This window comes from Furipterus horrens, unplaced genomic scaffold (genome assembly GCF_987537825.1).
Source record: "Furipterus horrens unplaced genomic scaffold, mFurHor1.1.pri manual_scaffold_11, whole genome shotgun sequence".
Classification (NCBI taxonomy): domain Eukaryota; kingdom Metazoa; phylum Chordata; class Mammalia; order Chiroptera; family Furipteridae; genus Furipterus; species Furipterus horrens.
The window spans coordinates 33,361,695-33,433,783 of record NW_028327181.1 but is presented as its reverse complement, the minus strand read 5'-3'; positions in this window follow the sequence as shown (position 1 = coordinate 33,433,783).

Below are 72,089 nucleotides of genomic sequence, written 5' to 3'. Positions count from 1 at the left end.
TAAAAAGAGGACTTCCAGCCAAGACAGAGGCCTAGACTGACACTCTCTGTCTCCCTCCGCAACTGAGGACTACAACTACCACAAAACCAGAAATAACCAGAAGTTCCAGAAAATAAAGCTACATGGAAGTCCAATGTATGAAGTTATAAAGAAGTGGTGCTCATCTGCATGGGTAAGAGGGGCGAGGCCGGGGCAGGGAGGTCAAGCTGTGCTGGTGGTGGCAGCTGCGGCAATGGCAGCAGACGGCAGTAAGCACAGACACCCATATTTAAGGGGAGGTGAGAAGCTCCTGGGGAGCACCCCCAGCTGCAGACCAAACCCGTCAGCTCACGATTCCAACACCAGGGAAGGCAGACCTCCATTGCCTCCAGAGGGCATGAGGATGGAGGAGGCTCCTGGTCTCTCAGCGAACAGTGAGTGGCAGGAATCCATCTTGGACCCCCACCCCCACACAGAGCACCACAGTGTGGTGAGAAGGGTCGCCCAGCAGTGACGAGTGCATGGGGCTCTGCCCCTCATAGCGTAGGAGGTGTGACAACCCTACCCAGGAAGCAAAGGTAAACACAAAATGGTCAGGATGGCACAGATCATGATAGAGATCCTGGTGATGCAGCTGACCAGACAGCAAATATCTAATCTGATGGCTCAGCAGATGGGAAATCTTTCTGAAGGACAGTTCAGAGCTTTGGTTATATGAATGCTTACAGACCTAACAGCAGACCTTAAACAGGACAGGGAAGGAATGAAGGCTAGTCCTTCTGAAATGAATGAAAACACATATGAAACTAGTGGTGAGGCAAAGAAAACCAGGGATCAAATCAACAAATTGGAACATCGGGAAGGAACAAAAAGTCAACCAGAGCAGAAAGAGAAAAAGAAAAGTGAGGAAATGAGGAGAGAGTCAGAAACCTCTGGGACAACTATAAGAGAGTGAACATCTAAATTATAGGTTTGCCAGAAGGTGAAGAAGAAGAACTAGAAATTGAAAAATTATGTGAAAAATAATGAAGCAGAACCTCCCTAACTTGGGCAAGGAAATAGACTTTCAGGTCCAAGAAGCACAGAGAGTTCCAAAAAAACTGGACCCAGGGAGAACCACACCAAGTTACATTATAATTAAAATGTCAAAAATTAAAGATAAAAAGAGAATCTTAAAAGCAGCAAGAGAGAAGAAGAGAATTATGTACAAAGGGGTCCCAATAAGACACTCAGCTGATTTCTTAAAAGAGACTGCAGGCAAGAAGGGACTGGCAAGAAATATTCAAAGGAATGAAAAGCAAAAGCCTACCACCATGATTACTCTATCCAGTGAAGCTGTCATTCAGAACAGAAGGGCAGAGAAAGTGCTTCCAGGACCAAGTAAAACTGAAGGAGTTCATCAGATCCAAAACACTGTTATAGGAAATGTTAAAGGGACTTGTTTAGAAGAAAGAGGGTCAAAACTATGAACATTAAAATGAAAGCTGTATCACAACAACCAGCAACAGAAGCTAGGGAATTGAAACAAAGGCAAACTAAGTAGGCAACGAGAGTGAGAAAAGAATTATAGGTATGGGGAACATTTTGGGGGTAGTTCAGCAGGGACGGGGAAGGGAGGAAAGGGAGGGAAATGGTACAAGAATTAAGAAGCTTGGTAGGTGAGAAGCTCCTGGGGAGCACCCCAGCTGCAGACCAAACCCGTCAGCTCACGATTCCAACACCAGGGAAGGCAGACCTCCATTGCCTCCAGAAGTTCCAGAAAATCAAACTACATGGAAGTCCAACAAACAAAGATATAAAGAAGAAATACTCATCCAGACAGGTAGGAGGGGCGGAGTTGGGGTGAAGAGGACGCGGTGTGGTGGCACCAACCGTGGCAGCAGCAGCGGTGGCAGCGGCAAGCTGCTGGAAAGCGCAGTCACACATTTTAAAAAGTCAGGAGGGACACCTGGGGAGTGTTCCCAGCTACTCACGGTCCCAGCACCAGGGAAAATCAAGCCTCATTGCTTCTGACTGTGAAGACCGGTGGGGGTTAGAGCGGAGACAGAAACTGCTGGTCTCAGCAGAGTCCACTTGTTCAAAGGGCCTCCATGGTCCTAGAGTGTCCACAGACTCACCCACTCTGGGAACGACTTCCAGGGCAGCAGCTAGAGGGGTGTCAGTCTGGTGCGAAAGTGGGAGAGGTGCCTGGAAAAGGAGCGAGTGCTGGGCAGGCGGCATTGTTCCCTCTCGGACCCCTCCTCCACATACAGCACCACAACATGGTGAAACATGTCGCCTTGTACTGATGAATCCCTAAGGCTCCGTCCCTTACAAGGTAACAGGAGTGACAGCCCTACCTGGCACGTGGAGGCAAACAAACACAGGAGCCTGTCAGAATGAGGAGACAGAGAAGTATGACCCAAAAGGGGTTACAGTGAGAGAACTAAGTGACAAAGAGATAGCCATTCTAACATATGAGGAGATAGACAACCTAATAGACGCAGAATTCAAAAACACTGGTGATAAAGATGCTCACAGGCTTGACAAATATGCTTGAGTATGACAAACGCATAAGGGAAGAAGTGAAGGGTATGCTAAGTGAAACGAAGGAAAATCCACACAAAACCAATGGTGAAGGGAAATAAACCGGGGTTCAAATCAATGATTTGGAACATAAGGGAGAGAAAAAGCCAACCAGTGCAGAATGAGGAAGCAAGAATTGAAAAAAAAATGAGGAATACTTCCCAAATTTTGCAAAGGAGATGGACATACAGGTCCGGGAAGCATGGAGGGTCACAGGCGAGCTGGACCCAGAGGGAACCACACCAGGACGCATCATGACTGAGATGCCAAAGGTGAAAGATAAACACAGAGTCCTGGGGGCAGCAAGAGAGAGGCAGAGAGTTGCCTACAGGGCGGTGCCTATAGGGCTGTCAACTGATTTCTCAGAGGACACTTTGCAGGCAGGAAGGGACTGGCAAGCAGTATTCAATGTGATGAAAGGCAACCTGCAACAAGGATTACTCTATCCAGCAAAGCTATCATTTAGAATGGAAGGGCAGATGAAGTGCTTCTAAGACAAGGTGAAGCTAAAGGAGTTCATCATCACCAAGCCATTATTATATGAAATGTCAAAGGGACTTACTTAGGAAAAAGAAGATCAAAACTATGAACACTAAAATGACAACAAACTCATAACTATCAACAACTGAATCTAAAAAATAAAAACAAAATCCAACTAAGCAAACCAGAATAGAAACAGAATCTTAGGTATGGAGATCTTTTGGAGGGTTATCAGCTGGGGAACGGTAGGGGTAGAAATGGGCAAATGGTTCAGGGACTCAGAAGCATAATTGGTTGGTACAAAACAGATAGGGGGAAGTTAATAATGTAGGAAAGGGTGAAGTCAAAGAACTTATATGCACAACCCATGGACATGAACTAAGGGGAGTGGGATTGCTGGAGGGAAGAGGGGTACTGGGCAGAGGGGAGCAAAGGGGGAAAATTTGGAACTGCTGTAATAACATAATAAAATATACTTAAAAAAATAGGTCTCCTATCCCACAATGTAAAGCTCTATAGGAGGATGTAGCAGGAGTGTTTCTCAAATTCAAGGTGACTTTCAGGTCTAAGGCTCTTTAAGGTTCTCTAACGTGTGTAACACATATCCACAGAAACAGCCCTCCCTCCATCTTTCGTTTGTCTGAAAGAATCTGCAGGGCGATTTTATTACACAGTTACTCCATTAAGGCACTGGATAAAACACTGAACAGAGATTTTCCCAGTTATTTTACAAAGGAGTTGCCAACACTGCTGTTTTACAGGCATGTAAACAGAGGCGCAGAGATGTTAATTAACTTGCTCAAGATCACACAGACAGAACTGGCAGGGCTGGGAGTCAGACGCAGACTGTCCAGAATTGCGCAGTCTGTACGCTTGACCACTGTTTTCTGTGCCTGCTCTGATCTGTGTGACTCCAAAACCTGCACTGTACGACGGCTTGTGAGGAATAGTAAATAATACAAAAATGTTTTAAAATGTTTCAAAGCACTTGATTTTTTAAATAATTTATTTATTTTTTTGTTTATTTATTTATTTTTAGAGAGAGGGGAAAGGAGAAAGAGAGGTAGAGAAACATCACTGTGTGGTTGCCTCTCACTTGCGCCCCCAACTGGGGACCTGAAGTGCAACCTAGTCATGTGCCTTGACTGGGAATCGAACCAGTGACACTTGGCTCGCAGGCCGATGCTCAATCCACTGAGCCACAGCAGCCAGGTCAAAGCACTTGATTTTTATTTAGTGTATAAACAATATTAAAATTGTATTAATTTTTTAAATTAATACACTAACAAAGTTCAAGAATCAGAACTTATAAAGGAACTATTTAGTGAAAACTTATTCTCCATCCCTGCACCCCAGCAATTAAGTTCCTCTTTCTTGAAGAAAATAGTGTTATAACTATGACATATCGTTCCACAAACATTTTAGCAAATGCCCAAATGTGTATGTTTATTTGTATTCCCTCTCTCCACATATTTTAGACAAATGTCAGAAGACTATAAATATGTTTTGCGCTGTGAGTGTGTGTTTAGTTAACAATATATCTTGAAACATATTCCACATCATTACAAAAAAGGTCACCATTCATTTCTTTTTATTTTTTATATTTTATTATTTTATTATTTTTTGTTTTTCAATTACAGTTGTCCCATTTTCCCCCCATTTCTCTCCCCCACCCAGCCCACCCCTCCTCCACTCCCTCAAGCCACCCCCCCACCATTGTTCATGTCCACGGGTCGTGCGCATAAGTTCTCTGGCTGCTCCATTTCCTATCCTGTACTTTACATCCCCACGGCTATTCTGTAACGACCAATTTGTACTCTTAAACCCCTGGCCTCTTCATCCACTCCCCCACACCCCTCCCATATGGCAACCATCAAAACACTCTATATCCCTGATTCTGTCTCTCTTCTTGCTTGTTTAGTTTGTTTTTTATATTCAATTGTTGATAATTTGTATTTTTTTTTTTTGCCATTTTATTGTTCATAGTTTCGATCTTCTTCTTTTTCTTAAATAAGTCCCATTAACATTTCTTATAATAATGGTTTGGTGATGATGAACTCCTTTAGCCTTTTCTTGCCTGGGAAGCTCTTTCTGATAGATCTTATACATATGGTAAATTAACTAGTTCTCTGCCGCTGCACTTGTTGTGTGCAAAATTTTTCTCTTTCTAACATTATTGTAATATATAACCTTGTATTTTCATCATTTTGCACATTCACAAGTAAATATGTAGAATAAGTAATGTTCTTCAGGAGTATTTTTAAGTTATCATAGGTTATACATAATTCCTGCTTTTCAGGTATTAGAGATATGCTCCTATGTATTTTATCTCTCTATTGCTATTGCAGTGTATCTCCTAATGTTTGTATTTTTGAGTGCTATTCTGACCTATTTCTACTCACAACACTTCTGACACCAACTGTGTAGGGTTTTTTTCCACACAAAATACCAATTTTCTAACTCTGCAGACACCAAATAGGAACCTGATAATTCAATTCAGTTCTGATACTACCTACCCTGAGTTTGTGCAGATTAGGGCTCAGTGGCAGACTGACCACACTTCAGATGCCAGTGGCAAGTCCTAGGCCTCCTATTCTCTGACCAACTGGTTGTATGTTGGGGGTTCGCCATGACTTCCTCCTCAGTTTGCATAATTTGCTAGAATGACTCACAAAATTCAGGGGATACAATTTTCTTAGCCTTACAAGTTTATGATAAAGGACACAAATGAACAGCCAGTTGAAGAGAGGCAGAGGGCAGGGCCTGAGGAAGGGAAGTTGAAGCCTCCACAGCCTCACAGAGACACCACCATCCAGCATTGTGACATATCATCAGTTGGGACGATCTCTGAACCTCTTCATCTAGGGAGTGAATCATGGTGCCCTCACATAGGCACATTGATCAGTTCTCTGGCCATTGGTGACTAGAACCATCTCTAAGGCCCTCCCCTCTTTCCTGAAGTAAGGGGTGGGAAGAAAATTCCAACACTCTAATCACATGGCTGGTCCTCCGGGCAACCAGCCCTCATCCTATAGTTGTCTGGGGGCCCACCAAAAGTCACCTCATTAGCATAAACTCAGGTATGGTTAAAAGGGGTTTATTACAAATAACAAAAGATGCTTCCCTCATTCCTATGATTCGGGGAACTCCAAGGGTTTTAGAAGCTCTTGTATCAGAAACCTGGATGAAGAGCAAATATGTATTTCTTAGTATATTATAATATTACAGTTGCTGATTTCTGTATTCCAATTATGCACGCATTCATCTTCCTGAATTTTCTTATTGTTTGCTGTAGTTTTGTTAGCAGCAAAACGGCACCAGAATGTTAGTGGTGATTGGACTTCAGTTCAGCATCCTCAGTACTTGAGCTCTGGCTAAGAAAGAATTCAGAACCAGGATTCAAATACAAACAACAGTTTATTTAGAAAAAATCACAGACATAGAAATGAGCTGTGGAAGAAATGAGCCAGCCAGCTGCACTGGGTCAGGAAGCTAGTTACAGAGGCAAAGGCAGGGCCCTTGGAGTTTAGAAAAAAGAAAGCAAGAATGTACACACCTGGGAGAAGGAGAGGGGGAAAGGCTTGTGTGTTCCTCAGAGGGAGACATGCTGGGTCCTCTGTCCTGAGGATTTTTATCCTATCTCTAAAGAGAGAGATCTTAAAGGAGGGCCCAGGGGGAGGGTCTGATAAAATATGCATCAGCTTTTTCAGGTGTGTCCTTTTGGGTCTCCACTAAGGGGTCAGCACCGGGGGAGGGGATGATTAGTCATGCAGCCGGTTTTGATGTTAGCTGTGGCATTGCTTGTCTGGTTTTGCTGCTTTTATGAGCCTGGAACTGAAACACTACCGAGGTCTAGATGTTACTTCTAGCACCGCAAAAGATCTGTCTCCGCGGCCAACAGACCCATGCTTTGTTTCTAAGGTTATTTGATGTGGGCCAGAACCTTGCTGTCCTGAGGGTTTAATGCTTAAGGGAGTGGTCGTGGAAGAGCTTGTATGAGAGTATATGTGGCTGTTCCCTGACTCCTTTGTTCCTCCTCTAAGGGGGTCTACCACATGGCAAGCAATGTGAAAAGGCAAGGGGGCCTAAGCCACATGACCAACAATATGACAGCGGAGGAAAGGTCGCCGTGGGGTGAGGAGGCCTAACTCCACAATTGCCTGTTGCTAGGCACCTGAGGCTCTCCGCCCCGGTGACCTTCAGTAGCTGTCCTATCACTCCTTCCCTGCTCACGTCTGTCTAATTGCCTGTTATAATTTTTCAGTTGATTCTCTTGGGCTTTGCAGGTCTATATAACACTACCTGCAATTAAAAAAAAATATCTTCCTTTTTAATATTTATACTTATTTCTTCTTCTAAATTAGTGTTGGCCAAAAACTCTAAAACAGAAATCACATGACAGTCCCTTGGCTAATCCAGCCTGCCCCTGCTTTTGTAAGTAAAGTCCCGTGGAATCACAATGATATCCATTAACTTATATGTTACCTGTACCCTGACTGGAAGATCGAACCAGCGACACTTAGCTCGCAGGCCGACGCTCAATCCACTGAGCTAAACCAGCCAGGGTGCACATAATATATATACACACTATATATATATAAATGTATATTTGTTTATAGTCTGTTTCTCCCTCTTGATTATAAACTCTTTGATGGCAGAGACTATCAGAGAAGGAAAACTCTGACTCCAAAAAACCTCCGCTGCCTTGCGGCATACCTCTTCAGGGGAAAGGCTAAGGGAGTAAACCCCGACAGAAAATCCGGAGCCGGAGTCCCTAAGGCGGTTTGACGTTGTAGTCAACACCGGCAACTCCTGCGGCGCACCTGAAGCCAAGCTGTATTGACTCCGTCTTTCCCTTGGATCCTTCAGCTGCGAAGAGAGGGGGGGTCTGCTGCATGGGCAACAGCAGACCCTCCATATCACCCTGCCCAGGCTCTGTAGCTTCAGCATCATCGCAAGATGTCGATTCAACACGGGAGGAGACAGATACCATGTCACTCCTGAGTTGGACTGCACAGCCATTCTCGGCGGTGCAGATAGACTCTTAAGAAGCTACACCATCGTCTCTCGAGACGGACGGCTGCCGACGACGATATGTTACCTGTGGCTTTTCCACTGCAGCTGAGTAATTTTGACAGAGACAACATGGCTTGCAAAGCCTTAACTATTTACTCTCCAGCACCTACAGAAAAAATTTGCTTATCTCTATGCTAGAACAATGTCAAATACTAAATCACAATTAATATTGGGCATCCTTGTTTTGTTTCTGACTTTGATGGGACTGCTTTTGCTGTGTCTCCTATTTAATTATGATGCCATGATGGTTTTTAAAACATTTAAAAATTTTTGACACTCTCGCATAGAGATGGAATCTATGTCTCCTCCCATTGAACTTGGATAGGCCGCATGGCTGCCTCAAAGAACATAGTACAGCAACATTGACTCTGTTGGCTTTCCCAGCAATGTTAGAAAAGGCCATGCCTGTCTCTCTCCTTCTGAGGCAGGAGAGTAAGAAGCTAGGAAAGTTCCTTGGCAAGGGAAATGGGGAAACTGAGACACAAAAATCAAACAAGGCCAAACAGTTTGAGCAACTTACAGCCAGCTAGTCAATTGCAAGAACTTATCTCCCCTAACCAAGGACACTTGACAGCAAATGGTTCATACCTCTCCTCCCTAAGCGGAGAATACATAGCTTAAATCTCCCTGGCTTGGGAAATAAAAACAGAAGACCCAATTAATGTCATTTGTGCCAGCTAAAACCAAGGACAAATGTAGTCAGGAAAACAAATGACAAAAACCCTATTAAAAACCAGACAGACCTAAGATAAAAGTAAAACAGTGTAGTGAACCAAAAAATATTTCTCAACCCCCTATGTGATCATTTTGACACATCAACATATTAAAAATGCAACTAAAAAACTAATGAATGTATTGCTAAAATCCTCCCCTAAGATTCTCACCTACAGGAAAAAAAAGTCCTTAGAACAAAGACGCAATGCGGGCTCACCCAAGAGCACACTTGTGCCCCTTCCCAGGCATGAATCTTTTATTTCCTCCTAAATTCTAAGGGCCCTAAGGAGACTTGCAGCCAGGGGAGTGGTGGGCGGCGGCAGCTGAAGCTGGGCTTACACCCTGATCCATCTCCAGGGCCCCCTTTTCTCTGACTTCCAGGGGAGCTGATAGCAGCCCATCTTAGCTTTTATGCCTTTCCTATAACTCTTCTAGGAAGCCAAAGCAGCCCCACCTAGGGTCTCTCTTGTTACTTCTTCTACCCTGTCTTTCCTTTGTCTCACTATAACCAGCCTTAATAAATGTATTCTCAAGATCACGTGAACTCGTACTGTGAAATCTTTCCTGCACAAAGAACCCACACACCACAGGCTGGCCTGAGCCAGACCTGCTCCGGGCTGGTGCCTGTCCTGTAACACTTGGACACTCACTTTGGGCACTTTCTGGAGTCATTTAAAAAAATCTAGGTCCCTGGAGGCCTCACTGAGGGTGTAGGGTGGAGGGGAGGGAGAGAGACAGACCTAAGGAGCCCCAGGTCTTTTAATCTTTGCAGCCTGAGAACCAGACCCTGCAGTCTCCCAGCCCCAGACATGTCTGACTGCATTTCTGGCAGACCCTGGCAAGAGCTGCCTACCTGAGCCCAGACAATACCCAGATTTATGAGCAAAATAAGTAATTGTTACTGTTTTAAAGCTACTGTTTCTGAATGGTTTGTTACAAACCAATAGATAATTGGAACTTTGGTCTTTTGGTACTTTATCATGTTAAGGAAGAATCTATCTATTCCCAAAAAGCTTTTAAAATCAAAAACAAATATTATATTTAAACTAATGGCTTTTCAGGAGATATAAAGATATATGACTTTCCCCCTTAGAACTGTTATGATAAATATATTAGTACATTTATAATATTACACTATATTTGCATTCCTGAGATAAAATCCACTTGGTCATAATTTTATATGCAGCTGAGTGGAGTATAATTTTATTTAGGATTATTTGCATGGATATTCATAAGTGAAACCATACTTGTGGTTTTCTTACTTTAGTGCTATTTATATTGGGTTTTGATTTCAGCAAGGTGGACCTAAATTTGAGGCCTGAGGCTTATATACTCTAAGAAAAAGAACTAAAAAATATGAATGTAAATTTTGGGCCAGGGCTCTGGAAGGAGCTCTTGCTAGTGAGGAGTTCTGAAATTGAAGTCTTCTTAGCTTCATTTTATGCCTGTCACAAGGTGTCAGTGTTATTCTTTATGGAAAAATTTGGAGGCATGTCTTATTTTTCTTTGGACTGGAGCAGAATAAGTAATATTTTAAATAACATAAAGAAAATTAAAGCATTTAATATCACCATTGTATAAAACATTTTTCATTTTTATGTCTATTAGAGTTCTAGTCTTCCCAGAAGCATTTTTTTACATAGTTCATTCATTTATTTATTAATTAACCACTTACTGGATGCTTACCATGTTAAAGACATTATACCAGGGACCATGGACTTAGTGGTAGAAGGCAGAATACCTCACAAGGCAGAGGCAGTAGGAGACAAACATGAAGCATTTACGATGCAGTGGAGGGGTGTGCCCTCCAGGAAAGTGGGAAGCACCAGGGAGGAGTGGCAGCGTGCTCCTACTCAGACTGGGAAGGAGTCGGAGGAGTGAGGGGACATTTAAACAAGGCTCCCAGGAGAGGCCAGCATCTGAGTTTAATCAAGGTGAAGAATTACTTTCTTATTTTACTTTTCCACTGAGCTAAACATCATAGTGGTCTCCAAGGATACCTTAGCAATACTAGAAGTCCTTCCAGAAGATGTGGTTGGTTCGCTGGTATCAGACCTAGGGCATATCTATCTGGGACATGAGGAAGTTTCAGAGGCTGATGGTCAGACAACAGGTTCATTCAATGCCCTGGGCAAGCTGAGGAGCCAGGGGACCATGGGCCAAGTCAGAGCCAGAAATGTGGAGAGTCTTAGGGTAAGAACTCAAGGCCCTGCGGCTAGGTCTGAAGGTCAGATATTCCCACCGCAGGCTGCTTCTTCCTCCACGGTTTTGTGGGCTGATATTCTGTTTTAGGCAAAACTTTTGGTAGGGATGAGAAAGGAATTAATTTCACCTGGCCAAAACCCTCATTTGGGAGGAGGTTTTTTGGGACTGTCTGATTGAGACTGTGTAGGGTCTTCATTGAATGATAACTCTGTTTTTTAGGTCTCCTCTTGGTTGCTTGTTTATCCTGGATTCCCTAATTCCCACCACTCCCCATATGGAGAGAGCTATAGCTGCTGTGGTTGGAAGCTGTGGAAGAAGGCAGGGGATCCTGATGGAGGAGCCCTGCCCTGCTCTTGGGTGAGTCCTGGTTTCCTTATCCTCCACATTGCACACAGTTGCAGGGTGGCTGTGAGGATGAGAGTTATTAGTGAGAGTGTGTTACGCACTGAAAATACTATGTTAATGGCCCCTATTGTTAGGGCTTAGAGATTCTTAGTCTTAGAGGTTATGAGAAGTGAACCTTGGTAACTTAGGAATGTCATGAAACTGATGCCAAGCTCATAGGGATACACTGAGCTCCACCGATTGTCTAAAGTGAATGTGCCTCGGGTTTTACCTTTTTCTAGGCTGCAAAACATGTATGCGATGGACTAAACACAGTGGTGTGGAGGTAGAAGCCATTCTTTCCATATCTTGAATAAAGTACATAATTTGTATTTTAGCAGATATTTCCAGGGACACTCCTGTAGGATGGCTTCTTCTCAGCTGTGTTAAGGAAAGCAGAAATCAGAAGGATGATGGGGAAGGTGGTTTCTACAAAGAAACAGAATCAGATCACGATGTGGGTGTGGATGAACTAATGCTGAGATGCTGTTGGTCATAAATCCAGCCAAATGAATTCCAGCAACTGTATAGAAATATCTTATTTCCTGAATTGGTCTTATTATACATTATTGGTAAAATATTGATCCCACCTACAATCCCTTATATCTGCAAAGCCCTTTAAAGTCACCAAACACTTAGACATACCTTATCCACCTGATTATCACAGCTTTATTTGAAGTAGGCAAAGCAGACCTGTTTATACCCAATTAAATAACTATGGCTTAATCTTTGTCTGAGAAAGGAAGCAATCATATGCCAGGCACTGCACCAGGTCCTTAGCATATGTTATTTAATCCTCTCAATTACTTCTTGAGAGAGGAATTTAATCATGATTTGATAGCCGAGAAACTAAAATTGCAGAGAGATTAAGGTAGCCAAATGCAATCACACGGCTGTATCAAGCAAGTGTCAGATCAGTGGTTGGAATGGAGTTGAGTCTTCTGACTTACAGTCCTGTGTTATTTCCACCTTCCTCCTGAAAAAAAGAAACTCTGTCTCACTTCCAATTGTTTCCAAATGGAAGCATATGTTTGGGCTGGTTGTTGAGTCTGAAATAAATAGCTCATTTTAGACCGTTGAGACAGCCAAATGCTTTCAATATGCTTCCAGGGTCAGTGCTTGGGCCTGAATAGAAGCCAGATGTCCTGGATTCCAGAGCTAGTTCCTTGTTGCACTTTCTCCTAATCCCCAACCCACCATTACATAGAAGAAAGGAAGGGGAGCCCAGGTTGACTGTTTTTTCATTTCACATATTTCTCTTTGGAGGAAGGAGGTGAGGGAACAGTTGATGTTACGGTTGGGCTGGAGCAAGCTCGGTGCTTGGGGAGGGATGAAGCCTGGAAGAAAAATAGTCAGGAAGAATGTGCAATCATTTACTCCAGGCCTGTAAGACCCATTGCTGCCTGACCTTTCTGCACTGCTTCACAGCTGCACGTAAACTCCTGCTGGGAGGAAGTGTCCCGCAGTTAGTTGGTGGATTACTAAAACAGAACCATCAAAACACTTGTCAGTGCTGCTTCCGCCGTGTACTTTGGTAGATACATTTTTTCAATTTCTTGTTTTATTACTGTTTGTCAGACTGGGGAGTCTTTGAAGTTCTTTGCAGATCTGACTTTTGTCAGAGCATGTGGGAGTTGGGGGTAGGAAATGGGGTGGATGAAACCCATCAAAATGTTCTGTTTTTTCCTCAGCTAATTTGCTCCCTTCTGTCTTTGTCTAAAAAGATTTTTGACATGGTGTTTCTATACGTGCCCTGCCTTCCAGATGAGAAAGTGACATCTATTGTCATAATATAGGGAGGAAATTATGATTACTTAATGGTAGCATGCCACAGTTTGTCACTTCTTTATTTTCTTTTTAAATACTCGCTGTCACAGAAACACACAATTGACCTTCAATCCTGGAGCTGGGTGGAACCTCATGTGGTACAAGGTGGTGCAATGATGTCTTACTGGTAAAGTCGGGGAGAATAGGAGTGAACACACACACGTTTCTGCATGCCTGACTTGGCAACTTACTCTCCCTACTTGGACATGCAGTGGAGGCCTGATCCTTGTGCCTTGCCTTGAAAGCACTGTGGTTGCTTAAACATATCAAATGCACCCTCAGTCCCTCAGTTTCTAATGATCTTTCCTTGTCTGGTTTACTCATAGAATCTGGAGAGCCCTGTTCAAGGAGATCATAAGAAGCGTGAGAGGGTAAGGTCTTAAGTGATTGAAGTCAGCTTGTCCATTCTCTGCTCCCACTTGACTTAGCTGTCTGACAACAACAACAACAACAACAACAATCATTTCCACCCTTTTAATAATCCAATCTTGATTCCCTGAAGGGCAGTGGCTAGGTGGCATTCTTCTTTGTACACTTGGGACATACATAAACTAATGGTAATAGTTTCATCAGAAGTTTAATGAGATTAAAATAGCATTATATGGCACATAAGCATGATCTAACATTAGGCACAATAGAAAATGTAAAGGTGGGTTCCCCTCATTCACTCTTGGTGGGAATGTAGATTGGTGCAGCCACTGTGGAAACAGTATGAAAGTTCTTCAAAAAATTAAAAATTCACTCTGGCTGCTGTGGCTCAGTGGATTGAACGTTGGCCTATGAACCAAGTGTCACTGGTTCAGTTCCCGGTCAGGGCACATGCCTAGGTTGCACACCAGGTCCCTGGTTGGGGGCGTGTGGGAGGCGACCACACATTCATGTTTCTCTTCCTCTCTTTCTCCTTTCCCCTCGATCTAAAAACAAATATAATAAAAATAAAATAAAAAATGATAAAAATGATAAAAATTAAAAATGCAACTGCTCAGAGATTCCACTTCTGGGTATTTATATGAAGAAACCCAAAAACACTAATTTGAAAGAATATATGTGTCCATATGTTCATTGAAGTGTTATTTACTATAGCAAAGATATAGAAACAACTTAAGTTCTCATCAATAGATGGGTGGATAAAAAAGGAACAGTACATATATACACTGGAATACTACTCAGTCATAAAAACGAATGAAATCTTACCATTCACCACAACATAGATGGGCCTAGGGGGTTTTACACTAAGTGAAATAAGTCAGAGAGAGAAAGAGAAATACCATATGATTTCACTTTTAACTTGAATCATAAAAGCAAAATAAATGAACTAAAGAACAGAAACCAACTCATAGAAACAGAGAGCAGACTTATGGTTACCAGTGGGGTGGGTGGATTGGGGAACTGGGTGATAAAGGTGAAGGGATTAAGAACTACAAATCGGTAGTTACATAATAGTCGTAGGGATGTAAATTACAGCATAGGAAATATAGGCAATAATATTGTAATAACTATATATGGTGCCAGGTAGAAACTTGAAATATCAGGGGGACCACTTTGTAAAGTACATGATTGTCTAACCACTGTGCTGTATACTTGAAAAAAAATTTAAAAATGAGTGTAAACTGTAAGGTAAAAATAAAATTAGGCTTCTGGTCAAGATGGAGGTGTAGGTAGACATGCTTCACCTCTTTGTGCAAACACAAGAATTAAAACTAACCTCAAAACTGCCAGAAAATTGAATTGTATGGAAGTCTGATGACCAAAGATTTAAAGAAGCCACATTCATCCAGACAGGTAGTCATGAAACAGAGGGATCTGATTTGGGTCACTGGTGAGAAGTAGGAGAGGACATAGGAGGAGTTTGCTGAGCCAATGGAAAGCAGTCTAGGACAAGACTGACTGAGAAAATGAAGCCTCCAGAGCCAAGTGAGATAAAAAGAGGGCTGGCTCTTTGGCTCACAGAGCTTTTCTGAGCTCTTCTGGCTCCTGAGCTGGCTCTCTCTCTCAGGCTCTGGCTTGGGCTCTCTGGCCGCTGGACTGACTGACTCTTGCTCTCAAGCTCACTCTTAGGCTCTTCTTCCTCGAGGATGCCTGGACAATGGTGCTGCAGCTTCCTGCATTTCCCAATGGATGGTATTTTGGATGGGAAGGACCTCTGGGTACAGTCTAGGATCGGGCTGGCCTGGCAGGGAGTGGCAGTTTATTCTTTGGGTGTTCTAGAGGGAACAGGCTCTGAGTTAGAAGCCTGCCATTCTTCTAGAATTGGGTAGCTTTTGTGTATTAATGCCATTTTAGTTTGTAAATTAACCCTATAGAAACTAATGGGGGAAATGACAGGAGAATCCAAGTGCTAGTTTGGCTTTAATTGTTAGACTTAAATAATTAAAGGTGTGACTTCATAGGCTTAAGTAATTGCTTTTGAATAAAGGCTCCTTTCCTTTATCATCAAACCTTTGCCTCTGGAATTTTGCCTAGAGGTTGGCAGCAGGCAGTGATGGGTGGAGACCCAGAGTTGGGGCAGAGAGGATGCAGTGTGGTGTGGAGAAGTGGTGACACCAGTGGCAGAATGGGCATTCCCACATTCATGTGTGGTGGATAGAAATCAGGAGGGATATCTTGGGAACGAGTGATCCTAACCCAAGTCTGATTCCTCAGCCCAGAGTTCCAGCATTGGGGAGATAAAGCCTCATAACTTCTGGCAGTAAAAACCAGTGGCTTGGGGCAGTGGAAGAAATTGCTGGTTTTTCAGGAGAGTTCATTTAAAGGGCCCAAATGGACTTAGAACATACACAAACCCACCCACTCTGGGAATCATCACCGGGGCAACAGCTAGAAAGGCACCAGTTGTGAACAGGAAGTGGGTACAGTGATTGGAAACAGGGCAAGTGCCTGGCAAACCTCCAGAAGTCAGGCAGCGACATTGTCCCCACTCTGACCCCGCCCCTCTACACACACATAGAGCCATGAAGCAGTGAAGCAGGTGGCCCTGCCCTGGTGAATACCTAAGGCTCCACCCCGTACAACTTAACAGATGCTCTAAGACAGGGAGTCAAAGTAGCTCTACCTAATACACAGAAGCAAACACAAGGAGCTTCCAAATTGAGGAGACAAAGAAATATGGCCCAAGTGAAAGACCAGAACAAAACCCCAGAAAAAGAACTAAACAAAACAGAGATAGCCAACCTATCAGATGCAGAGTTCAAAACACTGGTGATCAGGATGCTCAGAGTATGACAAAAACGTAAGGGAAGAGATGAGGGTTATATTAAGTGAAATAAAGAAAAATCCACAGGGAACCAACAGTGAAGGGAAGGAAGCCAGAATTCAAATCAATTACTTGGAACATAAGGAAGAAATAAACATTCAACTAGAACAGAAAGAAGAAACAAGAATTCAGAAAAAATGAGGAGAGTATAAGAAGACCTTGGGACATCTCCAAAAGTGCCAACATCCAAATAATAGTTATGCCAGAAGGAGAAGAGGATGAGCAAGAAACTAAAAGCTTGTTTGAAAAAATAATAAAGAAAAACTTCCCTAACTTGCTGAAGGAAATAGACATACAAGTCCAAGAAGCACAGAGAGTCCCAAACAAGTTGGACTGAAAGAGGACCACACCAAGACACATCATAATTAAAATGCCAAAGAGAGAATCTTAAAAGCAGCAAGAGAAAAGCAGAGATTGCTTACAAAGGAGTTCCCATAACACTTTCAGCTGATTTCTCAAAAGGAACTTTGCAGGCAAGAAGGGACTGGCAAGAAGTATTCAAGGTGATGAAAAGCAAGGACCCACAACCAAGATTACTCTATCCAGAAAAGCTATCATTTAGAACTGAAGGGCAGGTAAAGTGCTTCCCAGACAAGGTAAAGCTAAAGGAGTTCATCATCGCCAAGCCATTATCACATGAAATCTTAAAGGGACTTATTTAAGAAAAAGAAGATAAAAACTATGAACATTAAAATGACAACAAACACAACTATCAACAACTGAATCTAAAAAACAAAAACAAAAACTAAGCGAACAACCAGAACAGGAACAGAATCATAGGTATGGGGATTATTTGGAGGGTGTTCAGCTGGGAGGTGGAAGGGGGAGCAAAGGGGAAATGGTGCAGGGATTAAGAAGCATAATTGGTAGGAACAAAATAGAAAGGGGGATGTTAAGAATAGTATAAGGAAGGGTAAAGCCAAAGAATTTACATGTATGACCCATGGGGGAACTAAGGGAGGGGATTGCTGGAGGGAAGGGGGTACAATTAATGGGAGGAAAGGGTAAAAATTAGGAAAACTGTAATAGCATAATCAATAAAATATACTTAAAATAAAATAAAATAAAACTGAATTCTTAATCTTAACAGCAACATCTACTTTTTACTGTTTACAAAATGCTTTCAAATTCATAAATTGAGTTTCATCATAATTTATTAAAGTATGTAGTGCAGGTGTCATTCCCATTAAACAAAATAAGAAATTATGATTCAGAGGCATTAAATATCTTGTTTGTGGTCACCAAGCTGTGGGTTATGGGACTGGCTCACTGGCTTTAAAGATAAGGAATGACTTTTTGAAGTAACTATACAAATCAATCTTTCCTTTTCTTCTTTTTGTCCTCCTTCCTACCTTTCTTTTTCTTTGTGTTTATTCAGCCATCAGTTTGTGTAGCAAATATTAGTTGTGCACCATCTATATGCACTGTGTCAGTCTTTGGCGATAAAATAATAAAACTAGATCTGATTGTAGAACCTATAGAGATAACAGTCATTTGAAGAACTTGAACTTTTTCTAAACAATACACAGCACACAGGCTTGTAAATGTTTTTGGTAACTCCTTATAAGACTGCGTTATGCTAGAACAGTGATAGAAAGATGAAATGCTACCTGGTGCTTTGACAGAGTTCTGAGCCCTTTGATATTTTTTTTCTGAAACTAATTGGGTGGGGGGTTAAATCACTTTGTTTAGCTGTTAAGAACTCCTCCCTCTGTAATGAATTGCCTAATGGCAGAGGCTTTGATGTTTTAGTGGAATATGTACAACTGTGTTGCCCTCTCCTACAACCTGCACTGTTGGGTGGGCTGAAACCAATTAGGCATAAATTAATTAGTAAGAAAGTGATGGGCCCACTTGCTGAGCCATTCAGGATGCCATGCAAAGAAAGAGGAGCAGTATTTGAAAGATGCTGCGTGTTTCTGCTAGCCCTAATGATTGAAGTATTTCCAAATATGAAAGTAAATTCAAATCATTTCTGTATTATTAAATGGTCCAAATATGAAAGTAAATTCAAATCATTTCTGTATTATTAAATGGTCCAAATATGAAAGTAAATTCAAATCATTTCTGTATTATTAAATGGTCCACTACTTTTAACCCATAGAAGTCTTTTATTAATAGGCTAGTTAGGAAACTAACCTGCCCCCTCACATCGGGAGAAGCAAACCTGTTCCAGAGGCTCCCAATAGACTTGGGTTTTCATCCCATCAGCACTATCCACATCACATCACCACCCTGAACTTCTAAGGAAGCTGGGAAATTTACTCTTCGACTGCATGGGACTTGGTAACTACCCCGTGTTATCTATGTTTTTAATTTCTGACTTTTCATTAGATTTTATCAATCTAATGAAGCAGCGGCACTTCGCTTGTTGACTCCTGTAAAGGAGGAAAGAGGAAGGACATCTCTAAAATCAGAGAAGGAAAACTCTGACTCCAAAAAACCTCCGCTGCCTTGCGGCATACCTCTTCAGGGGAAAGGCTAAGGGAGTAAACCCCGACAGAAAATCCGGAGCCGGAGTCCCTAAGGCGGTTTGACATTGTAGTCAACACCGGCAACTCCTGCGGCGCACCTGAAGCCAAGCTGTATTGACTTTGTCTTTCCCTTGGACCCTTCAGCTGCGAAGAGAGGGGGGGTCTGCTGCATGGGCAACAGCAGACCCTCCATATCACCCTGCCCAGGCTCTGTAGCTTCAGCTTCACTGGAGAGGACACTCCAGCGTCATCGCAAGATGTCGACTCAACACGGGAGGAGACAGATACCGGTTATAAGCTCATCCGATTGGCGAAGGAAACGAGCGCCAGGGGTCTCCTCTGATGGTGGGAGAGGTCATCGCACCTCACTGGGCAGCTACCGTCTCGCCATGGCTCGCCTGCCCCACTGGGTGCGTGGGGATCAGAGAGGCGCCTCTCGAAAAGTGGGCCACAAAACACCCGCACCAGTTAATTCCAAGCAAACAACAAGAAAGAAGCCTCCGGCTCTTCGTCTCGCTAGCTGGAACATCAGGACCATGTGCCCCGGACTTACTGCAGACCTTCCGTGGATCAATGGTGCCAGGAAAACCGCTGTCATCGATAGGGAACTGGCACGACTAAACATCGACATTGCGGCTCTACAGGAGACCCGGTTGGCCGACAACGGAACTATCAGAGAAACCAACTACACCTTCTACTGGCAAGGGAAGTCTCCGGACCAACCAAGACAGCACGGTGTTGGGTTCGCTGTGAAGAACACGCTTGTTAACTCCATAGAGCCACCCACAGGAGGCACAGAGAGATTACTTACCCTCCGATTGTCAACAACTTTCGGCCCAGTCAGCATTCTTAGCGCGTATGCCCCAACCCTCTGCGCCACCACCGAAGAGAAAGAACAGTTCTACCATGCACTGGACGAAGCGTTATCCAAGATCCCCAGAAGTAACGCTCTCTATCTCCTTGGAGACTTCAACGCAAGAGTAGGAGCCGACCACATGGCCTGGCCCACCTGCCTTGGAAACTTTGGGAGAGGAAAGATCAATGAGAATGGTCAGCGACTGCTTGAGCTTTCATGTCACCACGGCCTGTGCATGGCAAACACATTCTTCAAGTGCAAAGAGATCCACCAGGTGTCATGGAGGCACCCCCGCTCCCGCCATTGACACCAGCTTGACCTCGTCATCACCAGAAGAACGGATATTGGCAGCACCCTCCTCACTCGCAGCTACCACAGTGCAGACTGCGACACGGACCATGCCCTCGTGGTAAGCAAGGTGCGCATAATGTCGAAGAGGTTGCACCACTCCAAGATGAAGGGTCGCCCACGCATCAACACCAGTTGTGCCAGCAACCCAGTTAAGACCCAGCAATTCATCAACAAGATGGAAGATGCACTCGGCGAGGGAGTGGCGGCAGATGACTTTATCGAATCCAATTGGCCACGTCTCCGCGACGCCATATACAACTCCGCCATTATTGCTTACGGGAAGAAAGAGCGGAAGAACGCTGACTGGTACGAGGCTCACTGGGAAGAAATGGAACCCGTGATCGAGGCTAAGAGGAAGGCCCTACTGGCTTACAAGGTCACGCCCACTCCCAGTACACTTCAAGCTCTACGGGCTGCCAGGAACAAAGTCCAGAAGACCGCCCGCCACTGTGCCAACACCTATTGGCTAAACCTGTGCAGAAGCATTCAGGAAGCCGCCGATATAGGCAACGCACGAGGAATGTATGAGGGTATCAAGAAGGCAACAGGCCCAATCCCCTCCAAGATCGCCCCCCTTAAGTCCAAGACAGGTGAGGTCATCACTGACCAGGAACAGCAAATGCGGCGGTGGACCGAGCACTACCTCGAGCTGTACGCAACGAAGAACACCGTAACAGACACTGCTCTTAACGCCATCCCAGACCAGTCATGGAGGAGCTAGACACCCCACTTACTGTGGCAGAGCTCGGCAAAGCCATCGACCGCCTCGCTTGCGGGAAAGCACCAGGAAGCGACGGAATCCCTCCAGAAATCCTAAAGAGCGGGAAACCAGTCCTGCTACAGCCGCTCCACCATCTACTCTGTCTCTGCTGGAAGGAGGGTTACATCCCCCAGGATATGAGAGACGCCAACATTATCACCATGTACAAGAACAAAGGAGACCGCAGCGACTGCAACAACTACCGGGGCATCTCTCTCCTCAGCGTCGTCGGCAAAGTACTCGCCCGGGTCGCTCTTGCCCGCCTGCAGACCCTTGCTTCCCGCGTCTACCCAGAGTCCCAGTGTGGCTTCAGAGCTGGCCGATCAACAGTGGACATGATCTTCTCCCTACGCCAGCTGCAGGAGAAGTGTCACGAGCAGCATAAACCACTCTACCTCGCCTTTATCGACCTCACGAAGGCGTTTGATCTGGTCAGTAGAAGCGGACTCTTCAGCTTGCTACGGAAGATTGGCTGTCCACCACATCTGCTTGCTGTGGTCATGTCCTTTCACGACAACATGCACAGCACGGTGTCCTACAATGGCGCAACCTCTGAGGCCTTCCCAGTCAGCAGCGGAGTAAAGCAGGGCTGCGTCTTCGCGCCTACGCTGTTCGGAATCTTCTTCTCCATGCTCCTCCAATACGCCTTTAAGGACTGCAACGAGGGTGTCTTCATTCACACCAGATCCGATGGCAAGCTCTACAACCTGGCCCGTCTACGAGCCAAGACCAAAGTCAAAGAGGTGCTCATCCGTGAGATGCTCTTCGCCGACGACGCAGCTTTGACATCACACTCCAAAGAGGGACTCCAGCAGCTAGTCACTTGCCTTTCCCACGCATGCAAGGAGTTCGGACTAGCCATCAGCCTGACGAAGACGAATGTTATGGCTCAAGGCACGGGGACTCCCCCATGCATCACCATCGACGGATACACCCTGGAGGTTGTCAACGACTTCACTTACCTCGGGTCCACCATCTCGAGCTATCTGTCAGTCGACTTGGAGGTCAATCGGAGAATCGCCAGGGCAGCCACAGTTATGGCCACACTGAACCGGCGAGCGTGGAACAATTCCAGCCTCACTGAGAAAACCAGACTGCGCATCTACCAAGCCTGCGTACTCAGCACTCTCTTCTATGGCAGCGAGACATGGACCACCTACGCAAGGCACGAAAGGAAACTCAACAGCTTCCACATGAGGTGCCTGCGACGCGTCCTGCATGTCGCCTGGCAGGATAAGGTTCCCAACACCGAGGTGCTGAAGCGAGCCAATATGAGCAGTTTGCATGCAGTTCTTAGCGAGAGATGCCTCAGGTGGCTCGGCCATGTCAAAAGAATGGATGCAGGCCGTATCCCCAAAGACCTCCTCTACGGCGAGCTAGCAGAAGGCAAGAGGATGACAGGGCGCCCAAAACTGCGGTTCAAAGACATCTGCAGAAAGGACATGACACAATGTTCCATCAATCTCAACACATGGGAAGTTCAAGCAGACGACCGCCTAGCCTGGAGGCTCGCGGTCAGGCAAGGTACGTCACGTGCAGAGGCTGCGCGCAACGAGGAGGCGGTCCAGAAAAGATCGAGGCGGAAGCAGCGTCAACAGCAGCAACAACGGCCATCTGCCTTCACCTGTAACAAGTGTGGCAGGGATTGTCACTCCCGAGTCGGACTGCACAGCCATTCTCGGCGGTGCAGATAGACTCTCAGGAAGCTACGCCATCGTCTCTCGAGACGGACGGCTGCCGACGACGACGACGACGACGAGTTAGGAAACTATAAAGAAATCCTAATGGGTCATAGGACCTTTGTAAGCTTTAGGATGAATTTAGAAGGTATGTGGAATCATGATGACTTTAAAAAAATATTTTATTCATTTATTTTTACAGAGAAGAGCGCAGAGCAAGAAAGAGAGAAAGAAAAGCAGCAATGTGAAAGAGAAACATTGACTGGTTGCCTCTTACACACCCCCAAATGGGGACCTGGCCCACAATCCAAGCCTTTGCCCTGGTTGGAAATTGAACCTGCAACCTTTTGGTTTGCAGGATGACATCCAACCCACTGAGCCACACCAGTCAGGGCTAGAATCATTATGATTTCCTAAGGCCAAAAGCAGCTGAGGAAATTGATGGGAAAAAAATGTATGAGAACCAATATCCCAAAGCACTATGTGAGTTATAGGTAAGAAGGCTTTCGTCTGAAGGACAAACTCAACTCTCCTGTTTCTCAGTTTCTTTACAGTCTCCTTTGCTGGCAGCTCATCTACTGCTGTTTCTTAAGTGAGAGTATTTGTGGGGCTCCAATCTCAACTAAATGTCTCCTTTAGAGCCATCTTATCTTCTCCCCTGATGATAAATACCACTCTGCACTAACTACTTCCAAGCCTACGCTGTTATCCAGAACTCCAACTACCCAGTCTTGCAATGGATATCCCACTAGCATATCAAACAATTATCTTTAGAACCTAACCTCTTCCTCCTCTTCTTGACAAGTCATCTGGTCACCCAAGCAATAAATCTGGGAGCCATTCTCTACCTTTTCTCTCCCCGATTCCCCTCACCCAGGATATTGAGGAGCTGTTTATTTTTCACCTTAAGTGTAGTTCTCCATTCCGTCTTTATATACGTCTTTGCAACCTTGTGCCGACTAGGTTTCTGCTCCTCTGCCACCTGCTTTATTCTTCCAGTTACCATGATGACTCCCAGTTCTTAGTCATTCCTTGGAAGGTAGTTTATTTCTAAGTTTTTCTTTCAGAATCCTTCTCTTTAAACATCGAATTATGCCAAAGTGACCACACCCATTTCATATTTAAGCTGATGTTTCCCAAATATACGTTTCCAGCTGCAAACCCTCTCCTGAGCTCCAAGTCCACATCTCCAGTGGCAAGCCAGGCATCTCCACATTGATATTCCATGGGGACTCCTCTTCTTTCTCGGTTTATATGAGTTCTCTCAGTTTCTTCATGAATCTGCTTACAGGTTTATCACTTCTTCTGATCTTTTCAAGGAATTAGCTCTTGGCTTTATTGTTTTCTTTTGTATTTTTTAAGACTCTATTTTGTTTATTCCTGATCTAATTTTTTAAAATCATATCTCAGTACACATTGGCTTCAGAACTCATCAGACCCTGTACTCAACACATTTTGGTGAGAAAAGCATGTTTCAGCACTCAGTGCTTGCTTGGGACTTGTCACACTTGCTAGAACTTGTATGGCTCATTGCTTGCCTGGTACTAATCAGTTTTGGCACTTGTCACCAGTTCCAGAACGAATTAATGACAAGTACCTGGATACCACTGTATTTCCTTTTTCCTACTCACTTTGGGTTCTGTATGTCATTCTTGTTCTAGTAACTTTAGGCGTATGGTTAGATTGTTTATTGGAGACTTTCCTTATTTTTTTAAGACCACTTTCACTGTATCCCATAAATTTTGGGTTGTTGTATTCTCATATTCATTGGCCTTAAGGTAGCTTTTGATTTCTTCCTGGATCTCATTTTTAACCTATTTATTGTTTAGTAACATGTTATTTAGCCTCCATGTGTTTGTGTGTGTTTTTCAGTTTTCTTCTTGTATTGATGTCTAGTTTCATAACAATGTGACCAGAGAATAAGCTTGATATGGTTTAAATCTTCCTAAATTTATTGAAACGTGTTTTGTGGCCTTACATGTGGTCTATCCCAGACAATGTTCCATGTGCTGCTTTGGGGTGAAATGCTCTAAAGATATCAATTAAATCCTCCTGATCTAATGTGTCATTTTAGGCTGCTGTTTTCTTGTTGATCTTCTGCCTGGAAGATCTATCTATTAATAGCAATGTGGTGTTAAAGTCACCTACTTTATGTATTACTGTAAACATGCCTTTTTGTGTCCATCAATATTTGCTATGTATATTCAAGTGTTTTTCTTTGGGATCATAAATGTTACAAGGCTTATATTCTTTTATTGGGTGATCACTTTATCATTTTGAAATGTTCTCCTTTTGAAAGAATTTGGTGCTTTTTTTAAAAAAATGAGGCCAGCATTATCCTAATTCCAAAACCAGAAGGAAGAAAATTATAGATCAGTATCCCTAATGAACATAGATGCTGAAATCCACAACAAAATATTAACAAATGGAATCCAGTAATATATTAAAAACGTCAACCACCATGATTAACTGAGATTTATTTCAGGGATGCAAAGGTGGTATAATATTCACAAGTCAACAAATGTGAGTCCTCACATAAATAAAATGAAAGATAAAAATTACATGATCATATCAATAGATTCAAAGGGCATTTGATAATCTCCAGCACCCATTTAAGATAAAAACTCTCAGCAAAGTAGAAATAGAGAAATAACACCTCAACCTCATAACATATATATGAAAAACCTACAGCCAAATTGTACACAATGAACAAAAACTAAAAGTGTTTCCCTAAAGATCAAGAACAAGACTGGGATGTCCAGTTTTCACCCCTCTTATTCAACATAGTACAGGAAGTCCTAGCCACAGCAAGCAGATAAAAAGAGGAGATAAAAGGCATCCAGATTGGAAAGAAGGAAGTAAAATTATCATTATTTGCATCTAAGATGATACTGAATATAAACAACTCTAAAGATGTCATACACGAAAACAAACCCCAGAACAAAACTACTAGAACTGATAAATAAATTCAGCAAAATAGCAAGATACAAAATTAATACCCAGAAATCAGTGGCATTTTTATGCAGCAATTATGAACTGTCAGAAAGAGAAACTAAGGAAACAATTCCATTTACTATTGCAACAACGACAAAAACGTACATAGAAATGAATTTAACCAAGGATGTAAAAGACCTATACTTGGAAAACTGTGGGACTTTGATGAAATAAATTGAGGAAGATCCAAATAAGTAGAAGCATATATTCATGTTCATGTATTGTAAAATTTCACATCATTAAAATATCCATACTACCCAGGTTTATCTATAGACTCAGAGCAATTCCTATTAAAATACTACTGATATATTTTGTAGGTCTAGAACCAATACTCCAAAAATTTATATGGAACTAAAAAAGACCCCCAAAAGCCTCAGCAATCTTGAGAAAGAAGAACAAAGTTGGAGGTAGGTATCACAATACCTGATATTAAACTATATTACAAGGCCATTGTAATCAAAACAGTCTGGTACTGGCATAAGTACAGGTATTTAGATCAATGAACAAAATAGAGAACCCAGAAATCAACCCACTTATTTATGGTTAATTAATATTTGACATAAGAGGCAAGAACATACAATGGAATAAAGACAGTATCTTCAATAAATGGTGTTGGAAAAATTGGACAAGGCACATGCAAAAAAATAAATATAACGAACCACCACCAACTTACACCATACTCAATGATAAACTAAAAATGGATAAAACTTAACTATTAGTCACAAAACTATAAGAGTCCTAGAAGAAAATATAGGCAGTAAAATCTCAGCAGTCTCTCAAGCAATATTTTTGCAGATAAATCTCTTAGGGCAAGAGAAATTTTAAAAATACATGAAATTACATCAGACTAAAAACTTTCACAGCAAAAGAAACCATCAATAAAGTTAAAACGAAACCCACTATCTGAGAGAACATATTTGCTAATGATACATCTGATAAAGAGTTAATTTCCAAAATATATAAAGAACTTATACAGATCAACACCAGAAAGACAAAAGACCCAATTAAAAAATGGGCAGAAGACCTGAATAGGTACTTCTCCAAATAGTACATACTGAGGGCCAATAGACATATGAAAAAACTCAATGTCACTAACTACCAGAGAGATGCAAATTAAAATCACAGTGAGGTATCACTTTACACCTGCCAGAATGGCCATCATCAATAAATCAACAAACAGCAAGTGCTGGCGAGGATGTGGAGAAAAGGGAACCCCAGTGCACTGTTGGTGGGAATGGAGACAGGTTCAGCCACTTGGTAAACAGTGTGGAATTCCCTCAAAAATTAAAAATAGAATTGCCTTTTGACCCAGCGGTCCTACTTCTGGATTCCCTAAGAATATTGAAATACTTATTAGAAAGAATGTGTGCATATGCACCCCGATATTTACAGCAGTGTTGTTTACAGTAGCCAAGGTCTAGAAACAGCCCAATGTCACCACAATAAATTTAATTAAAAATTTAAAAAATAATAAAAGCTTAAAGAAGGTTAAGACAAGAGAAAAAGGAAAAACATGGGTGTGTGCACTTCTTTATTTTTATTATTGACACTATTACACATGTCCCTATTTTTCCCACCTTTGTTCCACCCAGCCACTGCCCCCCGCTCCCAGTCATTACCAGAGTTATTAATATATGTTCTTTCGTTAATCCCTTCCTTTTTTCATTAAGTCCCCCATCTCCCCTTTTATCTGACAGCTGTCAGTTGTTCCATGTTTCCATGCCTCTGTTTTCATTTTGTTCATCAGTTTATTTTGTTAACTAGATTACACATATAAGTGATATCATGTGATATTTGTCTTTTTCTGACTGGCTTATTTCACTTAACATAATAATCTCCAGGTCCAGCCATTGCTTTCTCAAAGGTAAAATTTTTTCTGTTTTTAATAACTGTATAGTATTCCATTGTGTAAATTTATCACAGTACCCCCTTCCCTCCAGCAATCTCACACCCCTTAGTTTATATCCATGGGTCATGCACATAAGTTCTTTGGCTTCACCCTTTCCTATAGTATTCTTAACTTCCCCTGTCTATTTTGTACCAACCAATTGTGCTTCTCAGTCCCTGCACCATTTCCCCATTTCTCCCCCTCCCAGCTGATAACCCTCCAAACGATCCCCATACATATGATTTTGTTCCTATTCTGGTTTGCTTAGTTGGATTTTGTTTTTATTTTTTAGATTCAGTTGTTGATAGTTATGAGTTTGTTGTCATTTTAGTGTTCATAGTTTTGATCTTCTTTTTCCTAAGTAAGTCCCTTTGACATTTCATATAATAATGGCTTGGTGATGATGAACTCCTTTAGCTTCACCTTGTCTGGGAAGCACTTCATCTGCCCTTTCATTCTAAATGACAACTTTGCTGTATACAGTAATCTTGGTTGTACGTTGCTTTTCATCACATTGAATACTGCTTGCCAGTCCCTTCCTACCTGCAAAGTGTCCTCTGAAAAATCAGCTGATAGTTCTATAGGCACCCCCTGTAGGCAACTCTCTGCCTCTCTCTTGCCGCCCCCAGGACTCTGTGTTTATCTTTCACCTTTGACATCTCAATCATGTTGCGTCCTGGTGTGGTCCCCTCTGGGTCCAGCTCGCCTGGGACCCTCCGTGCTTCCCACCTGTATATCCATCTCCTTCGCAAAATTTGGGAAGTTTTCTTCATTTTTTTCAATTCTTGCTTCATCATTCTGCACTGATTGACTGTTTTTTTTCTTCCTTATGTTCCAAATCATTGATTTGAACCCCGGTTTTATTCCCTTCACCATTGGTTTTGTGTGGCTTTTCCTTCATTTCACTTAGTACGGCCTTCACTTTTCTTATGCATTTGCCATACTCAAGCATATTTGTCAAGCCTGTGAGCATCTTTATCACCAGTGTTTTGAATTCTGCGTCTGTTAGGTTGTCTACCTCCTCATCTGTTAGGTTGGCTATCTCCTTGTCGCTTAGTCCTCCCACTGGAACCTTGATCTGTTCCCCCTTTAGGGCCATACTTCTCTGTCTCCTCATTCTTACAGGCTTCTGTATTTGTTTGCCTTTGTGTCCCAGGTAGAGCTGTCACTCCTGTTATGTTGTAAGGGGCGGAGCCTTAGGGATTCCTCAGTACAGGGTGACCTGTTCACCAGTTGTGGCGCTGTATGTGGGGGAGGGGTCCAAGAGAAAACAATGCCCCTTTTCCAGGCACCTCTCCCACTTCTGCACCAGACTGGGGCCCCTCTAGCTGCTGCCCTGGATGTCGTTCTCAGAGTGGGTGGCTCTGCAGACACTCTAGGATCATGGGGGCCCTTTAAACAAGTGGACTCTGCTGAGACCGGCAGTTTCTGCCTCCACTCCAACCCCCACTGGTTTGCACTGTCAGGAGCAATGGGGCTTGATTTTCCCCAGTGCTGGGACCGTGAGCTGCTAGGTCCAATGAGGAGCAGGGAACACTCCCCAGGTGTTCCTCCTGACTTTTTAGAACGTGTGACTGTGCTTTCCAGCAGCCTGCCGCTGCTGCTGCTGCTGCCACCGCCGCCACCGCCACTGCTGCTGCTGCCGCCACCGCTGCCGCTGCCATTGCCACCACCACTGCCGCTGCCACTGCTGCCAGTGCTGCCAGTGCTGCTGTTATCACGTCCTCTCTGCCCCAGCCCCCCCCCTACCTGTCTGGATGAGTATTTCTTCTTTATATCTTTGTTTGCTGGACTTCCATGCAGTTTGATTTTCTGGAACTTCTGGTTGTTTGTAGTTTTGAGTTAGTTGTATTCCTTCTTAGTTGTGAAGGGAGATGCAGAGTGTCTTTCTATGCCTCCATCTTGGCCGGAAGTCCCCTACTATGCTTCTTAATTCCTGTATCATCTTCCTCCCTTTCCCCACTTCCCCCTCCTCACTGAGCTCCCTCCAAAATGTTCCCCATACCTATAATTCTTTTTCCACTCACGCTGCCTACTTAGTTTGCCTTTGTTTCAATTTCCTAGCTTCTATTGTTGTTTGTTGTGATACAGTTTTCATTTTAATGTCCATAGTTTTGTTCCTCTTTCTCCTAAACAAGTCTCTTTAACATTTCATATAACAGTGCTTTAGATCTAATGAACTCCTTCAGTTTAACTTTGTCCTGTAAGCACTTTCTTTGCCCTTCTATTTTGAATGACAGCTTTGCTGAATAGAATAATCGTGGTAGGTTTTTGCTTTTCATTCCTTTGAATATTTCTTGCCAGTCCCTTCTTGCCTGCAGTCTCTTTTAAGAAATCAGCTGAGTGTCTTATTGGGACCCCTTTGTACATAATTCTCTTCTTCTCTCTTGCTGCTTGTAAGATTCTCTCTTTATCTTTAATTTTTGACATTTTGATTATAATATGTCTTGGTGTGGTTCTCCCTGGGTTCAGTTTTTTTTTTTTGAACTCTCTGTGCTTCCTGGATCTGTAAGTCTATTTCCTTCCCTAAGTTAGGGAAGTTCTGCTTCATTATTTTTTCACATAATTTTTCAATTTCTAGTTCTTCTTCACCTTCTGGCAACCCTATGATTTGGATGTTAGCCCATTTATAGCTATCCCATAAGTTTCTGAGCCTCCTCATTTTCCTCACTTTTTGTTTCCTCTTTCTGCACTGGTTGACTGTTTGTTCCTTCCCTATGTTCCAATTTGTTGGTTTGATCTCTGGTTTTCTTTGCCTCACCACTTGTTTCATATGTGTTTTCTCATTTCAGCTGGACTAGCCTTCATTCCTTCCCTGTCTTGTTTAGGATCTGCTGTTAGGTCGGTAAGCATTTGTATAACCAAAGCTCTGAACTGTGCATCAGAAAGATTTCCTATCTACTGAGCCATTTGATTAGATATTTGCTGTCTGGTCAGCTGCATCACCAGGATCTCTATCATGATCTGTACCATCCTGACCATTTTGTGTTTACCTTTGCTTCCTGGGTAGGAGTGTCACACCTCTTACGCTATAGGGGGCAGAGCCCTATGCACTTGTCACTACCTAGTGACCCTTCTCACCACACTGTGGTGCTTTGTGTGGGGTTGGGGGTCCAAGATAGATTCCTGCCACTCACTCTCCACCTAGAGACCGGGAGCCTCCTCCTCCATCCCTATGCCCTCTGGCCCTCACAGTTTGAGGCAATTGGGTTCTACCTTCCTCTGCATTGGAATCGCAAGCTGATGGGTTTGGTCTGCAGCCGGGAGTGCTCCCCAGGGGCTTCTTGCCTCCCCTTAAATATGGGTGTCTGTGCTTATCGCAGTCCCACCACTGTCAATGTGGCTGCCACCACCAGCACAGCTTGACCTCTCTGTCCTGGCTTCGGCTCTCTGACCCGTCTGGATGAGCACCACTTCTTTATAACTTTATAAGTTGGACTTCCATGTAGCTTTATTTTCTGGAAATTCTGGTTATTTCTGGTTTTGCGGTAGTTGTATTCTTTCTTAGTTGTGGAGGGAGATGGAGTGTGTCAGTCTAGGCCTCCATCTTGGCTGGAAGTCCTGAAATATTTTTCTTTATCCCTTTTGATCTGTGTATATCTTTCTACCTGAAGTGGGTCTTCTGTAGGCAGCATATGGATAGATCTTGTTTTCTTATTCATGTAGCCACCCCTTTGATTGAAGCATTTAATTTATGTACATTTAAAGTAATTAAATAAATGGAGGCAAATACCATGTTCTTGGATGGGAAGAATCAACATCATCAAAATGGCCATACTACCCAAAGCAATTTACAAATTCAATGCAATCCCTATTAAAATACCAATGACATATTTCACTGACCTAGAACAAATCCTCCAAAAATTCATATGGAACCAAAAAAGACCCCGAATAGCAAAAGCAATCTTGAAACAGAAGAACACAGCAGGAGGAATTGCAATAACAGACACCAAACAATACTACAAAGCCACTGTGATCAAAACAGTCTGGTACTAACATAAGAACAGACATATAGATCAGTGGAACAGAATTGAAAGCCCAGAAATAAACCCAGGCCTCTATGGCCAACTAATCTTTGATAAAGGAGGAAGGAACATAAAATGGAGTGAGAAGAGCCTCTTTAACAAATGGTGCTGGGAGAACTGGACAGGGACGTGCAAAAAAATGAAACTAGACTACCAACTTACACCACACACGAGAATAAACTCAGGATGGATTAAAGACTTAAATGTAAGCCATGACACCATAAAAGTCCTAGAGGAAAACATAGGCAGGAAAATTTCAGATATCACACGTAACAATATCTTCATGGATACATCTCCTAAGGCAAGAGAAATAAAGGAAAAGATAAACAAATGGGACTACATCAAACTAAAAAGTTTCTGCTCATCAAAAGAAAACATCAGCAAGATGAAAAGGAAACCAACCATATGGGAAAACATATTTGCCAATGATATCACAGACAGGGGACTGATCTCCAAAATTTATAAAGAGCTTATACATCAAGAAAACAAACAACCCAATTAAAAAATGGCCAAAGGACCTGAACAAACACTTCTCCGAAGAGGACATACAGAAGGTCCATAGGCACATGAAAAAATGTTCAACATCATTGGCCATCAGAGAGATGTAAATAAAAACCACAATGAGATACCACCTTACACCTGTCAGAATGGCCATCATCAACAAATCAACAAACAACAAATGCTGGCGAGGATGCGGAGAAACGGGAACCCTGGTGCACTGTTGGTGGGAATGCAGACTGGTGCAGCCACTATGGAAAACAGTATGGAATTACCTCAAAAAACTAAAAATGGAACTGCCTTTTGAACCAGTGATTCCACTGCTAGGATTATACCCGAAAAATCCTAAAACCTTAATTCAAAAAAACCTATGCACCCCTATGTTCATAGCAGCCCTGTTTACAATAGCTAAGTGCTGGAAACAGCCTAAGTGCCCATCTGTGGATGAGTGGATCAAAAAACGGTGGTACATCTACACAATGGAATACTATGTAGCAGAAAGAAAGAAGGAACTCCTGCCATTTGTGACAACATGGATGGAACTAGAGAGAATTATGCTCAGTGAAATAAGCCAGGCAAAGAAAGCAAAATACCATATGATATCACCCAATACAGGAAACTAAAGAGCAACACAAACAAACGAACTAAATAGGCAAAGACTAGAATAGTAGTCAGTAGTGGGGAGGGAGAGAAGGGTGATAAGTAAGGGAAGGGTCTAGTCAAGGAATGTATATGAATGACCCATGGACATGGACAACGGGAAGGGATATGATTGTGGGAGAAGGGATGGACTGGGAGGGGGGAGCAAAAGGGGAAAAATGGGACAACTGTAATTGAATAACCAAAAAATAAAATTAAAAAAAAATAAAGTAATTATTTATAGATATCATCTATTACCACTTTATTATTCATACTTTTGATCTTTTTTCTTTTCAATAAAGTCCTTTTTTATTCTTTGTAATACCTGTTTGGTGGTGAGAAATTCCTTTTTCTTGTTAGGGAAGTTCTTTATTCCTTTGTCTGTTTTAAATGAAAACCTTACTAGGTAGAGTAATCTTGGTTGCAGATCCTTGCTTTTCATTACTTTGAATATTTCATGCCAAACCCTTCTGGCATGATCAGTTATGTTAGGAAATTTGAAAATCTCATGGGAGCTCCATTATAGGTAACTAACTACTTTTCTCTTGTTGCTTTTAAGGTTCTCTCTATGTCTTTAACCTTTGGCATTTTAGTTATGATGTGTCTTTGTGTGAACATCCTTGGATTCATCATTTTTTTGAATTTTATGCTTTCTGAATTTGTGTCTTTTTTTTTTTTTTGCCAGGTTAGGAAAGTTGTCAGTCATCACTAAGTGCACAGGTTTTCAATACCTTGCTCTCCCTCTTCTCCTCTAGTATCCCTATGATGTAGATATTTTTATGCTTGATTTTCCCCTCAGAGATTCCTTAAACTGTTGTCATTAATTTTTTTAGCTTTTCTAGTGTAATGGGGTTTTTTCTTCTGTCTTATATTTCATATTGCTGATTTGATCATCTGTTTCATCTAATCTGTTGTTGATTCTGTGTAATATATACTCCATTTCAGTTATTGAGTTCTTCATTTCTGACTTTATGGTTTCTATATCTTTGTGTAAGTTCTCACTGGGTCCATCTATTCTTCCCATAAGTTTATTTTGCATGCTGATTGCCAGTGTTTTAAACTTCGTACCTGGAAAATTGCTTGACTCCATTTTATCATTATTATTTTTTAAAATTGGGAATTTGGTCCTATTCTTTTGGGACATGTTTCTTTGTGTCTTCATTTTGTCTGACATCCTGTGCCTGTCTTTACGAGGTAGATTTGCTATGGCTATGTCTCCAAGTTTTGCCAAGGTGACATTATATGGTAGGTATTTTGTGGGGCTCAGTGGTAACTCCTTAGTTACCTGAGCCAGGCTCCTCAGGGGTGAACCTTGTGTGAGTTGTGTGTGCCCCTTCTGTTGTAGTTAAGCCTTGATTGCTCTTGGCATGTTAGTGGGTGGAAGTGAACCTCAGGCTGACTGAGGACTTGCCATGACTATAGCAGATGAGCTGTTGTGCTGGGGTTGACCACACAGAGTAGTTTACTTTAGTGGAGCTCTGTTATCTACAGAGTCCTCTCTCTGTGTTGTCACTTATGAGGTGAATTGGGTGATGTTCTGGTTTTATCTGAAGCTGGTCACTGGATGTGTTGTTTCTCTGGTCTTTTGGGAGAGGCTCTGGTATAGGCAAATGTCTTCTGCTTGTTGGGTCCAGCCTGGGAACACAAAGTAATCTGCAGTTGGTAACTCTCTGTGCTGTGCTTACAGGTGCCTGGGAGAGGCTATTTTGGGAACTGAGGCCTGCTGTCACAGGTGCTGGGCTTGGAGTCACCTAGCTAGAGATACAGGTCACACCAAAGCCAGCCTCTGCTCGTTTGATGTTTGTGGGCCCTTGAGAGGTTTTAGAAATTCTCCAGCATTGGCAGAGGATGGTCACTTGTGAGTGACAGTCATTGAAAGAGGTTCTGACCTATGCATAAATTAGGTGGAGTGGTGTCTAAGGGAATCATTATAGAGATTAACTTAGCCAAGTTAGTGGAGACTCAAATATGCTACCTACCAGTGCCTTCAGGCTTGGTAGGGGGATGATCAACAATGGTACAATCATGCTTGCCAACACTTCTGTTCTGGAGGGAGCTTCCTCTCCAACCCTTCCTGTGAAGTCTGATAATCCAGTTCCTTCCTGTATGTTCTGGCACTTTTTGATCTGCTGTCCCTTTGCTAAAGTTTAGGACAAGCGTTTGTGGGTGTGTGAGTCTGTGCTTAGGCCTTTAACAAGATGCCTGGGTAAACAGCTGCCCTTACCTTACCTGTAGGGAATCCTCCCTTTTCTCACAGCCATATGTATTGGAAATTCCTCTACCCAGCACTCTTGCTTTGAGCCGGGAAGGTCAATGTGGGGCTGGGACCTCTTTCTCCTTAGAGAGGAATTTCTCAGCTAAGATATCCCTCTGGATTCTTTTGTTTCTGTTTATTTTTAAATTTTAAATTATTTTTATGTTTTTATTAAATTCTCACCAAAGGATAAATCCATTGATTTTTTAAATGTATATTTTATTGATTATGTTGTTACAGTAGTCCCATTTTTCCCCCTTTGCTTCCCTCTGCTCAGTATCCTCCTTCCCTCCAGCAATCCCACCCCCCTTAGTTTATATCCATGGGCCATGTATATAAGTTCTTTGGCTTCACACTTTCCTATATTATTCTTAACTTCCCCCTGTCTATTTTGTACCAACCAATTATGCTTCTTAATATCTGCACCATTTCCCCATTTCTCCCCCTTTCCCCTCCAGGCTGATAACCGTCCAAATGATCCCCATACCTATGATTCTGTTCCTATTCTGGTTTGCTTAGTTGGACTTTGTTATTGTTTTTTAGATTCAGTTGTTGATAGTTGTGAGTTTGTTGTCATTTTAGTGTTCATAGCTTTGATCTTCTTTTTCCTAAGTAAATCCCTTTGACATTTCATATAATAATGGCTTGGTGATGATGAACTTCTTTAGCTTCACCTTGTCTGGGAAGCACTTCATCTGCCCTTCCATTCTAAATGATAGCTTTGCTGGACAGAGTAATCTTGGTTGTAGGTCCTTGCTTTTTATCACCTTAAATACTTCAGGACAGTCCTTTCTTGCCTTCAAAGTTTCTTTTGAGAAATCAGCTGACAGTCTTATAGGCACCGCTTTGTAGGTAACTCTCTGCTTTTCTCTTGCTGCTTTTAAGACTCTTTATCTTGAACGTTTGGCATTTTAATTATGATGTGTCTTGGTGTGATTCTCCTTGGGTCTAGTTTGTTTGTGACTCTCTGTGCTTCCTGGACTTGTATGTCTATTTCCTTCAGCAAATTAGGGAAGTTTTCCTTAATTATTTTTTCATAGAAGCTTTCAATATTTTGTTCTTCTTCTCCTTCTGGCACTGCTATGATTCAGATGTTGGAATGTTTAAAGTTGTCCCAGAGGTTCCTGAGCCTCTCCTCCTGTTTTCCAATTCTTGTTTCCTCATTCTGTACTGGTTGACTGCTTTTTTTTCTTCTGTATGTTCCAAATCATTGATTTGAACCCCAATTTCTTTCCCTTCACCATAAGTTTTATGTGGTTTTTCCTTTGTTTCATTTAGCATAGCCTTCACTTCTTCCCTTATGCGTTTGCCATACTTAAGCATAGTTGTCAAGCCTGTGAGCATCTTTATCACCAGTGTTTTTTACTCTTCATCTTTTAGGTTGGCTATCTCCTCATTGATTAATTCTCCCACTGGAACCTTGATCCATTTTCAGTTTTGGGCCATACTTCTCTATCTCCTCATCTTGATGGGCTCCTGTGTTTGTCTGCCTGTGTGTCTTAGGTAGAGCTGTTGCACCTGTTACATGGTAAGGGGCGGAGCCTTAGGTATTTTTCAATACAAGGTGACCCATTTCACCATGTTGTGGCGCTGTATGTGGGGGAGGGGTCAGAGAGGGAACAATACTGCTTGATCAGCACTTGCACCTTCTCCAGGAGCCCCTCCCACCTCCGCATGGGACTGGTGCCTCTCCAGCTACTACCCCAGCTGTTGCTTTCAGAGTGCATGGGTCTGTGGATGCTCCAGGACCGTGAGGGCCCTCTAAACAATGGACTCTGCTTAGAGACTGGCGACCTCCCCCTCTGCACAGTCAGAAGCAAAGAGGCCCCACCTTCCCTGGCGCTGAGACCATGGGCCATGAGGCCTGGTCTGGTGCCAGGAGCATTCCCCAGGTGCCCCTCCCTACTATCAAAAATGTGTGACTGCACTTTCCACCAGCCCACAACTGCCACTGCCATCGCTGCCAACACACCGCATCACCTCTGCCCTGTCTCCACCCCCCCATCTAGACGAGCATCTCTTCCCCATCTCTCTGTTTGCTGAACCTCCATACTGCCCAACCGTCTGGAACCTCTGGCCACCTCCATTCTCAAGGCAGTTGCATTCCCTCCCACCTGTGGAAAGAGACACAGCACATCTGTCCAGGTCTCCATCTTGGCCAGAAGTACATCTATTGATTTTAAGAGAGAGATAGGGTTGGGGGTGGGGGGGTGAGCCATCAATGTGAGAGAGAAACATCGGTCAATTGCCTCCCATAGGTGCCCTGAGTGGGGATCAAACCCACAATCTGGGTATGTATCCTGACTGGAAATAGAAGCCACAAACTTTTTTGATATATGGGATGACACTCCAATCAGTTGAGCTACACTGGCCTGGGCCATTTTTTATTTTCAATTATAGTTGACATACAATATTGTATTTGGTTTAGATGTACACACCAGTGATTAAAAATATATAATAAGTGATCATCCTGATGAGTCTCATACCCATCTGATATCATATATAGTTATTACAATATTATTGACTATATTCCCTATGCTGTATTTTATATCCCCATGACTATTCTGTAACTACCCATTTGTACTTCTTAATTCTTTAAACTTTTTTGCCTACCCTCCCCAAACCCCTTCCATCTGGCACTATCAAAATGTTCTTCCTAGCTATGAGTCTGTTTCTGTTCTGCTTGTTCATTTATTTTGTTTTTCAGATTTATTGTTAATATATAGGTATTTATTGACATTTTATTGTTCATATTTTTTATTTTTTTCTTCTTAAAGAAGAATGTTTACATTTTATGTAATACTGGTTTAGTGGTGATGAACTTTTTAAGATTTTCATTGGCTGGGAAGTCCTTTATATGTTCTTTGATTCTAAATAATAACTGCTGGGTAATCTTGTTTGTTGGTCTTTGCTTTTCATCATTTTGAATATTTCTTGCTAATCTCTTGCAATCTGCAGTTTCTGTTGAGAAATAAGCTGACAGTCTTATAGAAGCTTCCTTGTAGGTAACCAACTGTTTTTCTTTTCTGCTTTTACCATTGTCATTTTGTCTTTAACCTTTTCCATTTAACTTATGATGTGTCTTGGTATAGGCCTCTTTGGGTTCATATTATTTGGGAATGTGATTTCTGGACTTCTATGTTTATTTCCTTCACCAAGTTGAGGAAGTTTTCTGTTAATATTTTTTCTCCTAGGTTTTCAATTTCTTGCTCTCTCTCTTCTGCTTCCAGTACCTCTATGATGTGAATGTTGGTATCCTTAAAGTTGTCCCATAGTCTCCTTACATTACCCTTTTTTTTGGGACTCTCTCCTGTTCTGATTTTGTGGTTTTTTGGTTCATTTTATTCCAAATCACTGATTTGATTCTTGGCTTAATCTACTCTATTGTTGATTCCCTGTAAATTATTCTTCATTTTAGTTAGTGTATCTTTTTCAGGGTTTCCATGTCTTTTTTATGTTGTTGAAGTTCTCACTAAATTTATTGAGCATCCTTATAACAGAAGTTTTGAACTCTGCATCAAATAGATTGTTTGTCTCCATTTTGTAAAATTCTTTCTCTGGGGTGTTTTGTTCTTTCATTGTGAACATGTTTTTTTTGTTTCCTCATCTTGGCTGTCTCCCTGCATTTGTTTCTATGTATAATGGGTAGAGCTGCTATGTCTCCTAGACTTGGAAGAGTGGTTTTATATAGTAGGTATTCTGTATGGTTCAGTGGTGCAGCTTCATCATTCACCTGAGCTGGGCTCTTTAAGTGTCCCCCCACCCCCTGCCACCTCCTACTGGAAAGGATTTACCCCCAATCTGATTAGTTGCAAGTACTGGCTGTGACCACCAACCTTGGAGGATCAGCTGCACAGGGGCCCACTTTACAGAATGGAATTTACTTCACTGGGGCTCTGTTGCCCACCTAATCTGCACCTTGCGTGTGTTGCTTGTGGAGATGGTTGGGTAATTATTCAACATAGTCTGAAGCTTTCCATTGTGTGTGCTGACTCTGGAGCCTCCATGGGGGCATAGGTCAAGTTCAGTGCTGTCTCTGCTCTGCCTGGGGTTACCCAGCATAAGCTACAAAGTGATCTGCAGATGACTGCTACTTGTGCTAGGCTTGGAGGTCCCCAGGTGAGGACAAGCTCTGAACCAAGACCTGCTGCTGCTAGTGCTAGGCTTGGGGCCATTTAGTGAGAGGTACAAGACATGCTGAGGCCAGGTTCTGCTTGTTTGTGAGATTTTATAAAAGTCTGAAGTGTGAGCCAAGACAGATAATTTGCATGGAAATGCCACTGAAAACAGCTTAGATGGGCCATAAAAGTGGGTGGGGTAGGGTCTCAGGGAATCACTGGGGCAGGGCAAAGAGTGTGAGCCAGGTTAATGGACTCAGACATGGCTCTCATCTGCTATCTCTGTGGGGGTGGTAGTCTCAGAAAAGGAACAATGGTCCATGCAAGAAATTTTGCCTCGCAGAAAGCTATACCCCCAACTCTCTCCCTGATGCCAGACAATTCCGTTTCCTCCTGTATGTCTTTGGAGTCTTCCAAGCTTCTGTCCCAGTGCTGGGGTCAGAGAGAGGGAGTGAGTCTGAGTAAGTCTGTGTGCAGGTTCTTTAAGAGGAACTGCCTGAGACTCCAGTAGCCCCCTATCTCACCCGGTAACAATTCCTGCTGGTTTTTGCTGCTGGAAGTTATGGGACTTCTGTCTTTGGCACTGGAACCCTGGGCTAAGGGACCTGGTGTGGGACTGAGATCCTTTGATCCTCAGGGGAACTTTGCAGTGAAGATATCCCGCTGATATTTATCTGCCACACATGGGTGTGGGACCAGCTCATTCTGCCTCTCTGCCGCTCCTACCAGTCTCAGTATGGATTTTTTCTTTAAATCCCTAGCTATAAGATGTCTATCAGGTCAATTGCAGGAAGTTATGAATGATGGCTTTGTTCTTTAGTTGTTGTTTTGACGTAGTTTTGGTAGGATGCAAGTACCATGTTTACCTACACCGCTGCCTTGACCAGAGTCTTCCCCCTCTGCCCCCCGCAGCGCTCTGGATTCTTAACTGCCACAAGATGAATCAGCCCCTTTCATGCCTCAGCCCCTTCTACCAGTCTTGACATGGCTTCTTTATATCCTCACTTAGGAATTCTGTTCGGTTAGTCTTCAGGTGTTATTCAATGGTGGCTTTTCTATAGTGGTAATTATGATGTGGTCATGGGAGGAGAACACAGTGCTTACCTACTCTTCCACCTTGATCTCAAAGCCATGTAGGTAATCTATACTGGAAGTTCCTTGAGTGCAGGAATTATGTTTTGTTAATTGTACCTCCACAGAGATTTAGACACTGTGAACAGAGATGAAAAATAGTCCATTGATTGTGATGATTTTGGAATTAAATGATGTTCTTGCCTTAGTTTCAACCTATTCTAGTTTGTTCTTTACACTGCTCCAGGATGATCTTTCTCAAATACAAATATGACCACGCTGTTTTCCTTAAATCTTTTAACAGCTCCCCACAGTAACTGGAGAAAGTATGGACTATGCTTTTTGTCAAGGGCCCCTGTTGTTTTTGCTACATAGTATGCATTGTTTACTTTTGGTCAAATCACATTGTTTATCCTAAATCTCAGACTCTGGGGCTGGAGTGAGGTTGACTTTATCTTAGCTTTCAGGGCAGAAAATGTGATCCAGACTAAGACAATCATAAGGAATCATTTTTGTATACACTATGACTGGTTTGTGAATAAGCATGTTAGTCAATTAGTGATAAAGAGAGTTTTGCTACAATTTTGGGGAAACTAAATTTTCCCAGATGTTGCTATCATGTGAAGCCCAGGACTGTGGCCAAAAAATCGAACTAAAGTCCAGATATAAACAGAACTGGAGTCCTGATTATTTTATTTAATCGTTGAGCCTAATAATACCAAAAGACAACTCTACTTTGTGGTTTTAACTTATGTAAGCTAATACACTTTTTTTGCTTATTTAAGATTTCTCTTATTTTATTTATATATTTTTTCATTAAATAAATATTCATTTAGTTCTCATATTTTATATGCAAGAGGTTCAACAGTGAACAAGGCAGAGAGACAAAATCTGTATATTCAAGGGGGTATCGCAAGATACTTCACTGATACCTTACAAACAAATGCCATAACTTCCATAATCTATCTTATGCTTTTCTCTCCAACTGAAGCTAAATTCAGTTTTTACCTTGCTGAATCTGCAGTTCTATATTTATATTACAGTATTCCTTGATCTTTGAAATCACAGCCTTTAATATTCTTCTGTCTAACCACAGTTCTTTTATTTTTTCACTTCTTGGCAACTGCATCTTCCCCTTATCAGACCTCTAATCTTTTATCTCCTTTTTCATCCACTTCATCACACACCCGTTACCATTCTGTCTCTAATTTTCCCCTCAAGACCAACCAATGTAGATGTTTAGGGCATCACTTCGGTCACTCTTACCTTCAGTCCAGTTAGGTCAATTCCTTTGTAATGTTGGTTTTGCTCTGCTCTGTCCTCGAAAAACCCCAGTGCTGTATTAACTAGACCATCCACCATCCACAAATCCTCCATCTGCTTTCCAGGGCAAGATTGGGAGGAAAACAAAGAATTATGGAGAGCAGTGGCACTATATGTTCCTTATCTCCAAACCCTCCTGAGTCTTCGGTGTTGCTTGGAATAGTTTAGTGTTTCCAGTAAACAGCTTAAAAAAATCCTCACCTGATGACATTCCTATTGACTTACATTTTTTAAATTGTTTATGCTATTTACAGTTGTCCCAATTTTCCCCCTCCCCCCACCCCCTCTCATGTCCCTTTTCCCACTGTCAATCCCTGCACTGGTTGTTCATGCTCATGGGTGATGCGTATGTTTTCTCTGTTTAGCCCCTTCACCTTCTTTCAACCAGTCCCTCCTCCCTCCCATCTTACAGCTGTCAGTCTGTTCCATGTTTCTGTGCCTCTGATTTTATTTTGCTCATTAGTTTATTTTGTTCCTTAGATTCCAGTTACAAGGGAGATCATATCGTATTTGTCTTTCATTGTCTGGCTTATTTCAGTTAGTAGTTTAGAGATTAAACCCTTGTCTGATGTATCATCAAGAAATATGTTCTCCCATACAATGGGTTCCCTTTTCATTTTGCTGATGTTTCTTTAGTTGTGCAGAAGCTTTTCAATTTGAAATAGTCCCATTTGTTTACATTTTCCTTTGTTTCCCATACCCTAGGAAATATATTGGCAAAAATATTACTATATGATATATCTGAAATTTTAGCCCATGTTTTCCTCTCAAATTTTTATGATATTATGTCTTATATTTAAGCCTTTTATCCATTTTGAGTTTATTCTAGTGTATGGTTTAAGTTGGTGGTCTAGTGTGATCTTTTTGTAAGTACTAGTCCAGTTCTCCCAACACCATTTATTGAAGAGACGGTCTTTACTCCATTGTATGGTCTTGCCTCCTTTGTCAAATATTAATTGACCATAAAGATATGGGTTTATTTACAGGCTCTGTATTACTTTCCATTGATCTATATGTCTGTTCTTATGTCAGTATCAGACTGTTTTGATTATAGTAGACTTACAGTATAGTTTGATATCAGGTGTTGTGATCCTTCCAACTTTTTTCTTCTTTCTCAAAATTGCTGAGGCAATTTGGGATCTTTTTTGGTTCCATAAAAAAGTTTGTAGTATTTGTTCTAGATCTGTGAAATGTGCCATTGATATTTTAATATAAATTGCATCGAATCTATAGGTTGCTTGGACAATATGGACATTTTAATAATGTGAACTTTTCATATCCATGAATGCAGTATATGCTTCCACTTATTTTATCTTCCTCAATTTCTTTTTTCAGTATTCTATTGTCTTCCAAGTACAAGTCTTTTACCTCCTTGGTTAAATTTATTCCTAGTTACTTTATTTTATTTTATTTTTTTGTTGTTGTTGCTATGGTTAAATTTATTCCTAGTTACTTTTTTTTGTTGTTGCTATAGTAAATGAGGTTTTTTTTAGTTTATCTTTCTAATAGTTCATTATAGGTGTATAGAAATGCCATCAACTTTTGTGTATTGATTTTGTATGATGCTACTTTGCTAAATTCATTTATTAGGTAGTAAGTTTTTGGTCAAGTCATTAGGGTTTTCTATGTAAAATATCATATTGTCTGTAAATAATGACAGTTTTACTTCCTCCTTTTGCTGTGAATAAGAGTGAGGAAAGTAGACATCCCTGTGTTGTTCCTAATCTTGGATGAAATGCTTTTAATTTTTGTCCATTGAGTATAAAGTTGGCTGTAGATTTCTCATACATGGCCTTTATTATGTTGAGGTTTTATTCCTTTATTCTCATTTTCCTGAAAGCTTTTATCATAAATGGGTGCTGGATTTTATCAAGTGATTTTTATGCATTTATTGACATGATCATGTAATTTTTATCTTTCATTTTGTTTATGTGATGTATTACATTTATTGATTTGCTAATATTATAACAACATTGCATCCCTGGATGTATCCCACTTGGTCATGGTGTATGATCTTTTCAATGTACTGCTAGATCTGATTTGTTAGTATTTAGTTGAAAATCGTAGCATCAATGTTAGGGATATTGGCTTATAGTTTTCTTTCTTTGTTGCATCTTTATCTAATTTTGGAATTAGGATAATACTGGTCTCATAAAAAGTATGAAAGTCTTCCTTCTTAAAATTTCTGGAATAGTTTGAGAGGGATAAGTGTTAGTCCTTCTTTGAAGAACTGGTAAAATTCACCTGTGAAGCCATCTGGAGCAGGATTTTTGTTTGCTTGGAGTTTTTTTTTTTAATTACTTTTTCAATTACTCTAGTTGTTATTGGTCTATTCAGGTCTTCTGCTTCTTCCTGATTTAGTCTTGGGAGATTGTATGATTCTAGAAATTTACCCATTTTTCTCAGGTTGTTTAGTATCTTGGAACATAGTTGTTCATAGTATTTTTTTACACTCTTGTATTTCTGTGGTATCGATTTTTATTTATCCTTTCATTTCTGATTTTATTAATTTGGGTCCTCACTTTTTTCCCTCACTGAGTCTAGTTAACGTTTCATCAATTTTATTTATCTTTTCAAAGCACCAGCCTCTAGAATCATTGATCTTTTGAATTTTTTTTAGTCTCTATATCATTTATTTCCATTCTGATCTTGATTATTTCCTTCCTTCTACTTTCTTTAAGCTTGGTTTGTTGTTGTTTTTCTATTTTTTAAATTTAGGGTCAGATTGTTTATTCGAAGTCTTGCTTGCTATCTTCTTGAGGTATACCTGTGCTGCTAAAGACTTCAGAACTGGGACTGCTTTCACTGTGTCCCTTAGGTTTTGAGTTGTGTTTGTTTTCACTTTTTCTAGGTACTTTTGGATTTTTTCCTTGATATCATTGATGACCCTTTTATTATTTAATAACATGCCATTTAGTCTCCATGTATTTGGAAGATTTTGAGCGTTTTTGTTTTTGTTTTTTGTTTTTTTTAATGAGGTTGATTTTTTAGCTTCATGCTATTGTGATTTGAAAAAATGCTTGATATGATTTCAATTTTCTTGAATTTCTTAAGACTTCTTTCATGTCCTTCTATGTGGTCTACCTTTGAGAATGATTCATGTGCACTTGAGAAGAATGTATTTCGATGCTTTTGGATGAAATGTTCTGTAAATATCAATTAAATCCATTTAATCTAGCATGCCATTAAAGGTCCTTGTTGATTTTTTGTATGGGAGATCTATCCAGTGGTGACAATGGAGTGTTAAAATCCCCTACATAACTGTATTTCTGTTGACCTTTTCCTTACACTTTTCCAAGATTTTCTCTTTTTTTCTGTTCCTTCTTTTTGATTTATTTAGTATTTTTTGATTACAGTTGTCCCACTTTTCCCCCCATTGCTTCCCCCCACCCAGTCCACCCCTTCTCCCACAGTCAATCCCAACCCCATTGTCCATGTCCGTGGGTCATTTATGCTATTTCCTTGACTAGACCCTTCCCTTACCCCCTTTCTCTGCCCCCACCCCCACTCCTGGTAGCTGTTAGTCTTCTCCTTGTTTACATGCCTCTGGTTCAAGTTTGCTCTTTTGTTTGTGTTTTTCATTAGTCTCCTGTATCAGGTGATATCATATGATATTTATTTTTCATTGCCTGACTTATTTCACTAAGCATAATTCTCTCTATTTCCATCCACGTTGTCGCAAATGGTAGGAGTTCCTTCTTTCTTTCTGCTGCATAGTACTCCATTGTGTAAATGTACCACAGTTTTTGATTGACGCATCTACAGAGAGACTAGGCAGTTTCTAGCACTAGCCTATTATAAAAAGCACTGCTATGAATGTAGGGGTATATAGGTTTTTTTGAATTGGTCTCAAGATTTTCCTTATATATTTATTTATTTATTATTTATTTTTTTCTCAATCTCGTTGCCTATTTAGTTTGCCTTTGTTTCAACTCCTTTGCTTCTGTTGTTGGTTATTATGATACAGTTTTCTTTTTATTGTTCAGAGTTTTGATCCTCTTTCTCCTAAACAAGTCCCTTTTACATTTCATATAACAGTGGTTTGGATCTGATGAACTCCTTCAGTTTTACTTTGTCCTCAAAGCACTTTCTCTGCCCTTCCATTCTGAATGACAGCTTCACTGGATAGAGTATTCGTGGCTGTAGGTTTTTAATTTTCATTACTTTGAATATTTCTTTTGATTCCCTTCTTGCCTGCAGAGTTTCTTTTGAGAAATCAGCTGAGAGTCTTATTGGGACCCCTTTGTATGTAATTCTCTTCTTCTCTCTTGCTGCTTTTAAGATTCTCTCTTTATCCTTAATTTTTGACATTTTGATTATAACGTGTCTTGTTGTGGTTCTCCTGGGTCCAGTTTTTTTGGAACTCCAATTTTCCTTATATATTTAGATTCTCTTGTGTTTGGTGTGTATATGTTTATAAGGGTAAAATCCTCTTGTTGGATAGATCCATTTAGTATTATGTAGTGTCCTTTTTTGTCTGCATTATGGTTGGAAGTATATTTTGTCTGATATAAGTATTGCTATCCCAAATTTTTAAAAAATCTCCATTAGCATGGAATATTTTTTCCATTTCTTCACTTTCAGGCTGTGTAAATCTTTTTTTCAGAGACTGGTCTCTTGTAGGCAGCATATATATGTGTCATGTTTTCTTATCCACTCAGCTACCCTATATCTTTTGGTTGGAACATTTAATCCATTTACATTTAAGGTTATTATTGATAAGTACCTGTTTATTGTTATTTTATTTCTTTTTTTAATTTTTTTTATTTTTGGTTTTTCAATTACAGTTTTCCCATTTTTCCCCCATTTCTCTCCCCCACCCAGCCCACCCCGCCTCCTGCAACCATATCCCTCCCCGCTGTCCATATCCATGAGTCATTTATACACATTCCCTGACTAAACCCCTCCCTTATTATCCCCCTTCTCTCCCTTCCCCCTCCCCCCTATTGACTGCTATTCTGCTTTTTGTTCTATTTAGTTCTTTTGTTTGTGCTGTTCTTTAGTTTCCTGTATTAGGTGATATCATATGGTATTTTTCTGTCTTTCCTGACTTATTTCACTAAGCATAATTCTCTCTAGTTCCATCCATATTGTCGCAAATGGCAGGAGTTCCTTCTTTCTTTCTGCTACATAGTATTCCATTGTGTAGATGTACCATAGTTTTTTGATCCACTCATCTACAGATGGGCACTTAGGTTGTTTCCGGCACTTAGCTATTGTAAACAGGGCTGCAATGAACATAGGGGTGCATAAGTTCTTTTGAATTGGTGTTTCGAGATTCTTCGGGTATAATCCTAGTAGTGGAGTCGCTGGTTCAAAAGGCAGTTCAATTTTTAATCTTTTGAGGTAATTCCATACTGTTTTCCACAGTGGCTGCACCAGTCTGCATTCCCACCAACAGTGCAGTAGGGTTCCCGTTTCTCCACATCCTCACCAGCACTTGTTTCTTGTTGATTTGTTGATGATGGCCATTCTGACTGGTGTAAAATGGTATCTCATTGTGGTTTTTATTTGCATCTCCCTGATGGCTAATGATGTTGAGCATTTTTTCACGTGTCTATGGACCTTCTGTATGTCCTCTTCGGAGAAGTGTTTGTTCAGGTCCTTTGCCCATTTTTTAATTGGGTTGTTTGTTTTCTTGATGTTGAGTCGTATCAGCTCTTTATATATTTTGGAAATCAGTCCCCTGTCTGTGATGTCATTGGCAAATATGTTTTACCATATGGTTGGTTCCCTTTTCATCTTGCTGATGTTTTCTTTTGCTGAGCAGAAACTCTTTAGTTTGATGTAATACCATTTGTTTATTTTTTCCTTTGTTTCTCTTGCTTTAGGAGATGTATCCGTGAAGATATTGTTACGTGAGATATCTAAAATTTTTATGCCTATGTTTTCCTCTAGGACTTTTATGGTGTCATGGCATGCATTAAAGTCTTTGATCCATCTTGAGTTTATTCTCCTGTGTGGTGTAAGTTGGTGTTCTAGTTTCATTTTTTTGCAAGTCCCTATCCAGTTCTCCCAGCATCATTTGTTAAAGAGGCTCTTCTCCATTTTATGTTCCTTCCTCCTTTATCAAAGATTAGTTGACCATAGAGGCCTGGGTTTATTTCTGGACTCTCTATTCTGTTCCATTGATCTATATGTCTGTTCTTATGCCAGTACCAGACTGTTTTGATCACAGTGGCTTTGTAGTATAGTTTGATATCTGGTGTTGTGATTCCTCCTGCTGTGTTCTTCTGTCTCAAGATTGCTTTTGCTATTCGGGGTCTTTTTTGGTTCCATATGAATTTATGGAGTATTTGTTCTAGGTCTGTGAAATATGTCATTGGTATTTTAATAGGGATTGCATTGAATCTGTAAATTGCTTTGGGTAGTATGGCCATTTTGATGATGTTGATTCTTCCCATCCAAGAACATGTTATTTGCTTCCATTTATTTGCATCTTCCTTAATTTCTTTCTTCAATGTTATGTAATTTTCAGAGTACAGGTCTTTTGTCTCTGGTTAAAATTACTCCTAGGTACTTTATTTTTCTTGTTGCTATAGTAAATGGTATTTTCTTTTTTGTTTCTGTCTCTGATATTTTATTGTTGGTGTACAGAAATGCCTTAGATTTCTGTATATTTATTTTGTACCCTGCTATTTTGCTAAATTCACTTATTATATCTAGTAGTTTTTTAGTGGAGTTTATACGATTTTCTAGGTATACTACCATGTCATCTGCATATAATGATAGTTTTACTTCTTCTTTCCCAATTTGGATTCCTTTTATTTCTTTTTCTTGTCTGATTGCTGTGGCTAGGGCTTCCAACACTATGTTGAATAGGAGTGGAGAGAGTGGACAATCTTGTCTAGTTCCTGAATTCAGGGGGAATGCTTTCAGTTTTTGTCCATTGAGTATGATGTTGGCCTCAGGCTTCTCATATATAGCCTTGATTATGTTAAGGTATGCTCCCTCTATTCCCATTTTGCTGAGTGTTTTCATCGTAAGTGGGTGTTGTACTTTATCAAATGCTTTTTCTGCATCTATTGATATGATCATCTGATTTTTGTCTTTCATTCTGTTTAGGTGATGTATTATATTTATTCATTTGTGAATATTAAGCCATCCTTGCATCCCTGGGATGAATCCCACTTGATCATGATGTATGATCTTTTTGATGTATTGCTGGATCCTGTTTGCCAATATTTTATTGAGGATTTTAGCATCTATGTTCACCAGTGATATTGGCCTGTAGTTATCTTTCTTTGCTGTGTCTTGACCTGGTTTTGGGATTAGGATAATACTGACTTCATAGAAAGAGTTTGGGATTTTCCCCTCTTCTTGGATTTTTTGGAATAGTTTGAGGAGGATAGGCATTAGTTCTTCCCTAAATGTTTTGTAGAATTTGCCTGTGAACCCATCCAGTCCAGGGCTTTTGTGTGCAGGGAGATTTTTGATTACTGTTTCAATTTCCTTCTTTGTTATTGATCTGTTGAGACTTTCTACTTCTTCTTGTTTCAGTTTTGGAAGGTTGTATGTTTCTAGAAATTTGTCCATTTCTTCTAGATTGTCACATTTCTTGCCATACTGTTGTCTGTAGTAATTTCTAACTATCATTTGTATTTCTGTGGTAACAGTCGTGATTTCTCCTCTTTCATTTCTGATTTTGTTTATTTGGGTCTTCTCTCTTTTTTTCTTGATTAGACTGGCTAGAGGCTTGTCGATTTTGTTTATTTTTTCAAAGAACCGGCTCCTAGTTTTGTTGATCTTTTGGATTGTTTGTTTAGTCTCTATGTCATTTAGTTCTGCTCTGATCTTGATGATTTCCTTCCTTCTTCTTGCCCTAGGCTTTGTTTGTTGTTGTTGTTCTAGTTCTTGTAGCTTTAGGGTTAGGTTTTTTATTTGAGATTCTTCTATCCTTTTCAGATAGGCCTGTATTGCTATCAACTACCATCTCAGGACTGCTTTTGCTGTGTCCCACAGGTTTTGCGCTGTTGTGTGCTCATTATTAGTTTCTAGAAATTTCTTGATTTTTTCTTTGATGTCATTGTTAATCCATTCATTATTTAATAGCATATTATTCAATCTCCATGAGTTTGGGTGTCTTTGATTTTTTCCTCTGAGGCTGATTTTTAGTTTAAAGGCATTGTGGTCTGAAAAGATGCTTGATATGATTTCAATTTTCTTGAATTTGTTGAGGCTTGTTTTGTGTCCTATCATGTGGTCTATCTTTGAAAATGTCCCATGTACATTTGAAAAGAATGTATATTTTGTTTCTTTGGGGTGGAAAGTTTTATATATATCAGTTAAGTCCATGTGGTTTAGTGTGTTGTTCAATGCCTGTATATCTTTAATGTTTCTTTGCTTTGATGATCTGTCTATTGTTGATAATGGAGTGTTGAAGTCCCCTACTATGAGTGTGTTGTTGTTAATATCCTTCTTGTGGTCTTCTAGTATTTGCTTTATGTATTTGGGTGCTCCTATGTTGGGTGCATATATGTTTATCAATGTTATATCTTCTTGATGGATTGTTCCTTTAAGTATTATGAAATGTCCTTCTTTGTCTCTTTTTATTGCCCTTGCTTTGAAATCCATTTTGTCTGATATGAGGACTGCTATCCCAGCTTTTTTTTCCGGTCCGTTTGCTTGGAATATTTTTTTATATCCCTTTACTTTCAGTCTATGTAAATCTTTTGTTTTGAGGTGTGTTTCTTGTATGCAGCAAATATGTGGGTCCTGGTTTCTTATCCATTCCATTACCCTATGTCTTCTCATTGGAGCATTTAATCCCTTTACATTTAAGGTTATTATTGACATGTATTTATTCATTTTCCTTTGTACCGCTGTTCCTGTCCTCTCTTTTTTTTTTTTTTTTCTTCTTTTTTCTTAGAACACTCCCTTTAGCATCTCTTGCAATGCTGGTTTGCTGGAGATGTATTCTTTTAGTCTTCCTTTGTCTGGGAAACTCCTTATTTCACCTTCTATTTTGAATGAGAGCCTTGCTGGGTAGAGTATTCTTGGTTGTAGGCCTTTGTTTTTCATTACTTGAAATATTTTTGACCATTCCCTTGTAGCTTGTAATGTTTCTGTTGAGAAATCAGTTGATAGCCTTATCGGAGCTCCCTTGTATATTATTTGCTGTTTTTCTCTTGCTGCTTTTAGGATTCTCTCTTTGTCTTGGAATGTTGCCATTTTAATTATGATGTGCCTTGGAGTGGGTTTTTGGGGGTTCCTCTTCATTGGAACTCTCTGTGCTTCCTGAACTTGTATAGCTTTTTCTCTCATCAGGTTCGGAAAATTTTCTGTCACTATTTCTCCCATCAGTTTTTCAATTCCATGGTCCTTTTCTTCTCCCTCTCTAATTCTGATGATCCTGATATTATTACTTCTCATGCTATCCTGTCATTCCCTTACTTCTTGTTCATATTTTTTCAATCTTTTTTCTTTTTGCTGTATTGTCTGGGAGTTTTTCTCTACATTATCTTCTAACTTACTATTCTGATCCTCTGCTTCGTTTAGTCTGCTTTTGACTGATTCTACTGTGTTCTTCAGTTCAGAGATTGCATTCTTCATTTCTTCCTCGTTCTTGTTGATAGTTTCTATGTCCTTTTTTATGCTGGTGTAGTTCTCTTCAAGTTCCCTGTAATTTTCTTGGAGCTGCTGGTAACTTTCTTGGAGGTTGTCATAGTTGTTTTTAAGGATGTCGAGTATATTGAGCTTCTTCACCACCACTGTTTTGAATTCTGTGTCTGACATTTGGGCTATGTCTATTTCATCTGCCTCTCTTTCTGGGGATTCCTCTTTTATTTTCATTGAGGAGTTATTTTTGCATCTTACCATGTTGGATTCTTCTTGTTTGTTTTTATTTATTTATTTGTTTGTTTTTTGGGGGGATGGTCTGCTTTGACTTCCCTCCTTTGTGGTGTGAGATTCTTTATGGGAGATCTGGGGGTTTCGGTGGTGCAGTGTCTTTGATCTCCTGAGCCTGATGTTCTTGGGATACTCTTTATGTCGTTTGTTTATGCTGTCTGGTTATATTTCAGATGCTCTTTGGTAGGATCTTCCTTCTGGCTAGTTGATTGAGAGTCACTCTATCCACTTTGTCTTGAGTTCTTTTGTGGAGATGCTGTTAAAAACATAAACACACAGCCCAGGCAGGAGACCCACACCCTCAAAAATATCCCCTACCCTCTATCCCACTATCGTCAGCCAATGAGCCAGTATTAATATAAATATAAAGAGATTAGAGCTTTTATACTATAAGAAAAATAGATAAGAGTTGTTTTTAGGGAGAAAAAATAAGATTTTTGATAGAGGGGATGATAGATTAATAATAGTTGAAACTATGCAAGCCAGTAGGTAATATTTACATTATATGTTAATAAAAGTAGAAGAAAAGGATGGAAGAATGCAGAATGTAGTAAGAAAGTAGGATTGTATTGTAATAGATTTATATAGTAATTATATTCTATTTATTTAGAGTGAAAGGAGGGCTAAACTAGACACACAAACAAATAAACAACAATTAAAAAGGAAGGATGAAAAGGAAAGATTATATAGAACACATTAGAGATATACTGGGTTTTTTTTTTTTCCCTCCTTCTTCCTTTCTTCTCCCTCCCCTCTTCTCCTCTCCTTCCTTTCCCTTTTTTTTAAGGAAGGGAAAAAAGAAAAAGAAAAAAATATATTGTTTTTACTCAGTTCAGCTTTGGTGTGTCGTCTTCTTTTTCTGCATTCCCCAGCTGGTCTAATGTGGCGGTTCAGAGGTTCTTGTTCCTTGCAGCAGTGTTGTGTGCCCATGGTGGCCGGCACAGCATGCTCCCTTGCCACCCGCTGGAGCCAGCTGAGGTGTCCTTGTGCACGTGCCCCTGCAGGCGCGGGCGGCCCGAGAGCTTGCCCCGCGATTGGCGCCTATTGTAGCCAAGCGAGGTGTTTTCCTGCTCGAGTGCCTGTGCCCTTAGTCCCGCTGAGCCGAGCTCCTGGAGTTGGTCTCTTGCCTCTTAGGGCGGGGCCCCGGACACTTGTGTGCTCAGTGGAAGTGAGCGTCTGTTCCCGTGCCGCAGCCACCCGCCTTCCCTCACCCGTCTGGGTGGGCACGAGCAGAGCCTGAGCTAGTGGTCTGCTTTCCGGCCTGGGGCCCAGCGCCCACAGGAGCTGGCTAGGGGTGTCTGCGCACGGTCCTCTGCGTGTTCAGTGGGCCCTCCCTGTGCCCGTTGGGGCACTGATCTTATGTCCGTTGGGGAGTGTCCGAGGGGCACCTGGACTCACTGCCCCATGCACCTGGGCCAGTGAATAAGGGCACTTCCCTATGTGCGCCGCTGCGACCCAAGGGTAGGGTTGGGGACTGGATGAGCGCGACTTTGCGCCTGCGCTCCTCAAGAACGGCCTACCACCCCCAAACTTTCCACCCCTCTCTGCAGTCCACTAGAGAAAAATATAAAGGAGAATTATGTTCTCACTTGCCCGGCAGCACGCTGTCTCCTGTCCTTCGGCGCCAATGCCACTTGGTCGAGTCCCGTCTCTGCCAGCGGGCAGAGATCTGCTCTCCTCCCAACTCCTCTCTGGGGCAGCCTGTGGTCACCAAAAAGCCTTTGTGTACTTCCAGCTGCAGCTCAGGCAGCCACCCCAATCAGGAATCCCGTTTTGTCTCCTTTTCCTCTGCTATCCTCACTAAACAGGTTGTTCCCAGATGTTTTTTCTCTAATCCAGCAGTGCCTTGGCTCGACTCCTGCCAGTGTCCAGCTGCTCACTGAGATGTTCTTTCTGCAATTAGCCCAAACTACAGACAGGTCTCAGGAGCCTGAAAGCTCAGCATCCCTTCACTCCTCCGCCATCTTCCCCCTTCCCATTTTATTTCTTTATAACTATAGTTCTCTATATTACTTCTTCTTGAAGCAGTCTTTTAAACATCTTTTACAATGTTGTTTTGATGTTAATGAACTCCTTTAGCCTTTTCTTTTTGGTCAGGGAAGCCCTTTATTTTTCCTTCTATTTTAAATGATATCCTTGATGGATGGAGTAGTCTTGGCTACAGATCCTTGCTTTTCATTAATTTAAATACTTCATGTAAATTCCTTGCGGCTTGAGGTGTTTCTATTGAGAAATCAGCTGACATTCAATGATTGGAGCTCCCTTGTAGGTAGCTGACTGTTTCTCTCTTGTTGCCTTTTCTGTCATTATTTCTTCAAACAGGTTTTCTAATCCTTGCCCGTTTTCTTCTCTTTCTGGTATCCCCTATATTGTTACACTTTATGTTGTCCAAGAGCTCCCTTAAACTGTCTTTTTTTCTTGAGTTATTTTTTTTTAATTTTGTTGCTCTGATTGGGTTTTTTATTTATTTTTTTAGCTTCTCTCGCAATTCACTGATTTGATACTCTGTTTCATCTAGCCTGCTTTAAATTTTTTCTAGTGTATTTTTTATTTTAGATATTGCATTTTTAATTTCTAACTGGTTCTTATTTAAGGTTTCTATGTCCTATTTCATGCTGATGTAGTTCCTTATACTTCTCACTAAGTTCCTTGAGCATTCTTATAGCCAATACTTTGAACTCTATATCTGATAAATTGCTTGCCTCAATTTAAATTAGCTCTTTTCCTGGCTACTTCTCCTTTCCTTTCATTTGAGGGTTGATTTTTGTCTCCATGTTTTAGCTGATTCTTCTTGTTTTGACATATTAGATAGATCTGGTTTGATTCCCTATTATTGAGGCGTGGCCTTATGTGATAGGAGACTGTGGGACTCAGTGGTGCAGTCTCCTTGATCTCCTGAGCTGGATACTCTACGGATGCCCTTTGTGCAGTTTCTATGGGCTCTCCTGTTATATTTGGGTTTTTATTGTTGTTCGCTCATTTGTTGGTGGATTCTCCCCTTACGCTGGCTGACAGAGATGTTCAAGTGCCACCACACCTTATATGCTGTTGTACTGGTGCTTTGAACAAAGCAAAACAGCACAGAAAACCAAATCCACACAAGCAAAAACAAAAGGAAACTAATAATAACAAAATCAACAATAAAAGAGCAAAGAATAATAAAAGTGGAAAGACAAATAGAATAAGAGAAACAAGAATACAGTAAGACAAAAGGAAGGAAAAGTGAATTTGAGAGGATAGAGGATTGGAGAAAGAATAAGGAAGGAATAAAGAAGGCAAAATGAAGTAAAAAAGAAAGGAAAAGTAAAGTACGAGATTTAAAAGAAAAAATAGAGAAAAAATAAGAACAAATTAAAGTAGAAGATAAAATGATATAATGCTATACAAAAGGAAAAAGTAATAAAAATAATGAAAGATAACAAAGTGTTTTTTTTTTTTTATCAGCAGAGTATAGTGCTTTCCTGTTGGGTTCTCCCTCTGGATACAGCTCTGAAGTTGTCTATGGATGGTTCAAGCCAATTTCAGGTGCTGTCTAGTCCAGCTCTAGGCAGCCTGTTCAAATCTACAAGAAATCCATAATTTGTGGCTGTCTTCTTTGGGCTTGGCTGCATCCAGAATGGGCCTTGATGCTCTATAAGTCTGGCTTTGTATCAGCACAGAGATCAGGTGTGGGTCAACTAATGACTGAAAGCACTGCCAGATATGCCTCCATGTGCCTCTGCCTGTAGTCCTACCATTAATCCTAGTCTAGCCCCTGACCTGTCTGTTTCTGAGAGGGCTTCTGGTGGGAAGGGCAGGATGATACCTTTTGGATTTCCCATGGGAGGTGCTGTTCAGACTCAGGGAAGATGGTGGCTGTGTTCATACATCTGAGTCTGTCCCAGATTATTTTCTTGGACCTGTAATAGCAAAACCCCTAGAAAGATAGCAGGTGGGGCTTCCAGAGCCCAGAGTGTGGGTCTACCAGAAACTGGGAGGATGTTCCTAGGCTCTCCCATGAGGCAGAAGTGCCAATCTGGTTCCTGGGAAAGTGTATGGAATGGCCATGCCCTATACCCAGTCTCTAACACCTCTGAGCTGCTTATGTTTTTGTCTCCTCAGCAGGAGATAAGATGCAGATTGTGGAAAAGTTAAAGAGAAATAATTTTTAAAAGGATGCAGGGTGGGGTGGGTAGGACTCCAGAGAATGGATGTAGGACACTTCCAGAGGATGGGGCCAGTGGTTTCCCACAGAGTGGGGTAATTATTTTTCCCTTGGGAAGGGCTTTCTTTTCTCAAGAAAAATGGCTGCTTCATTATGGTGTTATATCCCAACACTGGGAACCCAGCATCTGCTCCCCTGTGCCTCTCCCCCAGACCTCCTACTCCAGACTTTTCTCATGTGACTCCAGACCATACTGTCCTCCCTTCACGCATGCCCAAGGTGGTTGGTTGTGAATGCAGAAACTCTGTGTTGGCCCTTTAGAACAAAGGATAGAAAAAAGAAAAAGAAAAAAAAAAAAAGCTTTGTATACAGCAGGCTCCATCTTTCTCTTCCAGGCAAAAAAACTCATGGCTTTTCACCACTGGGTGCTATGTGGGCAGTTGGTCCCAACACTGAGGCTCTGTGCTTGGGAGCCTGGTCAGAGGTCCAGGCTCCATTCCTCTCCAGGGGAAGCTCCCTGAGCCATAAGGCCACCTTCTCAGCCATTGCCTGTGAAAGTGGTGCTGGCTCCTTTTGTGTCCCTGCCCTTTCTACCAGTCTCAAGAATGTTTCTGCCCATCCTTGATTAAGTGTCTCCTCTTCAGGTAGCCTTCAGTTGTTTATTTTTGGTGGATGGTCCCCTCTTTATTTTTATTTTCAGCTTAGTTCTGGAAGGTGGTGTGAGATAAACTCTTCTGCTCTGCTGCCATCTTGCTATCTCCCCTATTGATTTTAGAGAGAGAGGAAGGGAGAGAAAGGGAGGGACAGAGAGAGGGAAGGAGAGACAGAGACAGAGAGAGATAAGAGAGAGAGGAGAGAAAAAGAGAGAGATAGAGAGAGATATGAGAGAAAAACCTTGATTGGTTGCCTCCCATATGTGTCCCAACCAGGGATTGAACTGCCAATCTAGCTTTGTGCCCTGACTGGGGATAGAACCTGCAAAGTTTTTTTTTGTTTTTTGTTTTTTGGTGTATGGGATGACCTTCCAACCAGCTGAGCCACCTGGCCAGGGCCATGAACAACTTTTTGTATTACTATTAACTGCTATTTCATTTCTTCGCTTTTCCACACAAAACATCTACTTGATCACCTAAGTCTAATTTTAACTTGTTAATTGTTTACTAAGTACACATTGAGAGCTTGCTATATAATAGGTACCATGTGGATATTAGAGTACAGTGATGAGTAAGGTAGACAGTAATTTCAAATGTAGTGTATGTTGTAAAAAGTAAGGAGATGACAGCGTGCTGTGGTGGTACATGACCTGAAGACATTAACTATTGGGAGGAGTTAGAGAGGAATTTCCTGAGGATGTGACACTTAATTGCTAAAGAAACATTAAGTCAATGGAAGAGCACATGAGAAGACCCTGATGTGAGGAATTTGAACGAGTCCAGTATGGCTGGAACACAGAGCTCCAGGGGAATGTGGCATGAAGTGAAGCTGGAGAAGTCCATAGCATCCTTCTTTCATTGGTTACAATATTAAAATTTCTGTTGAGAGCTTGCATATGTCTAGTCCTCTCTTCTGTGCCTGGGATTGGAGAGTTATGGTGGATGTTGTCAAGGTCTGTTCCTTTTCTCTTGAACCTACTATTTCTATACTGTACACTCTGTCCCAACTTCCACTTCCACTTTCCTGCACCTGGTTTCTTTGCTTGAGGGCTTTCTCTGGCTTCTACACCTGTTCTGCCTACATTTAGGGTAACACAGAAACATTGGGAAATTAAAGCTCTCCTCTCCCAACTCCCAAAATGCTCAAGTAGTAACCTACTACTGTATTAGGTGGATGTGACCCCAGTCTCTGGTCCCCTTGGTAGAAAACATGATGTAACGTGTTCTACACTGACTGATACAGGTCCATGGTGGGATTACTCACCCATTTCTACAGTGGTAACGTTTAAAGATTCATTATTTATTGTGTTCCTTACTCCCTTACTCGTGTTTTCTTTCATTAACTCCCAAATAAACTTGCATATAAATCCTAGTTTCAGGGTCTGGTTTTGTGACATCCAAAGGAAGACGGTAGTGACAAGATGTATAAAATTCCTGCCTTCATGGTATTTATATTCTATAGTGGGATGCAGACAACGGAGACAGAAATAAGCAAGATGTTTTCAGCTAAAGTTTATGTGGTGCGTAAAGTAAAATAGGGTAACACAAAGTGACTAGCATGGTGTGGGAGAGTGGGCTACAGGTACTTGGTGTTCAGGGAAGACAGGGCGCATCAGGCTCTGCACGTTTTCTGTTTGTTACCCCTTCTTGCCTGCACAGTGGTTCTCTGCCAATTCTTCCTTCTCACATGCCTTCTTCCTTTGGCTCCAATGATATTCGTTTCTCATGGCTTTTCTTCCAATGGTTTTGGTGATTACACCCCAATCCTCTCCATGGCCATTTAAAAAATCCTAATTCCAGATTTTCCCAGGGCCTTTCTTATTCCTCTTTCACTCTCCTGATTTCTTCAGCCAACACTTCATAATGATTCTCAAACTTATATCTGTTGTAGACCCATCCAAGTCCAGATGTCCACTATTTATTACGTATTTCTTCCTGGATGTTTCACAAAAAGTTGAAACTAAAAATATGGAAACCCACCTTAACCTTTTCTACCCCCAAACTCATCTTTATTTAAATTTCTTATGCTAAGAAATGGCATCACCTGCATCAGCAGTTTTATTTGTTCCTTTTAAACATTTGTCCCCTCATCTCTAGTTTCATGGCTGATCAATGTTCTGAATGTCATTAAAATCCCTTTTCTCTATTGCTGCAATAGCCTCCAAATAAGCCTCTATGCCCTCCAATCAATCTTCCAGATGGCAGCTCAAATAACACTTCTAAAATTCAAATTTTCCATCTGGGATTATCTTTATATCTATAGTACATTGTTATCATCTGTTTTTGTCACTAACCTCTGAGCTTCATAAAAAAAAAAGTAATAGGTTTTTTATGTCTGTATTAGTGCTCAATACAGGTAGATGTAAAGTCAGCTTTGTCAAGTGAATTAATAGTGTAGTTTACTCCATGTGTAGGTCTTGGAGAACAAATGACCTGATGAATATTTTCTCTAATCATGCTATGAAAAATTATATTTTATATAGAAATGCAAATTGTTTATATAGATTACTCACCCTTTTCCTTAAACTGCTCAGAACTTGTTTGCTCCCTGTGCTAGAGTACTTCAAGAACAAATACACCTTCACCTTTCCTGTACTTACTATAGTTTATAACAGAGGGAGTTGTGGTTCAGTCTTTGAATTCCTGTTACTTTTGTTCCATTTCTATGCTTATAGTTTGAGACAACAGGATGGAAAGGATGAGCTACTCCATAATGCTGGTTTTTTAAAAAGTATATTTTAATGATTATGTTGTTACAGTAGTTGCAATTCTTTTCCCTCTTTGCTCCCCTCTGTCTAGTACCCCCCTTCCCTCCAACAACCCCACCCCTCTTAGTTCATGTCCATGGGTTGTGCATATAAGTTCTTCGGCTTTATCTTTTCCTATATTATTCAACTTCCCCCTGTCTATTTTGTACCAACCGATTATGCTTCTTAATCCGTGCACCATTTGCCCATTTCTCCCCCTTCCCTCTCCCAGCTGATAACCCTCCAAATTATCCCCGTATCTATGATTCTGTTCCAGTTGGGGTTTGCTTAGTTGGATTTTGCTTTTATTTTTTAGATTCAGTTGCTGATAGTTGTGAGTCTGTTGTCATCTTGGTGTTCACAGTTTTTTTTTCTTTAAGTATATTTTATTGATTATATTGTTACAATAGTTCCAATTTTTTTCCTTTGTTCCCTTCCGCCCAGCACCCCATCTCCCCCAACAATCCCCCCGTCAAGTCCATGCCCATGGGTCGTACATACAAGCTCTCCTGCCTCACCCTTCCATATATTCTTCTTTTTATTAAAAATTAATTAATTAATTATTTTAACAATAAAAAATAACAATCTCTCCCTCTCAGACTTAAGACCCTTTATAATCTTATAAAGGATAATGGGCGAAGGTTTTGAGCTCTTCTAGATGCTTCAAGCTGGACATGGTCATCGTCCTACCTACCCTTGGGTCCAGAAATCCCTAATAAGAGTGGGAGTGTGGAGGGGCGGGTGGCCTTTTCACATGGGGAAGGATCATGCAGACTCCAGGTTGGTTGGCTGTCCCTGGACAATGGCATGCTTGGTTTAACAGGCTGGCATCCTTGTTGTATTCTGGAGGCAACAGATTTGGCAACAGGGTTAAAAGACATCATTCAATCTATAACCACTAGATGACAAAAGACGGGTATTAATTTTTCAATGTCCCACATTAGGGAGAAAAAAAAGGGCTTCTTTGGAGGAAGGTGTCCCAGGCACATCTCACCTGTCCAAAACCCTTTTGCCCATTATACTTAGTTTGGGCTGATGGAAATAGTTTAGGTTTCCCCCCTCTCAGACCTCTGGGCTCTTTCTGTCCAAGCCTTTAGGACAGAAAAGAGAAACCAGTTTTAAAGTGCAGCCCACAGACCACCGCATTCTTCACCAACCCAGTCACTTAGTTCAGCCAAACCATTGAGTCTCAGGAGGCAGTGATGCAGATAGGATTAAGTTAGGCCTATACATGCAGACATTCATTCAGGTAATAAGATCATAGGCTTATACCCTATGAAAACAGAACACATGTGTTAATTTATGTAATATAATTCACATACAAGTCTCTAAATGTGTAGGACTCTCTTATCGGAAAGACTTTCAGTTGCAAGGCATTTGACATTCTTCTTGCCTGTAAATTAAACATCTTTGATAATACCACAGACATAGTTTAACTTTCAAACGAAAACAAATTTTAAATGAAAAGAGACTTTAAAGATGGTTAGCTGAACTACTTTATAGTCTACCACTGAGCATTGTAATTTTCCTTGAATCACAATTTTTCTCCCTAAGATTACCCTCCTTATCATTAAAGGGACTGCATTAAGTCCATTTTTAACTTATCCTGTTCATTTGCATAAACACAACAAGAGCAGAAAATGATCACTTATGATCTTTAGTTCTGCTTTGCTTGAACTTACGCAAGGAACATTTAGGGTGACCTTCAGTCTGCCCTTCAGGGCACAGAAGCAGAACCACATCCCTGGCATTCAGCCTGGCCTATAAACACTTGCCTTTTCCAAGTCCTTCTGGTTTTCCATTGTGCCTTAAGGTCCCTTCTAACCATCTTTCAGGAAAACAACCTTCATTCCTTCCCTGGAAAGATTGCCATGGATGGCGCATCCAACCAAGGTACCAGGCCTTTTATCTTGTGGGCTTTTATTACCTTTGAAAGTCATTCCCAGTTCCTCAGGGCTTTTTGGTAACAACCAGAGCCCAAGCATGTCTCCTTTAGGCATGACATTCGGTCAAAGTCTTAGTCAAAAAAAATCTCTATTAACAACTGATCTTATTAGTTTTATGTAAAGAAACTTATGTCATTACTTACTTGTTTAGAATGCCAAACTCTGGAGGGATCAGATACGGAGAAAAATATACAGTGTGAAGGAAAATCTTTGTCCTTCTAATAATCACTGAACTTGCATTTCCATTCTTTATATTTTAATTGTTTCCCCCACTAAAAATTTTTTTTTCCATTACAGTTGTCCCACTTTTCCCCCCTCTTGCTTCCATGCACCCTGCCCCCACTTCTCCCACATTCAGTCTCCACCCAGTTGTCCATGTCCATGGGTCATTTATACATGTTCTTTGACTAGACCCTTCCCCTTCTTACCCCCTTCTCTCCCGCCCATCTCCCCCGTTTTTACTGTTAGTTTATTCCTTGTTTACATACCTCTGGCTCAATTTTGCTCATTTGTTTGTGTTGTTCATTAGTTTCCCATAATAGGTGATAGCATAAGGTATTTTTCTTTTGTTGCCTGGCTTATTTCACTAAGCATAATTCTCTCTAGTTCCATCCATGTTGTTGCAAATGGTAGAAGGTCCTTCTTTCTTTCAGTAGTTATTCATTGTCACTTTCCCCCTTTGTACTCGTGTTCCTCTCTGTCTCTCTCTGTTTCTTTATCTTCTTAAACAGACCCTTTAGCATCTCTTGCAATGCTGGTTTGGTGGGGATGTATTCTTTTAGCCTTCTTTTGTCTTGGGAACTCCTTATTTCACCTTCCATTTTGAATGAGAACCTTGCTGGGTCGAGTATTATTGGTTGTAGGCCTTTGTTTTTCATTGCTTGAAATATTTTTTGCCACTTCCTTCTGGCCTGTAGTGTTTCTGTTGAGAAATCTGATGATAGCCTTATTGGAGCTCCCTTGTATGTCATTACTTGTTTCTCTCTTGCTGCTTTTAGGATTCTCTCTTTATCTTTGAATGTCGCCATTTTAATTATGATGTGTCTTGAAGTGGGCCTGTTGGGGTTCATCTTCATTGGACCCTCTGTGCTTCCTGGGCTTGCGTGACTCTTTCTCTCCTCATGTGAGGGAAGTTTTCTGTCATTTGTTTTTCAAAGAGGTTTTCTATCCCTTCCTCTTCTTCTTCTCCTTCTGGAATTCCTATGATATGGATATTATTACGTTTCATGTTGTCCTGCAGCTGTCTTAGAGCCTCTTCAGTCTTGTTCAGTCTTTTTTCATTTTATTGCACTGTCTGGGAGTTTTTGTCTACATCGTCTTCCAGCTTGCTGATCCGATCTTCTGCTTCCTCTAGCCTGCTTTTAATTCCTTCTACTGTGTTCTTCAATTCAGAGATCGTATTCTTCATTTCCTCCTGGCTCTTATTCATAGCTTCTATGTCCTTTTTCATGCTTGTGTAATTCTCAGTAAGTTCCTTGTAGTTTTTCTGGAGTTTCTTGTAGTTTCCGCTGAGCTCATTGAACTTCTCCATAATCCATGCTTTCAATTCCATATCTGTTAGTTTGTTCCCCTCTATTTCATTTAGCACTCTTTCTGGGGATTCTACCTTTCCTTTCGATGGGGGGGTTGTTTCTCTGTCTCCCCATTTTTGTGACTCCTATTGTTTGTTGGTGCTTCTTAGAATGATCTGCACTTCCTGGATCTGCCCCTGGTGGCATCAGATCCTGTACCAGTCTGGGCCTAGGCAGCCTGTTGGAGATTTCCAGGGATCTACTGCCTTTGTCTGTCTTCTTTAGTTGTTAATCTATTCAATCTGTGATTAGCCATCAGGCTTGAGGACCATGGGTGTGGCAGCTTAATTCCTGTAGGCAGGGCTTCTGCTTCCCCTCAGGCTGACACCACTTGGAGGTGGGGGAATTGTCTGCCTGCAGCACTGGGGATGAGTCAGCACTGGGACCCAGTTGGCTGCTTCCCCAGTTCTCCCCTCAAAGCCACCACACCAAACTCTCCCCAAGCGCCTCTAGTCCTCTCTGCTTTCCCTCTGCTTGAGCCCTGGGTAAGTGGGGGCCAAAATATTTTCGTATGTGATCCACTTAAGAGCTCTTTTTCTTCAGCTGTTTCTCTCTGGCTAGTAAGAAACCCTGTGGCTTTTCACTTTTCACAGCTGGATACTATTTTACTTTCCACTCTGTTGCTGTAGACTGGGAAGCCCAGCTGGGGGTTTAGACCCTGCCCTTCTCAGGGGGAACCCCCGGCTGCTGAGCTGTTTCTCAGTCCCATCAGCTGCCACCCGTGTGAGCCCAGTCAGCCCTTCCATGTCTCTGCACTTTATACCGGTCACGTTGTGAAGTAGTGGCCTTTTCTGTCTCTCCGTGGTTATAAGACTTCTCTCCAGCTAGTGTTTGGTTGGTTATTCCAGATGATTTCTCCAAAATTAAGTTGTAAATCCAGAGTAGTTCTGGGAGGAGGTTAGTGTAGCTTCCACTTACTCTTCTGCCATCTTGTTTCTTGGTGTTCATAGTTTCGATCTTCTTTTTCTTAAGTAAGTCCCTTTGACATTTCATATAGTAATGACTTGGTGATGATGAACTCTTTTAGCTTTACCTTGTCTGGAAAGCACTTTATCAGCCCTTCCATTCTAAATGATAGCTTTGTTGGACAGAGTAATCTTGGTTGTGGATCCTTTTTTTTCATCACATTGAATACTTCTTGCCAGCCCCTTCTTGCTTGCAAAATTTTTTTGGAGAAATCAGCTGATAGTCTTATAGGCACCACTTTGTAGGTAACTCCCTGCTTTTCTCTTGCTGCTTTTAAGATTCTCTCTTTATCTTGAACCTTTGGCATTTTAATGATGATGTGTTTTGGTGTGGTCCTTTTGGGTCTAGCTTATTTGGGACTCTGTGCTTCCTGGATTTGTATGTCTATGTCCTTTGCCAAATTTGGCGAGTTTTTCTTCATTATTTCCTCACATAAGTTTTCAATTCCTTGCTCTTCCTCTTCTTCTTCTGGCACCCCTATGGTTCAAATGTTTGCATGTTTAAAGTTGTCCCAGAGGTTCCTAAGCCTCTCCTCATTTTTTTCAATCTTGTTTTTTAATTCTGTACTGGGTGACTGTTTATTTCTTTCTTATGTTCTAAATCATTGATTTGAACCCTGGTGTCCTTCCCATCACCATAAGTTTTGTGTGGATTTTCCTTAATTTCATTTAGCATAGCCTTCACCTCTTTTCTTATGCATTTGCCATACTTAAGCATATCTGTCAAATCTGTGCGCATTTTTATCACCAACGTTTTGAACTCTATGTCTGCTAGGTTTACTATCTCGTCATCTGCTAGTTTGGCTATCTCTTCATCGCTTAGTTCTCCCACTGGAACCTTAATCCATTCCCCCTTTTTGGTCATACTTCTCTATCTCTTCATCTTGACAGGCCCCTGTGTTTGTCTCTGTGTGTTAGGTAGAGCTGTCAGTCTTGTTATGTTGTAAGGGGCAAAGCCTTAGTTATTTGTCAGTACAGGCCGACCTGTTTCACCATGTTGTGGCACTGTTTGTGGGGAGGGTACTGAGAGGGAACAATGTCACTTGCTCAGCAGTTGCCCCTTTTCCAGGCACTGCTCCCACTTTCTGTATGGGACTGGCACCTCTCTAGCTGTTGCCTTGGCTGTCATTCCCAGAGTGTGTGGATCTGTGGACATTCTAAAACCATGGGGGTCATTTAAACATGCAGACTCTGTTGAGAGACTGACACTTTCTTCCTCCACCCAAACCCCCACTGGTTTTCACAGTCAGAAGCAATAAGGCTTTATTTTTCCTGGTGCTGGGACTGTCAGCTGCAGTCGTTGGACTGGTGCTGGGAGTGCTCCCCAGGTGTCCCTCCTGACTTTTTAAAATATGTGACTGTGCTTTCCACTGGCCTGCTTCTGTCACCACTGCTGCCTCCAGCACCACACCATGTCCTCTCTGTCCTGGATCCGCCCCTCCTACCTCTCTGGATGAGTGTTTCTTCTTTATATCTTTGTTTGCTGGACTTCCATGCAGTTTGATTTTCTGGAACTTCTGGTTGTGTCTAGTTTTGAGGTAGTTGTATTCCTTCTCAGTTGTGGAGGGAGATGCAACATGTCTGTCTAGCTCTCCATCTTGGCGGAAGTCCCTGATTGGATGTTTTCTGCTATCTTTTCTTCCAAATTACTAATTCTATCTTCTGCTTTATCTAATCAATGTTGATTTATTTTATTGTATTTAATTAATTAATCAATTAATATTGTTCACACTACTAAAGATGTCCCCATTTTCTCTCCTTGGCTCTCCTCCTCTCAGTCTCTGTTTCCCTTTCTTTTGGTTATCACCACACTGTTGTCTTTGTCTATAGGTTACACATATATGTTCTTTAGTTATTCCCTTAACCTCTTCTATCCCAGTCTCTTGCTACCCCTCTCCCATTTGACAGCTATCAGTTTGTTCCATATATTCATGCCTCTGTTTCTATTTTGTTTATCAGTTTATTGTGTTCAATAGGTTTCACATATAAGTGAGATCATCTGGTATTTCTCTTTCTCTGACTGGCTTATTTCACTGAACATAATAATTTCCAGGTCCATTCATGCTGTCCCAAAAGATAAGAATTATTTCTTTTTTATAGTGGTGTACTATTCCATTGTGTAAATATGCCACACCTTTTTTTTATCCACTCACCTACTGATGGACATTTGGGCTGTTTCTAGATCTTGGTTATTAAAAATAATGCTACTATGAACATAGGGGTACATATATTCTTTCACATTGGTGTTTTGAATTCTCAGGATAAATTTATAGAGCGGAATAAATGGGTCAAAAATTCCAATTTTAATTTTTTGAGGAAACTCCATACTGTTTTCCACAGAGGCTCCACCAGTCTGCATTTCTACCAAGTGTACAGAGGTTTCCTTTTCTCCATACCTTGCCAACACTTGCTATTTGTTGATTTATTGATGGTAGCCATTTTGGTGGGTGTGAGTGATACCTCATTGTGGTTTTAATTTGCATCTCTCTAATTATTAGTGGCATTGAATATTTTTTACATGTCCTTTGGCCATCTGTATGTCCACTTTATAAAAGTGTCTATTCAGGTCCTTTGCACATTTCTTAAATTGGATTATTTATTTTTGTGGTGTTGAATTGTATAAGTTCCTTATATATTTTGGAGATTAACCTCTTGTCTGATGTATCATTGGTGAATATGACTTTTCTTATATGGGTTTCCTTTTCATTTGAATGATGGTTTCTTCTACAGTGTAGAAACTTTTTAGTTTGATATAGTTCTATTTGTTTATTTTTTTCTCTATTTCCATTGCTTTAGCAGACATATTGGCAAAGTTAGTGCTTGTGGGAGATCTTATTGTGTGGTATGGGAAACTGTAACTGCTGCATAAGCCGGGACTGAAGCATGGGCCCATAAGTATTAAAGACAGCTGGTAGACATGATCCTATGGCCACACTGATGTCCCACACTCCTGGGGGAGAAATCAGAATGCAATGTACCCTTTGAAGTTTATGAAGCCTGCCCTGCTTTGTGTATGTCCAGATCTTTACCAATGGAATGTTTAACTCTGGGAGTATAGTCTAAACTTTTGCAATGCACTCTAACCCTGAAAGTCAGAACCGCTTATTGCTACATGTTGATTTATATTTCCTTTTGTCCTTCCTAATGATTATTGGGAGGGGGATTGCCTCCTTGAGTCATGCATTTCTGCACATAGCCTACTCAATAAATGCTCTGCTGAGAAGGAGGATGGCAGTGACCCCACCCTAGGGGAACTCTCCCTTCTCTCTCCCCAAGGCAATTCATTTCTGGGTAAGTCTCTTAATCTGTGATTGGGGGACTGTGGGTTCAGGAACCCCCACAGCTGCTTCAGGAGGTGTCTGAGACTCCATTGCTTATGTTTTTTTCCCCCTAGGATTCTTGTGGTTTTGTAACCTATGTTTAAGCCTTATATAATTTTTGAGTTTATTCTTGTGTACTGTGTAAGTTGGTATTCTAGTTTCATTTTTTTTTGCATGTGCCAGTTCAGTTTTCCCAACACCATTTATTGAAGAGACCGTCTTTACCCCATTATATGTTCTTGCCTCCTTCGTCTAATATTAATTGACCATATAGGTGTGGGTTGTTTTCTGGACTCTCTATTCTGTTCCAGTTATTTATATGCCCGTTCTTATGTCAGTGCCAGGCTGTTTTTATTACAATAAGCTTATATTAATAATGTACTTTAATGTCAGGTATTGTAATTTCTCCAACTTTGTTCTTTCTCAAGATTTTTGAGGCTGTTCAGGGTCTTTTTTGTTTCATTGTATTCTTCATTTCAAATATTTAATTCTTTATTTATGACTTTCATAATGGTTTCTATGTCCACTTTCATACTTTTTATTTCTTTGTTTAGTACTCATTGAGTTCTTCCATTCTTCTTCTAAATCCTTGAGCATTGTTGTAGTTATTATTTTGAAATTTTTATCAGGTAGATTGCTGGCTTCCTCTTTACTTATATCTTTATCTGGGTATTTCTGCTGTTTTTTCATTTAGGTCATGTTAGTTTATCTTCCCATTTTGGCTGCCTCTCTATATTTTTCTCTGTGTGTTAGTTTCATCTGTTATGTCTCCCAATCTTCTTATGGTAGCTTTATGTGGTAGGTGTTCTGTGGGGCTCAGTAGTACATTCTCACTGGTCACTCAAGGAAGTTGCTCCAGGAATATCATTTCTGTAAATTTGTGAGCCCTCTTCTTGTAGTTGAGTCTTGATTGATGTTGACCCATTGTGTGTGGGATTTGGTCCTTTGACTGGATGACTGTGAGAATAAGACCCAACCACAGTGTACAGGCTATAGTCTGGGTGCTGACCACACAAAGCTGATTTTGCCCCAGCGGGATCTGGTGCCTGCCAATATCTCCATTTGGATGTGCTGCTCATGAAGCTAATTGGGTTCTTTTCTGATGTTCTCTGAAGCCCACTAGAGGGTGTATTGTTTCTGGGGCCTTTTGAGAAGGACTCTGATGCAGGCCAATTTTCTATACTGCCTACAACTCCTCCTGAGCAACTTGTTTGGAGCTGCAAAGTAATGCAGTTTATGGTGCCTTTGATGTGCCTGAGTTTTTATGGGAAGGGCCAAGCTGTGCATGAAGACTGGCTTCCACTAGCACAGAACCCAGGAACATGTCAGTAAAAGGCTTAAGGTGCACCATGATCGGCCTCTGTCTGCCTTTGCCTGCTGGCTGCTCATTAGGCTAGGTCACTAAAAGAGCTTTGGCAGTATGTGAGTAGCATGAGGTAGGACCTCATTGAGCCACCATGGTGAGTTGTGTTTTTTATACTGATACAAATTTAAATTTGGTGCCAGTGATGGGTCTTAGGCCACTCTGGAAAAGTCCAAGGGTACACAAAGGCGAGTTGCCATGCACCGGTGCCTGCAGACCTTTGTACTGAAGCAGGGCCTCAAGGAGTCATCAGGGTGAGGCCGTCAGAGTCTATCAGGCTCAAATGGACAAGATTTTGCTGTTTGAAGGCAGGACTCTACACAGGAACAATGGCATTGGTTGGGCATGCAAGCAAAAAATGGTCCCTGCCTTACCTAGAGGCACACAGCTTGGTCTCTCCTGGATTCTGCTCAGACTGCTCTGAGAGCCTTGGTGGGGCTCCTGGAAGTCAGGGGATCAGGTGGGCTAGTGTATCTCCATGGGGTGCATGTGCCAGTAAGTCTTGTAGGAAGTGGGGAAAAGCCCTCAGTCCAGCATCACACAACTCAATCTCTGATACTCCCTGATTATGCCTGGACATCTAAACCACATGCCCACACAGTTGACTTCCTCTGTAGGCATGAGCTTGGCAAGACAAAGCAAGGAGCAGAGTGTTGGGGTTGTGGGACTCTTACATTCCTCCCACTGATGCCATATGGATGGGAGTGTTTGACCCCCCCAAAAATGGTGTCTGTGGGAGGTGTGAGAGAAGGACTCAGCACAGGGACACTGGCAACTGTTCCTTTAGCTCTCCCCTCAAAACCATACAACCCAGTCCTTCCTTGCATATGATCCTGGCCTGCTTCAACCCACCCTGCTTATGCGCAGACCCCAGTGTGTGTGGATGCAAACAAGACTTTGTGCACTAGTTCTTTAATAGGGCATCTGGGTTCTTAGCAGACTCCTATCTCTCCATGGCACACAGATTCCCTATTGATTTTCACAGCCATATGTTATGTGGGTCCTCTTCCTGACTCTGGCACTCTCGGCTGGGGCACCTGGTATGGGCTTGAGACCCCATGCTCCTCTGGGAGGACCTTTGCAGCTGAGTTATCCTTCCAGATTATCAGCTGCTGCATGTGGGTGCGGGCCAGCTCCTTTTGCATCTGCCCTCTTCCTACCAGTCTCAATGTGTCTTCTGTAAATACTTGGTTATAAGACTCCTATTCATCTAGTCTTTAGTTGATTATTTAGGTTGATTTCTTTATATTTTAGTTGTAATTCCAGTTTGGTCCTGGGAAGAGACAAGTGTAACTTCCACTTACTCTGCTGCCATCTTGGATCCTTTTGGGGGAGATTATTCTTGACCCAAGTGACTTCAACCTAATTCACCAAGTTCCTGTAAGTGAAGAACTTTTCCTGGCTGTGGTCAGAAGAAGATATGAAGATGGAAATGGGTCAAAATGATGCTATGTTGGTAGCTTTGAAGATGGAACCAAGGACTATGAGTGACTTTTGGAAGCTGAAAAATGCCAGTAAATGGATTCTTCCCCAAGGCTTTCAGAAAGCAATACAATAATGCCAACACTTTACTTTAGTAAGACTTCTGATGGGTTTATAAACGTTAGAACTATAAAAAGTAAATTTGTGCTATATTGAATCTTCAATAGTAATTTGTTACAACAAAAACAGAATACTGATGCATATGTAGGGGGCTCAGCCTAGTCCTGCATATAGCAGGCATTGAGTGTAGTGAGTCAATCAGACATAATGATTGATTAGACATGGGGGTGAGGAAGAAAAAGGATAATAAACAGAATGCTGCAAAACTCAGGCTGCTGCCATAGTTTAATGTGAAAAACTTTGCTTTGGAAATCTGAGAGATGCTAAAGTGGACATGTTCACTGCATGGTTGGATATAGGTTCTGGACCTTGGAAGAGAGGTCTGGGCTGCAGGTTCACATTTTAGAGTTATCATCACATAGTGAATGGGATAACTTCACTTCATCATAACAACAGACTGTTGGGGTAAAAATCCCTTCTCTGTCTCTGGTTCCTCAACCTGACCTCCAGGGCCTTAGACCCTGGATTAGCTAAGCCCATAGGGGCAATACCTGTATCCTGGTCAGCTATTTTTGGTTAAAATTAATGTCAAATGTAGCCATTTGACCCAAGAGAATTCTTAAATTGGATGTTACTCCCCTTTTTGAAGCAATTAAATTAACCAAGTGGAGTTATTTTATGTGAGAAGCAGTGCTGGGCCATAGATTTTTACATCACTAACTGAAGGGGATTGATAGTAGGTGGTTGCTATGACTAATTTTTAAGATATTGAACTTTAAACTACCAGCAATCTTAAGCTATAAGGAAATCTCATTTCCCTCCTATTTCATTCTGCTTTGTCTTAGGTGTCAGAATACTTGTGTAACTGCCATAAGTGACTTCTGTCATGAGGATTTCATGGTTCACCATCCCTAACTCCAGCAACAACAGAGTGACAGATATAAACAGTCACATCTATAAACTGACATATTTCACACTCAGCAAAGCTGCTATTACTGTCAAGCACAACTGTATGTTCCAACCACAATATCATGGACACACACATCCGGTTGTCTCAAGTTCTTCTCCAATTTTTTAGTCCTGTGACAGAATTACTTGTTGGATAAGACCCTTCACTAAGGCTTCTGGGGCTTGTGTCTGTTTATAGTCCCTCCCAGGAAGATACACCATGCTATAATCACAAAATCTATCATTTTCTGGGGGTTTACTATTTGCTTCACCCTGTGCTGGGGCACTGCTCATGTGAGATTACTGTCACCACAGCTTAGTAAGAATGGTGCTATTATTATCTTTGAATTTTAGGTGGAGAAATGAAGCCTTAGAAAACTGTCAAGCAAATGAAATAGCATAGCCTACATTTAAAATCACTTTCTTCTGTCTCCAAAATAAACATTCTTTCTAATTTATGTTTAGTAATGTTTGTAAAAGGATTAAGGACAAACTTGAGAAAATGTTGCACCTTCTGGTGCCCCAGCCCAACCCATAGGTGTCTGTGGGAATGTCATCACTGATTTTCTCCTTCTCAGGGTTGTTTATTTATTCTTTAATTCAGGCCAGTATTTATTTTATTTTATTTTTTTAAAAATTTTATTTACTTATTTTTAGAGAGAGGGGAAGGGAGGGGGAAAGAGTGCGGGAGAAACATCGACATGTGAGAGAAAGATCGATCAGTTGCCACTCATAGGCACCTCGTCTAAGGACTGAACTTGCAACCCAGGCACGTGCCCTGACTGGGACCTGGGATCAAACTGGTGACCTTTCACTTTGTAGGATGATGTCAACCAAGCCACACCAGTCAGAGCCTGGGCCAGTATTTGCTGAATACTGACTGTGCCAGGCACTGTACTAATTGTGTGTTTGTTACCCTCAAGGAGCTTCTTTTTGAATGAGACATAAAGATAAGGAAACAGGTACTCAATGCAGTGTTAAATGTCAGGATGAAAGGACCTGGATGGAGAACAGTAACATCCTCATCATCTTCATTACATTGCCTGTCTTTTCTCAGAGTAGCTAGTTCTAGATTGATTGTGGTCCTTCGTCTGCATGTAAGAGTTCTCTGGGAATCACAAGTATAAAAATGAATAGATGCACAGTCACTTGGTTTACACTATCTCCCATTTCAGCCACCAATGAGTTCCCCACTCTAAGTCCAGGGACAGCTATCTTCCCCCATCCATGATAAAATGATCAGAAAGAACATCTATTTTAATAGTCAATATTACTCTGTAAGGAAAAGCCCACAACTTTATCATCTCCCACATGGTTGGGACATATATTTGAATCCAGAGTGGAGTCTCACTGGCCACTCAGGGCAGTCCCTTCAGAGTCTCAGAACTGGACCTTTTAGGGCAGCTGTCTCGTACCCTCTGCTTTCCCTTTCAAGGATTCAGCCCTTTAAAGTAACTCAAATCCAGCAAGACACTGTTTACTAGAATAAAGTCGGACTTCTCTGTGTTGGCACCTAGACTTCTCACTCTGAAACCTTGACATTTGTTCCTATTCCCAGCTATACTTCAACTGCCTGCCTTGTGTTTTAAAGTCTTTTCCTTTGCTTTCTTGTACCTCATCTGCCTGTA